We start from the raw sequence: 70,154 nt of genomic DNA on the forward strand, positions 1-70,154 counted from the left end.
AACTTGTTTCTGCCTTTCATAGTGTGTAACTTGAAGGCCCTGAGTACTTTCTCCCACACTGAAAACACTGGAATGATCAAATTATTTGAACATTACCTAATAAGACCGATTCAGGACAGACAATTAGTTATTTTAAACTTTCCTAGCAGTCCTTCACAAACAGGGAACAGTCTATCTAGTCTCTCCATCTGCCAGCTGCTGCTGGCTCTTCCTCCTCCTCTTCCTCACACACTGCTGAGTTTGTCCTGGTGGATCATCAGGGGTGCAAAGCCTCACAGATGATGTGCAGCAGTGGGTCCCTCAGTCTGTCCTCACTCTGGACACTTGCAGTTGTCACACATGGAAATCAAATGTGTGATAAGCTGCAGGATTCAAACACAAGTGTAACTTATAAATACATGTTCACACTTTTATTCCACAATCAGAGAGAAAGAAAGAGAGAGAGAGTGCAGGACAGACAGACAGGTGACAGTCTCAGGTGTATACACTGCTACAAAACAGCACAAGAGAAGGAGGATTTAGTGTTTGTGTTATTACGGGTGCTAAACAAGAAGAGTTCCCAGATGGTACAGTGGACACATGTGTGACTCCTGTGATTAAAGCATCTTTCTTTCAGCTTAACGAGTGAACCGTCAGCTCGTTCAAACACACGTTAAAGTCCGTTTGGCTCGACACCACCGAACAGAGGCAGCAATATAACATAGCTAACATTAACAGTGCAGTGAATCCTGCTTGTGCCGTCATATTCAGGACTGCAAACCGAGCAGCATCACTAACTTTCAGCTTGTTGTGTTTGTGGATATATGACTGACTTTAATTATGCATAAAATCATCACATTCTCTGTAAGATTAAGGTCAACTATATATATTTTTTAAAGTAAAGGCTTTAAAACCAAGTAAACGCTGAAAGTACAAACATCGCTAATGTCACATAACTTTGCCGACATGTGGCCAACAGTAATGTTTTAATGTTCTTTATTATTAAACATTTGAACATAAATAAGTGGCATATTATTCAGTACTTACTTTAAACAGTTTACTGCCTTATTGCCTTCTTTTGGTAACATCCGATACATAAGCTCCCTCACGTTGCTTCCAGGTGGGGAAACAATTAAAAGAGAGCCAGTTTTCAAGCTTATTCCCTTCCCGATCGTGCGATGCATAAATGCATAAGTGCATAAATTTGGGCACCACAAAAAAAGAAATGGAATAAATATTTCGTGTATATCAATGTGTGTGTCTCCTATGTGATATATGGGGTGCCTTTGTCTGGACGTGCTTCCCATCCAGAGCTCCACAGCAGAGAGGAAAGTTCCAGCACTCCTGGAATCCCTCTGTGATGGACCGCCAGTCTCCAGGTGAAGGCACAGCCATGAAGTCGTCCACTAGACAGTCCCAGATGGCCGTCGCTACCTGGGGGGTGATCTGGCACACTGTGGACACACCGACTCTGAAACTGAACGCGATGGTATATTTAAAAAGTGCAATACTGTAAATTTCTGCTGCTCATTCCTGTGCAATATCCCATCTGCCCTCCCGTCATATTTCTTTTCAAGATTTTCTTATTTAATCACTAGTGTACATATATTTATATTTATAGATACATATATATTTAGTCATCTTTTCTCTTTTACCATGTCTCTCTAATATTTTGTTCTTTACTATTTTTCTATTTGTTATTTTATTTTATTATATTATATTTTATTATATTTTTTCCTACTGTATCATGCTGCTGAGAGACCGCTGCTCGTCAAACACATTTCATTGCGATGTTGACCCTGTGCTAACTTGCATATGACAAATAAAACTGAAAACTGAAACTGGTCCTGAAGGAGTCCCTGGTGGCAAGGAACCTGGACAAAATTGTTCAAAATTAGTATTATGTGTACTGCAGTTACAAAATACATTATTCAAATTCCAAAACACTTTTGTGATGTCAGATTTAAATTACAAAACGTAAATCTTACATAAAACATTTTGTAATTATAAGGATAATTACATAACATATATTAGATATAATATAAAACAGTCAGTTGTGTTTTGTTTTAACTTTAACATATCATAATTTGATTGGTAGCAACTTTTACCACTACAGTGAGCCAATCACTCATAATTCCTAGACATGTCAATCAGGTAGGAATGAAGTAAGACATTAATAGAAATAAAGAGTTGTATGTTGACATGTAGCCCTTTCCTTGCTTAAATCACTGTTAATATTTTTGAAAAATTAACCTATGATAAGACAGCTTATCAAGATAGAATATGCTAGATAGAACCATATAACTAAAGATGAACCAAACTGTTCACAATTTTATCTAGCTCTCAGTTTTAAGAAAGGCTGCTGACCCCTGTTATAGAGTCTGACAGCTGCAAGGATTATATACAAATATTCAACTATACCAGAATTAAACCAGGTCTAAATAAAAAAAAAGGAGTGAGTATCACTACAAAGATTAACCCACAGTGGTCCTCATACCACAGGGCATTCACTGTTAGCATACCACAGCCATGTTAGCAGTGTATAAACGATAGTTTAGCATATATTAGCACAGGTATCAATAAAGGACTACCATATTAAACACTTTTACTAACCTCAGGCAGATGGACAGGCGCTCGCTCTGCAGGTGGGATTGAGCGCCTGTAGTTGGTGTCTAGGCGGGCGATTCTGGGACCGACGCGGGACAGCAGGTCCTCAAACTGGGCGAGTGAAAGACGGTGATATCGCTGAAATCGGCCGTCATCCAGGCGCAGCTCCTCGAGCAAGTGGTGAAACTCACCAAACTGCTCACGCCTCTGGAGGACCTGATGGACCCAGGTACGGCGAGGACGTCCTTAACGCCGCTGCTCTGCTCTCCACAGTAAATAGAGGAGGGAGACTCTCTCTTCAAATGCTAGCTCGACAGCTGCCATCTAGCAAAGATACTGTCTGGCACAACTTCCTCCCACATCCCTCCCACATTTCCGGTTCACGCGCGTCAAAATATGCAATTTTGACGCGCGATGGATTTTTCTTGGACAGGCGTTGAGGTGCGAATGTGCACGCGTCAAATTAGGGGCGTTTGGGGCGTTTTTGCTCGCGCCTATCGCGTTCGGTGTGAACACACCGTTACATTACAACCGACAACACAGCAAGGCGAACCATTGCTGATGCTTTCGCTCCTTAAGCCCTTTGTTTGGCCTGCTAAAATGGCGCCCCGGCGGCCACGCCCCCTCCCGTGACATCACGCTCCAAAGACCACATTTAAAAAAAAAGAAAAAAAAAAGAATGTTACTGTTACATCATCATGATGATCAAAGGCATTTCATATGCCTTTGATCTGTGAATCCATAAATAGGGGTAAGCATCCCAAACTTTCAGTCAGTTTATTTGCAACACTTAAGATTGCAGCATTCAAAGGTATGCCTGAGAAACATTTTAAAACAGTTGAATCTTTAACACAGTCACTTCATCAACAGTCCAACATGTCTCAGAGTAAACACACCAAAAATCAACAAGCTTACGCTGGCTTTACTACAATGGACCACCAAAATACGGAGCCAAATTCTGAAGAAACTCATTTCCAGCTTCCACTCAAGAGGAAGCGAGGCCCGGATTGTGTTGCACAGAATTGCAGGAGAAGTGCTGACAGCTGCTCTCCACCAAGGAAAAAAAGACGAATCTGTGAAGAAAAAACTGTGTTGAAAAGACAATACAGTCAGATTTCAAAAGGCAGCAAAAACAACTCTGAGAGCTACTCTCCAGAGAGAAAGAGGATGAGAATAGACACTGAGAAAAAAGAAACAGCAGTGACTCCGAGCATCCAAAAAAGTTCTTCGTCAAGGACTATCCAACTCCAAGTTCAGAAAACGAACGATACGATCTTGAGTGATACCAAAAGCTCTGAAAACACTCCAAAAGACAACAAGAGGCCAGAACAAGCAGCAGTGACACAGAGCATCCAAAAAAGTTCTTCGTTGAGGACTATCCAAGACGTAGTTGAGAAAATGGACGTTACGACCTCTGAAAACACTCCAAAAGACAACAAGAGGCCAGAACAAGCAGCAGTGACACAGAGCATCCAAAAAAGTTCTTCGTCGAGGACTATCCAAGACGTAGTTGAGAAAATGGATGTTACGAGCTCTGAAAACACTCCAAAAGACAACAAGAGGCCGGAACAAGCAGCAGTGACACAGAGCATCCAACAAAGTTCTTCGTCAAGGACTATCCAAGACGTAGTTGAGAAAATGGACGTTACGACCTCTGAAAACACTCCAAAAGACAACAAGAGGCCGGAACAAGCAGCAGTGACACAGAGCATCCAACAGAGCTCTTCGTCATGGACTATCCAAGACGTAGTTGAGAAAATGGACGTTACGACCTCTGAAAACACTCCAAAAGACAACAAGAGGCCGGAACAAGCAGCAGTGACACAGAGCATCCAACAGAGTTCTTCGTCATGGACTATCCAAGACGTAGTTGAGAAAATGGACGTTACGACCTCTGAAAACACTCCAAAAGACAACAAGAGGCCAGAACAAGCAGCAGTGACACAGAGCATCCAGCAAAGTTCTTTGTCAAGGACTATCCAAGATGTAGTTGAGAAAATGGACGTTACAACCTCTGAAAACACTCCAAAAGACAACAAGAGGCCGGAACAAGCAGCAGTGACACAGAGCATCCAACAAAGTTCTTCGTCATGGACTATCCAAGACGTAGTTGAGAAAATGGACGTTACAACCTCTGAAAACACTCCAAAAGACAACAAGAGGCCGGAACAAGCAGCAGTGACACAGAGCATCCAACAGAGTTCTTCGTCATGGACTATCCAAGACGTAGTTGAGAAAATGGACGTTACGACCTCTGAAAACACTCCAAAAGACAACAAGAGGCCGGAACAAGCAGCAGTGACACAGAGCATCCAACAAAGTTGTTCACCAAGGACTATCCAACACCTAGTTGAGAAAATGAACAATATGACCTTGAGTGAAACCTCTGAAAACACACCAAAAGACAACAAGAGGCCGGAACAAGCAGCAGGGACACAGAGCATCCAAAAAAGTTGTTCACCAAGGACTATCCAACACCTAGTTGAGAAAATGAACAATATGACCTTGAGTGAAACCTCTGAAAACACACCAAACACACCAAAAGACAACAAGAGGCCGGAACAAGCAGCAGTGACACAGAGCATCCAACAAAGTTCTTCGTCATGGACTATCCAAGACGTAGTTGAGAAAATGGACGTTACGACCTCTGAAAACACTCCAAAAGACAACAAGAGGCCGGAACAAGCAGCAGCGACACAGAGCATCCAACAGAGTTCTTCGTCATGGACTATCCAAGACGTAATTGAGAAAATGGACGTTACGACCTCTGAAAACACTCCAAAAGACAACAAGAGGCCGGAACAAGCAGCAGTGACACAGAGCATCCAACAGAGTTCTTTGTCATGGACTATCCAAGACGTAGTTGAGGAAATGGACGTTACGACCTCTGAAAACACTCCAAAAGACAACAAGAGGCCGGAACAAGCAGCAGTGACACAGAGCATCCAACAGAGTTCTTTGTCATGGACTATCCAAGACGTAGTTGAGGAAATGGACGTTACGACCTCTGAAAACACTCCAAAAGACAACAAGAGGCCGGAACAAGCAACAGTGACACAGAGCATCCAACAGAGTTCTTCGTCATGGACTATCCAAGACGTAGTTGAGAAAATGGACGTTACGACCTCTGAAAACACTCCAAAACACAACAAGAGGCCAGAACAAGCAGCAGTGACACAGAGCATCCAACAAAGTTCTTCGTCAAGGACTATCCAAGACGTAGTTGAGAAAATGGGTGTTACGACCTCTGAAAACACTCCAAAAGACAACAAGAGGCCAGAACAAGCAGGAGTGACACAGAGCATCCAACAAAGTTCTTCGTCAAGGACTATCCAACACCTAATTGAGAAAATGGGTGTTACGACCTCTGAAAACACACCGAAAAAGAAAGAGAGGCCAGAAGACCAGAGAGAAACAAACGTGTGGATCATTGGGTCCAGCTACATCAGACGAGCCGAGGGTGAAGCAAAAGAGATTTTCGGAGAAAATTTCGGACTTAATGCCAAAGTCCAGTGGTTTAGCAAAGGAGGAATGCGCTGGTGGGGAGTCCTTCCTCGTTTTTATAAGGAGCTATCCACACAGAGCCCACCTGACATACTGGTAGTCCATGCTGGGGGCAATGATTTGGGACTCTTTTCTGCTGATAAACTTTCTTTTGTCATTGAGAAGGAATTGATGCAACTGCACACAGAGTTCCCCTCAATGACAATTGCATATTCATCCATCAACGAGCGTCAAGTGTGGATATATGGAAATCCAGGCGAAATCAATAAGGACAGGAAGATTGTGAATGCCAGCATTAGAAAGGCTGTCGACCGCTTTGATGGAGTGATTATTGAGCATCCGCGCATCAGGTTTTTCAACAACTCAATTTTTTTACGCGACGGAGTTCATTTAACCAAGAAAGGAAATGAACTGTTTCTGACAAGCATCCGCTCAGCCATCCAGAAAAGTCTTCAGTCACGTCACTGAAAACTGACTGGAGACATTTCTTTCACAGTCCAGAAAACCATACGTTGTTCATTTTAGGCAACGTGAACAACATATAGCTAACATGTGCTCTCATTTTTCTTTTCCTCTGCCTCTCACCCCCCAACCAGTCATGACAGATGGCTGCCCCTTTCTTAGCCTGGTTCTGTCAAAGGTTTCTCCCTGTTAAAAGGGAGTTTTTCCTTTCCACCGTTGCCCAGTGCTTGCTATTAAAGGGGATCATTTGATTGTTGGGGTTGATAGTTTAGAATTTAATTGGCTTAAACTAATACGCATAAAACTTCAGGTGAGGGGTTCACATAGTAGGGAGCACTACAAAAATTACAAATAAAAACATGTAATTGGCGGCAAATCAAAATAAAGAAAAATTTTTTTGAAAAACATCTCTTACTGCTCTGTTTATTTCCTTAAATGAACACTTGTACTTTTTGTCATAGAAGAATAAGAATATTATTTATTAGGATTATTTACAGTATCATATTTTTTTTTATCAGATATGTTCTTATTAGTTTGTGTAAGAATGATTAAACTGTATAGTGACAACCAAAAAAACTGGTTCACTCACACCTTAGACCGATGTTGGACAACATGGCTTCCTCTAATGTTAACTCAGTCTTTGCATTTTTTCCAGGTAACTCCCACAGGCATGACATGATGATTAAATCTTGGATATGTTTGTTCTAATTTGCTATGACCTCAGAGCGCATTGAAAATAAAACTAATAGGCTATAAAGAGTAATATGAACTAGGGCTGTGCGATACGACCAAAATCCCATATCCCGATATAAGACTGGTGCTGCCATGGGCACCTCGCCCGTGCCAAAGCGCTCACAGGCGGAGGATAGTCCTCGCGCTGCTGCTATCAGGGCAGGAGACGTTCACACCTATGCGTCCAAACTGCAAATGAATCGTGCATGAGCGAAGCCGCTGTTCCCGCACTGACTGTAACGCAGTCAGTTCTTCTTTTACTGTTATGCTGTTTTGTGGATCACAAGGTTTAAAACTACTTATGAACACACACACACACACACACAAAGTAACTCCGCCAGAGTGCCTATTTCGGGTCACTTTTGCCAGTCCAAGCCCGGATAAAGGAGCAGGGTTGGAATTGTGACCTTAAAAAAAACAATAATTGCTAAAAGAAATTTAATTTGTATCTCTAAATAAATTATAAATGCATTTAAGGTATATTTTACTCACTTTGTCTCTTCCACGATGTTATTTCTCTCTCCAACAACGTAGGTTACAATTACATTAGCATGACCAATTATGCAAATTAGGTGATGACGTCATTTGGCGACTTCTAGCGACTTTTAGGACAGCCAATAGCGATTTTCCTTACTGAGGAGTTGGCAACACTGGATACGCGATGGTTTTACCATTGTTGTTGCTAACGACAACGCATAAAAACAGTCTTGTCCGTTAGTAGTGTGGGCTCCGTAATTTGCAGACTGATGAAAGAGTATATAAGTTGAAAAGTTTCATGGAGACTTACAATCAGCTCAACTGTGCAGATTTATTCACCTTTGTTCACTCATGTCTGGTTTATTTAGGATAGCCCTGGTCACAAGTAGTTAAATGTAGGAATGATACACAAATGCCATTTCTTTTCACTTTGTAATGCTTTTACAGCCTTAAAATCAAATTCAATTCTAAAGCACGATGCCTTGAGCAAATGCCCTGCATGATTGCATATGAAAGCAGTAAAAACATCTGAAATTTGTAAGACTAAGAATAATTTTGAAAAATAATATTACTAGCTCAAAACTGCCTTAGAAGTTTGCTGTTCTTCATGCTATGGAAGAATGTCTGTCCACGACCAATTTAAACTTAAGTGCCACAAAAACACAGCCCTATATCAGTAGTCCTATGCATATTCAGTATAGTAACAAATGACATTAGCACATTAGCACCACATACAGACAGTAAATGCTTTTTATTATGTGTGATAAACAGGACACTAAGGTGATTGGTCATAGTTGGAGAAAAACCACAGTTGTCCTTCCCAAAAGGTTGATTCTGTTCATCTGGACATAGCGTTTTCAGTGGGAGAAACGTTTCGTCACTCATCCAAGTGACTTCTTTAGTCTCAGCTGATTTAGTCCCAGGTTTCCCCAAACTTATAAACAGTACATTCGCACAATGACTGAAACCAGCCCACTACTTACCTGGATGATTGAGCATACACGCAGTTGTCTTTATTTGGCTGAGATTCAGTACTTTGGCACACGTGTCTTCTTCTGCAGCTTTCTGAGCATCTCCTTCTGTGGACATGCCACTTCACCCATCACCACAGCAACCACCTCTTGTCCTCCACCAAGCCTCTAAAAACATACTGTTACCAACTACAAATATTATGTTAGAAAAACATACTTACACAGATAATTGTTCAGGTGTTTCCTCGCAGAGGAGCAGAGTCTTGCCCAGGATTTTCATCAGTTTAAAAAATATCATTGCACGGCACAATCATAGGCATTGGTTACTACTGACAACAAGTAATAACCATTTTTTAGTAGTGCGGAGGGAGGGTAACACTATGCAATATATTCAGTTTAAGGTATTCAATGTTAACTGCAGCTAGGCTCAAAGTGTTGATGCTAGCTTATTTTAATAAACAACATTGTCATATACAAAAAACTAGGGTGACACTACGGGTGGCAAGAGATTATTTTAGGGTGGCACATGCCACCCCATAACACCCTTGTAGATCCGCCCCTGAGTATAAGGCCCTTACCAGGCGGCTGTGGCACTAAAAAGTGCTGTTTCTTTGTTATTTATTGTAGACTGTACTATTTTTTATTCTTTATCATGCTGCTGTAACACAACAATTTCACTTGTGGTATCAATAAAGTATCTATTTATCTATCTATTTATTTAAACAAACAAATAATCATCATGGGCACTTTTAATATTCCTGAAATGTATCGAACAAAAGTATTAAAGGTTTTTATTTTTTTAAGATTTTCACATGAGGCCACTTAGTTTGACAAGCCTACCTTACTGACCGTGAGTAAATATTAGTACATATAGTCAGTGATTTTCTAGTCTTTCTGCATAGTCTATACTTTTATATATAGACTATGCAGTTTTCACTATATGTTAAAAAGGCAGTTTTATTCAGAGTGAGCCACCACAATATATATACTTCGTGCTCTTTCTGTGTATATTATTGAATGCAATACAGCAATGGGAAATTATGTGTGAAATTATAAAGTTGTGAAACAGTGAGTAATTGTGCCTTGTGTCTCGTTGCCATCATCGTGCCAACTGGGATGCACACAACAGCATCATTAATCAGCAGCGGATGGCATATCTGGGTGTAGCAGGAGCTGTTTGTGCAAGATTTAATGACAACAACACACACACACGCTTTCAACTGCAGAACTTACATGTAAGTGTTCATATTAGAACAGTTTACAATTCAAAAACAGGCTTTAGCTGGTTTATTATTATTTTTAAATGAGCATTACTTCAGAACTGTCTGAGTACTTCAAGTCCACTATAGCTGGTTTGAGATAATCAGATTTGTCAGTCGACACGTCCTCTATGTCTTTATCAATTATTAATCTTTATTTGTACATTTCCTCTAGTCATGGATCATTTGACTGCCAGAATATCGCTTTTTTCCCCCTCTAATCACCAGCTCTTTCTTAAATTGGATGGACTTGTTCTCCTGTCTGCAAGTATAACCACACACTTGAGGAAAAATGAGACATAATTAAATTTGCAGTGCAGTTCTTTTCTGCAGGATTTCCCCCATTGTCTGTATTGCTATAAGTGCATGATTATGATATATTACATTTAGGTTTGCATTTAGAGTTTATTAAATCAGACAAACTGCTGTAAAAGGCACACACCCCTTTTAATGAGTTTATGCAGACAGGCAAGTCAACAAACATCCTTGCATCATTGAAGCATTGGACACCAGAAAATTGTATGGTGACATGTTTTTCTTACATTAACGATCAAGTTTTCTTTTTTAGGCATTGTTTACTCGAATAACAAGTTTACAGATTTCCTCTGTCTGTCTAAAGGTTGTGTGGATACTACAAAAACAATATCGACATTACAAACAAAAGTGTTATGTGCATTTCAAGACTAAAAAAGTATAAGGATGGTCTAATGCACAGAAGTTTCAAAGGAAGCACCCTGCAGAATGTGCTGAGTTAAGTCTTCTCACTGGCACCATTGGAAAGGTAATGGATCCACAAACAGCCTCATGGGGAGCACTTGGCAGGTATATAGTGCATCTACTTAGGCCCATACACTGAAACAGAACCCACTCTCTCTATACATCCTGTGCAAAGTGAAGTTTTTATGGCATGACAACTGTCAAACAAACAAAGGAATCCACGTCAGAGGAAGATGTGCACCTAGAAGATGCAATCCAATCCAATTAGTCCCGAAAAATACTGAAGTTGTGCAGCTTACAATGTTACATTTTTGTTGAGGTGGTGTATTTAATTCAATTATCTGGTCATTGAAAGGCTGTGGTTTCCGATGGGGATGTATTAGATTACAGTCTACTGTAAGTGTGCTTTATATTTTAACCACAATAAAGGGAACTCTGCACATTACATCACAGCCTTAATTTGGAGTTCAAGCAACAGCACTCTGACAGCAAAAGCTGAAAGATAGAAGCTTTACACAGGTAGTTTTTGTTGTAGAGATATATTGTTGTATCCCACTATAGATGAACAGATTTGACATCAGCCGCAATGTATTCTTTAGTCAGGGACAGAAAGTTAGCATACTTAGTTCACAGGACGTTTTCAAAGGACAGCAGATGAATCTGCTAAGTGAGTCTGCAAAAATGTGGAAAAGCTATTGGCAAGTGAGTACTGTGAAAAGATAATGTGCATAGGTGGACTCCAAACATCCCATCAATTAAATTACAAGTGGAATCATCCACTCAGAGAGTGGTTACTGGAAAGGGCTCCCTCCTTTTTTCACTGCTCCAGAGCCAAAGCATCACAAACGACAACAACAACAACCTTTCATTTCTTGAAACCTGACGCTTGGTAAACACTCTGCTCCACAAGTCAGACACATTCAAAAGTGGATTTGACAGTTTGAAAAATGGGCGAAAACTCTATAAAAATATTATTTTTTTAAATAACTTAACATTTTATGAGCAGTATGTCTTTTAAAGTACAAGAAGAAATGTTAAAACTAAACTTAATTATAAAAAGAAATCCAACTCTATTTATAAATTACAGATGTTAAACTCTGATTTACTAATGAAACAATTATCTTACATAGAGGTGAAATAAGCCCTAGTTTGTTCTCAGGGGAACAGCAAGAACAAGTCAGGCAGTGTTCAGTGCTCAAGCATATTCACAATGCATTTTTTAACAGTGTTGTTTCTCAAAAAGTGCAGACGAAAGGAGGGAATAAAAATAAAAGGTCCCTTTTGCATTGGCTCAGTATTACTAGTTTCAACATATGCTATCAGTTACTGTATAACTGTTTAAAACCTTTAAAGTTAATTACTTCCTTTGCAGCCGCTTCAGTCTAGTAGGAACATAAGTCATGAAATAAATCATAGCAAATGAGAGAAAAAAAACTGGCACGGGAGATGAGTTACAGTGTGTATGTAACTGTACGAGGGAATGACTACATGTAATTTCCAGTAACAGTTAAAATCCTCCTGTATTTCTGAAGTAATAAATAATGATGGTGCATGCAGAGAAATAAAAGGAGGTATTGATCATTCGCAGATCATCAAACCCGCTCAAGAGTCACAGTCTCTCCTCCACTAATCTCAATAAGAATCCCATATATGGTCCTAGGTACAGCTCATAGCTGCTGAAAATAAATATATTAACAAATTAAATGAAATCAGGCAAGAAAGTGAGTTTGGAAGAGGCTTCACTGGCCCATGGTGCAAATGGGAATGACGATGATGAGAATGATAGTCACTGCAGTGGCTATGAGTGCAATCAGCTTGCAGATCTTGGCCCGGCGGAGATCAGCTTCTTTACGCCTGAGTAGAGCATCGTAGCCTGGATTGTAGATGTCGTCCATCCAGAACTCCATGTTGTTCGGGTTCAGAGACTCGGGAGCCTGAGGGACATAATTCCATTTAGTTTCTATACCAAGTAGATATATATTTATTATTTCAGACTTGTTCCATGTTTTTATTGGCTGACCAGTCATTGCCTTTTGCACTAAGACATTAAATGTGCAACACATAAATATAAATAAAGTTTGACTGATCGATATGGATGTCAGCTGACATAAAATCCCAGTCTGTCTAATATATGGAAAACTTTTTCTTCTTCAGTCTGCATTAGGCACTGATATTAGGCAATCAAAAAAAAAATCATACAACATATTGCTTGTGTCATTTCCGCACTGCAGTGATTGACTTAATTTAAGAGACAATACAGAAAACAAAAATTATTTTGCTTTATTTAACAACTGTGTTGCTTTAAAAGTCAGAAATCCTTGCCTGTAAGTCCAATGGTGAGATTCGTGCTTCTCTGTCATCTACAGTCCATATTGGTCTTCCCCTTCCCTCGGCCAGTCTGGGGTCCAGGACCTTTCCAGAGCTTAGCCCCCCTGTGAGACTGCTGTCTTTGTGGTGGAACAGGGATGAGTTAAACACTTGTTCCACCAGGCTGGCAGGCTTTTGGGAGAGTAGGTTAGTCGTGCTGCCCGACTGATCTGCCTAGAATAAATATGCACCAAACATAGATTTTATGTATGCTGTTTAGGTGACAACACATCTTTAAAGTATTTATAATTTTGAAACTCGACAATGTTAGTTATGCTAAATACCATAATGTATATACATTTCAATATATTTCTTTTCAGTCTTGACCAAATCTTAGTCATCCTAAAAGTTTAAACCAATAGCTCACTTGTCAAACAACCACATAATCATATATGTCTAGTCGGCAAAATACAGAGTTAAAAACATGCCTTTTTGAGGCCGAGCATCATGTTTATACACGTGGCTGAAACTGTTGTGTACATTTAAGGGAGATTAATTATATGCTTTTGAACTAATCTCTCATCTAACATTTATTTTTTGTATCATAGAAAATACAGGATCAAATACTATGTGGAATTACTTTACCTGCCCGGTTTTTCTTTGTGAAGCTTTGCCATCTTTACTTTTTGAGAATGACACAGGCCAGTCTCTTGCAGAGTTAGACACATTCAGTTGTTTGGAATCAGAGACACTTTTCTCTTCAGGCTGGGTTTTAGAGGCACGACTAGATGATCCATCCTTCTTCCCTTCTTTCACGCCCTTTGAATCTGGCTGACCTTTGCTGCTTTCTGTTTGATCTCCTGGAGTATTCCAACGGCTCCAGTCCAGACTACTGGAGCTGGTAGCGGGAAACAGATGTCCAGATGCAGACAAAGGTTGAGGCTCTGATGATTCTGAAGGAGTTAAAGGGTGGCTCATGAAAGAGGAGACACCACTAAGAGGTTCAAGCCATCTCCCACCTGTAACTTGTCCGCCACCTCCGGGTGGCTGCTGGATCTTTTCATCTAATCGCTGCAAAGCAGAAAGTACCTGGGAAATCTCAGACTTCACATCATTCAGTGATTCTAGTTGTCTTTCTATCTGGCTCATACGAAGCAGTAACTTACAGACACTGGCTTTCAGCCCATCATCACTGCTTTCTAGAGAGTGAAAGAGCCTCTGGAGTTGACCTAGCCGGCCACGTCTAGCCTCAGGGGTGTCCTGGTTAGCGGTGCTGTCACTGGGGTGCAGGACTCCTGTGGAACCACACATACTAATGTCATCTAAGAAACGAAAGATGGCACTGATGTCATCTTCCCCAAACTCAGGGTCATCTAATGAGGTCATAAAAGATAGGCGATCAGCATGAACAAGGCTACGGAGTCGCCGAGGGTCCGGTGGGTCTGTCTGTGTTGCCTGAGCTTTGAATCCATCACCTCCACCTGGCAATCCACTATCTCCACTCTCTCCTCCTGAAGACCCCCCAAATCCCCTACTGATAGCAGGGGTTGAACGTCTTGGCAGTTGCCCCCCTTGTGATTCTATGCTCATCCCAATGCTGTCTAGGCCTAGCCGATCCTCTAGACTGTGACTTTTACTGCTCCACGCATGCTTTTTTGTCCTAGGAGGTTGAAGGTGCCGTGGGGATGGCTCCGGGATAGAGCCGGGTCCGAAATACGTTGAGTCCTGTAGGTCATCCAAGCTTTCATGTTTAACCCGCTGCTCTGGCATCTGGTGAACTGCTGTTGGTGATGGGTAAGGATTAGGGATAATATCAAAGCTGAGATTGTCGAATCCTTTCTGCCCTTTGTTGGGACTGGGAGACTCACTGCTAACAGTGACCTGGGGTATTAAAGGTGGCTGGTTGTGGAAGTCTTTCCTGAAGATGTTTCTCTTCTGGTCAACCGATGTTCCCTGTTCAGCTTCAAACACCTCCACCGTGGCAGAATCTCCACTAGACTCACTGTCTGTTTCCAAAGGTAGGTAGATATTCTTCATCGCGTTGTCAGGGATTTGACTGCTAGGATACAGAAGGGTGGTGTGAGGCAAGTCGAAAGACACAGCCCTCGCTCTTATTGGGGGGGAGGACACAAGTGAGATAGGATCCGGGGGAAGACTTGCTCGTTTCCGCGTTGAGTAATTTGATTTTGGAAAAAGCAAGTGCTGGTCAATAGGCTGGCCACTGGAGTCAGAGTGGGTGCGTACTCGTTCTCGACCAGGGATATTCAGCTGGTGGATCCCAGGCAGACTGGGGCCTGGGGACTGGTCAACAGGCAGGACAGTGGGGGCTCTCATTGGTTGGCTCCCTTCAGAGACCCCACCCGTCATCTGAATAAGATTGAAGATAGTTACTATGTCAGCAGCGACACCTATGGGTGATAGCCCCTGGCCTCTGGTAGAAACTCTGTCCCTGAACAGAGTGGCTGGGAAACAGGGATCCCTGCTAGCTGCAGCAAAGAGCAAACTCCTGAGCTCAATAAGGTGCTCGAGGTCAAAGCGGCTGCTGACCATACGACAAAGATCCTGGAACGTAAGCCATTGGCGCATATTGGCCAGTTCCTCCAGGATCCCCAGAAGAACTCCAGGGTATTCCTGCTGCAGGTTAGCCATGGTTGCTCACCTGACAAGCAGAAGAAAGCAGTTAGGAAAGGCAAAGACACACATTTAAATATAGCACTTCTCAAATGCAAGACAATGCCACAAAACTACAAAGTATTAATGCCACTTAAACATGATCGCAAAGGGAATTGAAGTCCTATATCTGACCAGTCAAAAAGTGAGTGAAGATAAAATAGTTTCCCCAGGAAAGCATGTTTGTTGAATTACTTAAATTAGAATAATACACATGCTGTTTATAAATAACAAAAAACAATAGTGATGTAAGTGAAGTTATTGTAGCCTAGCCATTACTGCTACAACACATTTCTTTTATATTATTATTATAAAAAATATAGTTTACCGGTTCTAAATTATGTCATACTGATTTTACAGTCACATTTATTATGTTGTGGTTCTTATATTAGCTTACAAGTTTCTGTTAGTTACAGAAGCGATTCAGACACCTTCCTGTACAGAGGATACTTTTTTCAGTTTTGGAAAGCGACCTTATTCTGGGGTCCTAAAATAAACGATCATCTGATCTGATGACGCCGTCACACTGCGCACACTTACCTCACTGGACATTTTTAATCCACTTTTTCTATTAACAGCTTCAGGGCATTTACTGAACAAATGAAGACCATATGGATGAACATACTAACGTGCATTTGGAAACTCCAATTGTTGCATTTGGAAATGATCTTAATATACAAACAGTATGGACCACTGTCTTTCTTTCTTTTGTTTTTAAAGAAAAAAAAAAAACATGACCTCTTTTGGATTAGTGTGTCAGATGGGATAAAAACAATTACAGAAAAATGCTGCAAATATGCAATTTAGGTTGTAAACACATCGGTAACAGTGAAGCATATCCCAAGGCAAACCTAAGTGTATTTCCACTTACCTGAATCTACCAGTGCAGAATTACAGCCACGCCTGTATCCATCAACCAAACATCCAGATTTACGCTGACAGAGAAACCGTATTCCAAATAGGTCTGGTGTAGCATCGTTTTAGTCACACTCTTTTCACGGGCTTCTGTGTTTGAAGCAGTGACGAGCCCACAGCCCAGGCAGGAGAGGAGAAAATTAGAAATCAGGTCATCTTCCCACAAGTCCCTGCAGTCCCCTAAGGGACCTCAAAATACATCCAAACGGTTTCCCCTCACCACAGATCAGCGACGACACTTGTAAAGTCAACAGTACACCGACATTTCTAACTGACACAGTGCAGGAGAGACACTTGGCAGGGCACTGTGATGTGCAAGAGTGGGTCAGGACCTGGAGCATATTTTCTCAGGCTGCCAGGGCAATAATTGGCTATGTGTGCAAGATGAGCATGAAAATAAAGGGCAGATTAAAAATTGATGTTTGCTAATTGACACTCCTTCAACTTCAAACCGACAGTGAACCATAAGGTGCAGGCTAAATTGCCTGCTGGATTGCTGTGCACACACAAAAGTGTCTGCCAGACTCCAGCCCTCCCAGAGTTTTCACCATTACTCTGCATTATCATCCATAAAGGGTTGTACTTAAAACCCCATTAGACCAAGAGAGATGCGAGGCTTTCATCGCTGAGTAGTAGCACTCTGCTACAATAAGGATGGACATCCCTAATTCATCCAACAACTCACTAGAAAAGCATCCATCATCCCGTGTACTCAGGAATCAATACAGAGAATGAGCAGTGGTATGAAAAGCAGTGTGGGTGTAGGCAGTAAATGTTTTACTGACAGGGCCTGTTGAGTAGCAGTTCTCATAGTCGGGTATGAAAGGAAGACACAATTCATCACTTTCAGTGAGTTGTTATGTCATGATACACTTAAAAATACAGAAAAACTGAGGGAAACATTTCAGAATAACAGTATTTCAAATCTGACTTAAACCTTTTTATGACAATACTAGTATCAACAGAGACACTTTGGCTTTATAAGAGCAAAACTATAACAAAAAAAAAAGAGTCAACCTTTTACAGAATATTACTGCAGGAAATTGTAAACGCTGTGGAATGATGTCAACTCTGATGAGATTCTCGCTTTCTTTCCTTCTTCTGTTTTGAATTCTTCACTGGTGTTACTACAGTCGGGGTGAGTGAAGGGTTCAAAGCTGGATCTAATGCTGGATTAAGGGCCAGTAGGTCCAGTATCGGGCCACTCTGATCACCTGTTCAAATGCAAACAAATTAAAAGGGACATGAAAGAGTGAAATGGGAATATATAGACAATTTAATTGTCTGGGGTAAGGGTGGTTACCAATGTCGTCCTCTTCACTGCTGTGTTCTGGATCATGGCTCTGCACAGAAATCCGGGCCAAAGCTGCAAGCTCAGTTATGAAGCTTTTTTCTGCCTCCTAATGGACAAAGCATCACAATGTTAACACAACACATCTAAAGGATGTAAATGCACCTACTATCAAAAAGTACAGTGCAGACGAAGCATACTAACCAGTAACTCTTCTTTGACCCTTTGCATGGTTTGATCCTGGGCTATTTTCTTTTGATTAAGCTGCTCGTAAGTCGACTCCTGATCCAGATCATATTGCTCCAGCACCTTTCTTTTGTGAAGTTCAACCCTAATACATTTGAAAACAAAGATAAATGGAAAATTATATACAGTGGTCCCTCGTTTATCGCGGGAGTTACGTTCTAAAAATAACCCGCGATAGGTGAAATCCGCGAAGTAGCGCGCTTCATTTTTTACAATTATTATAGATGTTTTAAGACTGTAAAACCCCTCACTACACACTTTATACACTTTTCTCAGACAGGCATGAACATTTTCACACTTTTCTCTCTTGTTTAAACACTCTCAAAGTTCAAGCCTTTGTAGAAAAATATGTCCAGTATTATAGAATGAAACCAAAGATCAAACCCTGTTTTCAGGTCCAGAACATGGGAATAGAGCAGCTGCCAGAGAATTCAACATTAATGAATCAATGGTACGGAAGTAGAGGAAGCAAGAAGAATGAGCTGAGTAGAGTTTGACTTATCTGACTGTTTTGTTTCGCTTAATGTGCCTTATAATCTGGTGCGCCTTATGGTCCAAAAAATACAGTAACTTCTACCTCCCTTTAGCATGTCCAGAAGTCCAACTTTTTGTGCGATGGTTAGCATCTTCCTCTGCCTTTTGGGTGCTAGGGCAGGTGCTTTTGATGGTGCAAAACGTTTGCACGGGGAGAAAACTTACAAACATACAGTGCAGCACTTCAGAGTCACACTGCTAGCGATCGAAGATTTATGTAAATTTGACAAGCTGAACGCATTCTGTACTGTACAGGAGACATGGCACGGAGGAGACTGATTGACAATGGTCTACAGCCAATCAGGACACAGAACACAATGTGCTGTAAAAAAAAAAAAAAAAAAAAAAAAAAAAAAAAAAAAAAAAGCATGCAAGATTGCACACCAAAAAAAATCGGCGAAACAGCGAGGCCGCGAAAGGTGAACCGCATTATACCAAGGGACCACTGTACATGTTTTGTAAGAATTAATTCACAATAATGTAGCACTGAAAAAAAAAAACCCCCAGCTCTACCAGTTTTATGTACCTCTGTTGGAATTCAGCAGATCCGGGTTTCTTGCTCCAGTTCATTAGCTCTCTCAGCAAGGCCCTGCTGCTCTCTTGCCCCTCTTTCACCTCTGAAGGATTGAAGGAAATGTTTACAAGAGTAAAAAGAGTAAGATGGATTTTCTGTCTACTGACTACTAGCTGACATACAATTTTAAATGTAAAATTTGCCATTTATTATGCTCATTTCAGCTATAGTTTGTTTTTTTCTGACTCTAATAGAACACCTCTACTTGATTCACAGATCAAAAGAAGCTTCAGTTATCTTTCATTGGAAAATGGTGAACTCTATTAGATCGTGCACTTCTGAAGCAAGTCATTTCAGCTTCTCCTTCCTCCTTACAGGAAATCATTCATAGCTTAAGTAATAACAACACATCTGACTAGCATCATCTGCTCTCTTCTGTTAACAGTTTATTTCAACCCTGTCCTATTACAGCTCTTACAGTAACACACGCTAAGTGTTCGCAGTCAGTGCTGTGTACTGGGAGAAAATGCCTAGAGTATTGCCTCCTTTTGAGGGAAATCAAATAACCACTTTTTATATGAGTTACCTATTACCTTGAAGTAGTTTATAGGTAACAAGTGCTATTCTTCATACCTTGTTACAACCAAGGTATGCTAAAGAGCATCTCTGAGCACACAACACATCAACCTTGAAGTAGATGGGCTACAGCAGCAGAAGACCACAATGAGTGGCACCCTTTCAGCTAAGAACAGGAAACTGAGGCTAGGCTCACCAAAACTGGACATCAGAGATTGAAAAAACATTGGAAATACAAATCGAGTGTAACCAACATGAAAGCACCGATCCATCCTCCCTCTTCAACCATTTTGCGTCAAATAGCTCAAAGTGGTTTGTTGACAATGAGTTCATTGTACTTAATTGTCCTCCAGTCACCAGATTTCAAACCAAAAGAGCACCTTTGGGATTATTTGGAAGGGGACATTTGTAACAAATGAGAAAATAATTTTACAAATAAGAAGGCAGCCCTTTCAAGATTTCTGAGTACTCAGTAATGAATATAGGGTTACTCTGGTTACTTTAGTTTAAAAACTAAACTCGTGCTGGGTCTGTCTCACCCTGGTTTATGTTTGAATCATCCTGGTGCAGTTTTCTGGTGATATCGTGCAGGTGGGAATAGTAGCTTCGGACCAGCGAAGTAAGAGAATCTTTGGTCAAGTAAACGCTCTCTGCAGCAGCTTCAGTCAGGTGGTGCTAGTGGAATAAAAAGGTTATAGCCTGCAACGTAATGAAAACCAACCACTGGAAGCTAATTCTCAGTTTATTAGACATTTATAAAAATAAGTGAAATTAAACGACTTTCACCCAGGTCTTACCTTCAGGCTAGAAGCGGTCTGTAACTCTGTAGGCGGGTCTTCCCTCATTTGTTGAATGGCATAGCTTAGGGTGTTGCCTAGTACCAGCTGTGCATGGCTCTGAAGGAGCTCTGTTCCCGTTTCCAGTTCAGACAGGAACTCCTGCTGGAAGCTATTCCCCAATAGCTGACTCTCTGGGCCCAGATGTCTCTCTGCAAGGCTGGGCCTGCCATTCTGTGACTGTTAGCAGATAACAGTGTTCAACAGAAGAATTATTAAAACACTGAATAAATTTTAAAAAACTGTGTTTATATGTGTGAATTTTCCCACCTTGAGAGTTAAATTGACACACAGCGGGCTTTTACTGGGGTCTTCTATTAGTAGAGCTCTGAAATCAGTCTGAGATAGTGCCTTCAGCTTGGACAGCCTCATCTCTTTCAGCATATGTAGACAAAAGTGTCTGACCACAAAGTGTCTCTGCACCACCAGCAGAAAGTGCTCATGTTTCTTCTCTATCAGCTTCCCCATTTCACTAAGAGAAATATTACATTCCATTACTTCCTATTAACTCATAAGTGGATTTGGCCACAGTGCAGACCTAGTTTTTTTTTTTTTTTTTTTTTTATACACTCAATATGTCATAAATATTTTTTTACGATTTTACCTGTTGAGTGTGTAGCTCTGTTTGGCTACCATGGCTTGGATGATCTTCATCTGTTGTTCCCTCAGGTGTTGCAGACAGGACTGCCCTAAAGCAATCCCTTCACTCCATACCTACACAAAGAGAAGCTCAGTTTAAAACAAGGAAAAGCACATTCTCATGTAATTAGATCACTGGGCAGGATTTAAAAATCGGAATAAATTACAGGGGGGAAAAAATTAATTAAATTTGAAATGTGAAATGAAACAATGACACAGATTCATCCCAAAATTTCTACCTGTTCGTATGTATCCAGCTCAGCCCTAATGTCATCCAGTTGCTGCCTGGTAGTGCACTCCACCTGCTGCAGCTGAGCAGACAGCTCCTGCTCCAGATCCAGCCACAGTTTCTCACAGTGTTCAGCAGGGAGCTTTGTCTGAGCAGGAACAGAGGAGAGAAAAACATCCTTGGCCAGCTCCCCGAGCCTCTTGGACCAAGAGGTACTAAGTTTCTGAAGACACAGAAACTGCATAAGAAAAACAGACGAGCTCTGTAAGCAGACAGAATTTAGCGATTGATCATTTACCTTCCAGAGGTCACAGAGGCCGTCAACCACCCTGCTGTCCTGCTGCTGCTCCAAGTCCCAAATCTGTTGCCTGTGCTTCATCAGCAACTCATGATATACCTGGAGGGCACATAAGCTCAGACTTACATGCACACTTTCCATGGGCTCTTTTTCCTAGATATTGTAACTACAGTCACGAAAACTGACAAGAGGAAAATTCCTCAAGTACCAACAGATAATCATATTCTTTAAAGCTCTGTCACACATTCCCATTTCAACAGCAATCCCTAAGGTATTGGACCTGACCTTGGTAAGCTCCTGTAGGTCACTCGGACTCTGTTTCAGTTCTAAGGCACGGCTCTTCTCCTTGGTGTGACTCCTCTGAAGCTTCTTCCTCTTGGACACCTTTTTGCTGCACTTCTCATTCACCAGCTCATTTGTCTTTTTTATGCAATCTGCAGCAGAGAGGAATCTGTCAAGCTCAGGATTAGCAAGATAACTGCATTTCTTTTATTGCAGTGCAAAAATAGTGTGCAAGTTGTATTTAGCAAGTAGTCATGATGGATTAAATTTAACAGAACAATGTCTCCTAGCTGCATAGCTCCATAGTCTATTTAGGTTTCTCACAATTAATAAAATCTCGAGCACAAAAGGAAATAAAAGTACCAATAAGTCCAAAAAGAAAAGATTCTTTGGCTGAAAATTGCAGACACAGTTAACATCTAAACAGCATTGTCCTGTTTTTGTTGTCTATGACAACAGTGAGGGATATGTAGAAAGAGGCTGAGAGTCTGGGATGCACTAATACATACAGTATGATACTCTCTGCTGTCCTGAAAGAACTTGACCTTATTTAAGGAGCTAAAGAGGATTCCCAGAAAATGACCTATTTTCAGAGAGTACACCACTTAAATTTAAGAACTAGGCTAGATATTACAGATTGCCATTTGTCTCTGGGAACCATTTGAGTATATTAGAAGATGACTCCACACACATTTGGTCAATCATTGTAAAAATGTCATTACATATTCCCCCCCCCGTTTAGTAAATATATGCCTTAAGAAACATACGTCTTACTGTCAAATATAATTCTCTTATTTGGTAGAACCACACAATATTTTCATGAGATTCAACTAAAACAATTTCAGTTTATTCATCTTACCGTCAGTGCACTGCTGAAGGCCTTCAATCAGTGTAGCCTGAATTTTTGAAAGGATCTTTTCCATTTGGCTAAATTTCAACACGTCATCGCTTGTCAGCTGTTCCAGAGTTGTAGCTATCAAGCCTTGCCTTAGAGTCACCTCCTGTCTTAGCAAGGCAGGCTGGGATTGAATGAGACCTGTCAGCTCCTCCCACCACAACAACTTCTGTTGCATTTTCTAAGAAATGGAAAATAACAGACATACTCAGAAGCATATTTTCAGTCAGTAGGTCTTAAAATGATGACAAAAGTGATGAGAATCAAAATAAATGCTACTCCAAATGACGAGTGTTAGTTTACCTTTAGATCTACTTCTTGAGCCTTCAGCAGATGCTTCTCTACTAAAAGAAGTGTCTGAATCAGAGACTGAATCACATTCTGAGCTTCATCTGGAGAGAAAGAGCTGGTCTTCTTAAGTAGCTGTTGGCACAAGTCCTCCACCTGTTTGCTGAAACTTTTGGACTATGAAGAGAAATAAACATTGTGCAGCCATGTTTATTCATGGAAGGACAGCATAAATAGAGGGAGTCTAAAAGATGTGAAACAGCTGTTCCTCTTGACTTTTACCATTTGAAGGCCACGTTCAAGAAGATCTTTCTGACTTCTCTCAATTTCTTCCAATGTGCATGGATCATCGTGACTCTTCTCACTCACAGCTTGGCCTGCAGTCAACTGTTTCCTCAACTCATTCAGTTCCTTAAATGATAAAAACTGATGCTTACATTGAAAATTTTAAAAGTCAGGGATTCTAAATACAGTACTAGTAATTGACTCCTACCTTTTCTTGCATCTGAAGAATATTCTTGGAAAAGGAAGCATCATTTTTGTCTTTTGGAAACCGATAGTTCAATATTATTTTCACCATCTGCAGAAAAATCTAAAATATGAAGTAAATAAAAAAGATACATTAGTATGACAACATTCTTTAAAGGATCTCTACAAGAGATCTAGTACATTATAAGACAGATGATTAAAGCTCACCAGATATTTTTCGTCTTGAAGCTGAGAGCAGTAATGTTGTATGTCCTGCAGGGCCAAACAGTAAAGGCTGATCCTACCTCCAAAACTGTGTAAACAAACGAGTGAGTGTTGTTACTTGGATCTGTGCAATGTGCCATGATTACTTGGTGGTTATAATGTGTGTGTGTGTGTGTGTGTGTGTGTGTGTACAGTTATTTTTTACCCTGTTTGTGTCAGTGTGTGGGGATAGTGGGAAACCCTGTTAAAACTCTGGTTCTGTAAGCTCTTGGGGAACAGCGAGGAGAAAATAAACTGACTGCTGCCATCGTTGTCCTGCTCTTGGCTCACAGACTCTCCATCCATGAAGGAGGACGACTCTTCATTAGGCATCACTGGCAACTTTGAGTGCTCATGTAGAGACGGATTGGATGCTCCATCTGCTAAAGGCTGACAGGTACAGTGAAACATAAAGCGTGATCAGTAGCCAAGTAGGCCATGTTTCCTTCTTGTCATTGTAAAACACAACTCATACATATTCTCTATATCAATTCTATTTCTAACTAGCATTGTGCATATTGTAGTTAATGAAATATGCAGTTAATGGAAGAATACAAATACAACTTATTAGTGTATGTCAATCGAAGTCAAACTTCCATCAGTTAGTTTGCATCCGGTTAATATTCAACCCACTTTGATCACTTGCACTTAACAATACTGTGGGTATATTTTGCAAAATATTTTTCAACTGCAATGTTAGTTAATCATGTGGATTCATCTGCATACATAAAATCATTCAGATTCTACTGATATTTGTGGTAAACAGACAAAATTAACAGCTTTAGCCAAAAAAAGGGAAACACTTTAGCATATCTGGAATAAAACACTGTTTAGTTGTGTACGTGTAATTCTGCCACATGTTCTAGAGATGGTGGACTTACTCTGTATTTTTGGTTGATGGGATAAACCACTTTTGCTCTGGATGCAAAAGCAGCCACATCGCTGTTCACGGGTGGCTGCTTCTTCTCCTGCTCAATAAGTAAACAGAGTAAACTATTAAAGAGAAGTCTTAACCATCAAAAACTTTGTGACACTGACTAAAAATACAAGTTTATGCATGTACAGTTTTGCTCAGAAGTTTACAAGCAGTCATCATGAGCATGAATGTTGTGGTAATTTTGGACTCGATTTCCCTCATCATGTACCTGTGCAAAACAACACTAACTTTCAGTAATTGAGTCTTAGAGTAATACTTTGTCATTAGTGGTTCCACTTGGAGGCTCCTCCTTGCATTTGCTGACATAGTCCCTTTGGTTGTTGTCTAATTCAGCATCATCAGGTTCAAGCAGTCTACTTGCATTGTAACCCTGATGGGACAAAAGAGAAAACAAACATCTCAAATATGGAATGTAAAGTATAAGGAATCAATACAGTGGATTCAGCGGATGTGGAAGACACCATTTATGCTTACTTGTCTCGTCAACAGCAAAGGCTTCAGACAGAAGACATACAAAAGAGCAGCAGCTAATATTCCCGACAGCCCTCCGCACACTGTAGTTACTGTCAGCAGTCCTGTGTACAGATGCAGCGACTCGGGGAAACTGACCAAAACATCGGTGGCGCATTCCGCCATCACTTCCCTCTCTTCCATCTTTGCTTTACTTCAAACTGTAGAAATAATACGGAGGATTTTGTAGGACTCATCGAGTAAACGGTAACATCTGACGCTAGCTAAAAAAAACAACAACAACAACAACAAAAAACAATCTCTACACTAAACTTATCTGCTCGAGAATGATTTCAAAGGTTTTCGTGTGTCGTTATAAAAAATACGGTTCTAAACTTGAGCAAGCTACGATTTTAAGCAACTTATTTTAGCCAAAACCTTTTCCTAAAACGACAAACTAAAAAAAGAGGGCTGGAAGTAGATTTTCAGAGTGAGTCAAGATCGTGCTGCTAGATCGGAAATGAAATACATTTGCTTTCAATGTTAAAGCACGATGAATTCCCTCTGCATAAAAATAAGGGAGTCAATGTCTATAACAACACTGACACAAGTAAGAGAAAAAAAGATTTCCAACAAAACTTAGAGTCTCTTAACATATGTGTTTTTTTTCTAGCGCTACAAAAGTATCTTTGATTTTAGGCTGATATTTTCTTTTATTTCGAAACCACAGACCGGAAACTATCCAGTGTACTTTGTTCCTCTTGACTTTCTTGGAGTTACACAGTTCTTCCCAAGTTTTGGAGATGTTTTCCGAAGTTTTTCCGCAGTAGCGGTGATTATGAAGCTTGACTTTGTTTAGGTCTATAAATCGTTGAAACGGCACATGCCGTTTCTCTGTATATGTTAAAATTCAAGGAGGACGTTCTTGAGCACCGGAGACGCTGTTATATTAGGTGTTTCTCAAGAAAAGCTAGAGAAATGTTTTCGTCGCCACAGCACAGTGAAGTGCAGACACAATGCAGACAGTTAGCTAGCGGCTTCCCTTGGTGGTAGCACACCAAGTCACGAATGCTTCGGGTACACTTTACCGTGGAGAGGGTCGCAATATGTATATATATCTTAAATATCGAAGTATCGTGTTTTTCTCCAGCCTTTTTATATTCTCGTTGCTGTCCCGATGTAACAAGGCGCACCGGTGTATTGGAGGACACATCTGGAAACCAGTCTTGTTATAACGGCACTGCTCTGAATACATCATGGCACACAACATCTTCTTTCCCTGAGAAACATAGGGTGAGTTGCTCAGTGGTAAAAAGTCAATGGTATTTGTTTAGCTGTCAGCTAGAAATTAAATTTATGAACCAATAGATTGACTCACATCATCACAATAAATAAATAAATAAACAAACCGTTCTTTCGTAACAAATCCTTGGTTTTGTTTGTTTGTTGTTGTTTTTTTGTTTTCGTTTTTACAGTTGCAGTCATAAGTTTACATCCACTCATCATGAGCTTGACTTTCATGGTAATTTGGGGCTTTTCATGATTTCTATGAACTGGTGGAATGATTGTACCCCTCCATCTTCAATGGCTCTAAAAAAAAAAACTGTGTGCACAAGTTTGAATTTATGTTGGATTTTCTCTAATCCTTCTCCTTGGTGATCATGACTGACTACAACTGTTAGTTTCTTTTTAACACCATAAAAAGGATTTGTTTGATAACACTCATGGATTGATCAGTGCTCAGAACAATGGGAAAGTCCAAGGGACTCAGTGAAGATCTGAAAAGGAGAATTCTACCAAATCATTAAATATGTATGCAACACATGTATGCCAATATTCCACCCTTTAAAAAGAGCAGTGAAAATAAATCATTAAAAATTACCATGACAATCACTATCATGATGAGTGCATGTAAACCTCTGACCATAACTGCTGGCCATAACATAATTACATATTTAATATAATACATGTGTACCTCTTAATGCTCTTATCCCATCAGATCCTTGCCAGTATGGATTCAATACAACATGACCCAGGCGGAAAATCAGCAGACCCATTACTTAGAAAGGATGGTTTGTGCTTTTTCTTAGCCAATAACACAGAAAATAACTTTTAAAATAATGAAATAATATGCTGATTCAACTGTACATTACTCCATGATGTGAAAAATAATGTTTGGTTGTGCTTTTTTTGCCCACTTGTTGTTCATTTGAGTGTAAATTTCCATAATGAACGCTGTAATAGTTTTGCTTGGAGAATGTGTGATATATCAGGCTCTCTTTCAGCTTTTGTGGCTGCTTTTTTCAAGCTGTTCAAGCACCATGTATACACATTTACCTGACAGGTACAGTGGAAATTGGTGAGGCTAAAGCATTTTTCGGGAGGGGCCCTCTCGCTTCTTCAGCTCCTGCTGGTCCGTGGGGACACTCTTTTTACTCTTCATTTCCCTATGTATCAAATGGCTTGCACCTCAGGAACAGCAGAAGCACCCTCACCAGATACAACCTGGGCCACTCGCTGCCTCAGGTATGTTTCTACATGATTATTACTGAACTATTCCGAAAAAAAAAAATCAAAGGAAAGGATTATTGTGTTGGAAGAAACTAAATATATATTGTTTTGTTTTTGTTTTTTTAAAATAATCCTGCAGGTTCAGAGTGTGGTGCCTCCAGCTGCATTTGGGGTAAAATTTCACAAGTGTGCACAGGTACAGCAACAATATTGAAAGAATTTAAAACCCTTTGATAGATGCACATTTAATGAACCAGTTAACCTGATATAAATTTATTTTTCAATCATGTGACCAAGGTGAAGCTTGACACTGATCCCCCTCAGTTGACATTCTTTCTGCTGGTTCGCAACGTGGGCCCTGTGGGTGGCACCAACCTATCTCAGGTGGCTATCCGGGACTCGATTTCAGGATTAGTACCTCTAAAATCTGAAGGCAGGGTTGTGGAAAGAGGCTACCAGACATTTGCCATTGATTCGTTGTTGGGTATGTTTGGGAATGAGGATGTTTAAGAAGATTATTTTTAGCCAGAATATGTCTGCATACTGCTTCGGCAGTTGATATGTTTATTTTGCTCACTTAGCTGGATCTCAAGCTGTTCTCAATTATACTGCTCACGTAAGGAGTCAAAAGAGCGAAGTCCTTGACCTTCCAGCTTTTCTCACCTTCTCTAATGCCTCACAGGTACTTTTTTCAATCTTCCTAATTGGCAACACTGTCAAACCAAAGCTTTCTAGATCCTAATTTGCAGGATAATAAGGTCATTTCCAGCCCTGTTAGCCTAGTTGTTTATTTCTTTCTTGGTTCCACAGAATGATGTCAGCATGTTTGGCCCATTAACGGCTAATCTAACGCTGAGGATGAATTCCACAGACAGGGTAAGTTTGGGGCAGCGCCTTAATGTGTAACAAAATCTACATGACAGCATAAGTTGTTTATTGTTGTCATTTCTTCAGTGTTATATTTATCGTGTTCATAAAAGGGACTTAATTGTAAGTGTGACATATATGTCTCTCTTTTAGATCTATCCTAACCACGGTGTTCATTTTGCTGGATTTGTTGCTGGGTTCTTTGTCACCATGGTGCTGATGTTGCTGGGGTTTCTGGCCATAAATGTGATAGGCCTCAGGACTAGACTGAATCTTCTTCAAAAAAGGGTATCACAAGTTCATCTCTTAAACCTAATGATAAAGTTTAATATTGACAATGAACAATTTAAATGCAGTTGCTATAACAATGCTTAATGCTTATTGCAATATATTTCATTTGCATAGTAATGTCTGTATATGTTCTTTTGTTTTGTTCTTCATCTTCATTATGCCATATGGTGTTTCTTTTGCTTCAGAGAAACAGAAGTGATTCAGACCCTGAGTTTGCAGATTCCAACCTGAGTGAGACAGTCAAGGATGAGGCAACATTTGAAGACAAGATTGTGGACACCATGGTTCTGGAGGATCCACAGAACATGTACAGAGCTTTGGAAAAGTGAGTAGATCAGCCCAGTATGACCTAATTTCCATTAATGGAACAATACCAAAAACCAGTTAGCACAAAAAGACAAAAAATAAGCAAATGTGCAAATGAATCGTTAATTGTGTTACTGTAAAATTGTTCCTTTTTCTACATTATATCAAAATCAATACCTGCAATATACCACCTTATTCTGTTTATCGTGTGTTTTATCTCTTTAGTCTTGAAGTGTCTTCACTGCTACATGCCACCAATAACCTGGAAGCCGTCCGGATTCAGATTTACAAGGACGTGATGTCCTCCTTGCTTGCCAGACTTCAATCTCAGGGCCAGGCAAGTGCTCAAGCCCAGGAGAGGCTGCTTAGTGTGCTTCACGGGCAGCTGCTAGGCATGGAGGGACGGCTCAAGGAGGAGCGAGGGGCTCGCATGGTTGCCTTGGCTGGTCAGTGTAACCTGGAGACTCGGGAAGAAATGGAAGCAGAGCACTGCAGAGAGGCTGCTGAGAAGGCCCAGGCTGAGCTGCTGTGTCAACATGCAGATCAACAGGTAGTAACAATCTGTTTTTGCATTGTTAACTTTGCCAAGGATGTTAGCATTTTGGGATTACACAAAAACTACTAGGTCAGTGTTTATGAAATTGGGCAAAGGAAGAAATCTGTTCTGAATCAAGGTGTGTATACTAGTTTTGTTTTTAACAGTTCAGTCACACTGGCAGCTCGTGTAGCTCCATAGTGTAGAAGGATGTAGGGCAGCTGCCATAAAACTGCCAACTCAAACATGCTGTGATGGGGGACCTCAGCCATCAAAGGCTGACTGAAATGTAATCCTTAAACCACTATGGCAAAGGCACCTTTGCAAGTACAACATCTGTTTCAGGATAAATAGTTTCTATCAATATGATTTAACTTTCACAACTTTAAGATTAATTTTGAAATCTTGAAATTTCAGGAACTTCTTCAGTGTAGTGTCCTTCTGGAGAAGCTGCACAAGTTGAGCCAAGGTCAACTTCAACGCATCTTATTGGTTCGTCATGAAGAGGCCTCAGCGAAGCTCCAGAGGCAGATCATTGAGTGGCGACGGGTGGAGCTGCACAAGATTTTCTCAGAGGAACTGGAGGAGGCCACCAGGATGGGAGAGTTGGAGAAGAGCACAGCCAAGAATCTCCAGCACGAATACTTTACTTGTCAGGTGAACAGTCAGAGCCTGTTGAGTTGGGTTATCATTTAATTGTCATGCCTGTTTAGAGAAAAATGTTGTGATATGCATACATTTGCACTTGTGGTGAAACATTAAGATGAAACACAAAGAATGGGAATAGCGATTATTTATAAAGTTGTTGTTTGGTTTTTGTTTGTTTTTATCCAGGATCAGCTAGAGGAGGTGCTGGATGTAGTCCTCGCCAATCTGCGCTATGTGCTAGCTGAACGCAGCGCACAGAGGAAGTTCCTGGTGCACAGCCTCCACAGTCTTAACAGCTTGATTTCTGACACTTTCTCCAGCACCTCCAGCAACTTGGACAGCTGGTTCACTTACATCAGGGGGTTGGTGCTAATTTTATAAAAACACAAATGTTCCTGCGTCTTAATAAAAAAATAACTGAAACATGTCTGGTAATTATGTGAAATATACAAAACAAAATATGCAGTGTGTAAAAGTTCAGGGATATAAACGCTCTAGTGTTTTTAAAAATCTTGTTGATATCTACAAATACAAGTCCACTATGCTACAGTTGTTTCACTGTGGTACTCTGCTCCCTTCTCCACCAGAGGGAGCAAACTGCCTGCAGAGCAGATTGACCAGCTGCAGGAGAAGGCTCAGAAAGAGCTGGTTATGCTGAGACAGAGACTGGATGAGGCACTGAAGCAGGAGAGGAGAGCCATGCATTGCGGACTGATTAAGAAGAGGAGGGAGCTCATATCTGACATGGTTAGCAGAAGTGGATATACACAGGCCTCTTTTGCAAGGTATTTTCGTTTGAAAAATTAAATCCTTTTTTTTGCCTTGTCCAGGTGAGGGTCCACAAACAGAGACAGAAGGACCTGTCGAACATGTGCAAGGGTCTGGAGGGAGGGATAGAGGTAGGACAGCATCTGCACTGTTGGCAGAATTTACTGACAGCTCACAGCTTGGAGCTAGCAGAGCTTATCAACAACCTGGATGAGGAAGCTGCTGCAGACATCCGCAAGGTGCCACACTCAGACTTCACATCACTTTGTGTGTCAATTTTCTCATGTGAGATGTGAAGTTGCACAAATATGAAGTGAGGTTGATCTCATACCTGTTCTTTAGGTCACCATGCGTGTGATCCAGGGTGCCATAGCAGACATCAAAGCCATCCAGCCTTCTGCAGCTCAGGCTGTATTAGCCCTCTTGCCTCCAGGAGAGCAAGACTTTCTGCTGCAGATGGAACCAGGGCAAGGATCAGGACAGGGAGCGAGTGCTCTCCTGGTGGGTCAGGAAAGACTGCACCAGGAAGGCAAGGCAGCCTTGCGTATCCTCAGCTCCACCAGGGAGGCTCTGAAGGAAGCCATGGAGAAAGAGCTACAGGAGCAAAAGGCACTTAGGACACGCTGCAAAGAGTTCTTCAGGTCAGTGAGGCATTTTTACTGATTTCAGAAACTAAAGATTGTGTATGCGGTCCCAGTAGAAGATGGAAAATCAAATAAAGAAACAACAAACTGGATCCACAAGTTTAGGATGTTAGCTGGTGGGAATTCTTAAAGCAGCTGCAATGGTAGGAGATGCCACACACTGTTTACTTCCAAGGAACTTTTTTTTATCTTTTATAAATAATATTTACATTGGATAATGGTACCCAGTAAGTTTAGAAGAGTCAAACTGGTTCACCTGTCACTTTTCTCTTTTCCTTTCTGTCATAGGTGTTTGTGTTTGTCCCAGCTAACTCTGTCTGAAGATGACAGGCTAAAGATGAAACTGGAGTTTCAGAAATGTCTCTCTGTGATAGATCGCTGTCTGGTGATGCCACACGCTGTCGCCAGAACTAAACTTCTGTGTGCTCTGGCAGCTTGGAGGAAGGAGAGCGAGAAACAGATGGTGCGTATATAATCACATGTTACTCAGTTCATTTTAAATGCTCTTAAAATGTTGCTATATAGAATTACATATTCATTTCATAGTTTGAAAATAAAGTTCCTGCTACCCTGAATTAGAAAGTGGTTAAAAGGATGGATGGATTGGGTGGGGGGCTTTTTGCTGCCTTATTCACTAAACTTAAAATTAAATCAACAATGCCGTCATAGATTTCTCCCTCACTTCTTTTAAAAGGCATTAGCTAAAGTAGTATGGCTAAACAATTTAGCTTCTTTGCACTGCAGTTTTTCAACTGCAGGCAATGCTCTGAATTAAATTTCCCTGGGAAACGCTGATCAAAGCATGCATCGTTTTATGGAGGCATGTAATGTTGTGGTAAAGCAAGTACTCATCTCATTTTCATCACCAGGCCTTTATGCATTCTGGTATTGATAAGTTCTTTTGAGTCAGTTCATGACATTTTTCCCGTGGGAATTTTTTTTTCCATGTTTATTCAGTATGCATTAATATCTTCTTGTTTTTAAATCTCTTTATAATATTCTTAAGGTAACTCAAAGTAAGAAACTGATCCCCATTAAGCTACAGCTAGAGATAATGATGCTTTTAATGTTTTCTCATATGAATAAGAAATTTAGAGCGGCTACGGCCAGTGGAAAACCACACTGCTGTAATCCTCAATTGTGTGGCTGCTGGATGAGTGTACATTGTTATTGTGAAACTATAAAGGGGATCCACAGAGTGGCTTCATTTCTGATCACATCATGACAGTGAGCTTGGAGTTCTTTCCCAACCACCTTCTGGATTCTGTGGCTTTTTGCAGATGAATACACAATCCAAGGGGAAAACCAGTGAGGCCAGACAGAAAGCAGACACATCCGACCTGCGGCTTTTCCAGAAAAAGCTTAAGGATAGGATTCAACTATATGAGAGGGAGAAGGAGATGGAGAGCAGTATAATGAGCAAGGTATAGCTGTTTCCTAAAACCTTGACAATAATTGATTTTTAAGTTGATTTATTATCATCCTGTATTTTTACAGCGTGTCAAAGTGATCCAGGAAATTCACAGAGCAAAGAAAACCATAAGTCTTGAAGACAGTTTGAGTTTAACATCAAAATTGTGCATCAGTAGGTTTTGAGTTTATACCAGATGACTGAAAATCATCCGTTCTCAATATGGCAGGTGTTGGAGGAGATGAAGTATGAGAGAGAAGATGATCTGCACTCTCAGGCAGACAGCCTGGCTGTGCAAATGGCTGTCATCCATTACCAGAAGGCTGAGAGGCGAAGCAAAGTTTTGGAGACCTGCAGAGCAATGCTGACTCTCCATAGCCTGCTTGTTCAACAGCTCAAAGAAAGGAAACATTTGGAGAGACAAGACATGGCTCAGAGTATACAAAGCCACTGCTTGGTAGGTAGTATCTGACTTGTGTGTGGTGGCTCCTTCTCTCCTGAAGCCTATAAGTTTTCATTCTGTGAAGTTTTTCATTTTTATCTTTAATTTTTGGGTTTCTTCTGAGACATGGTTATTTGAAGGTCACTTTGACTTTTGCCACAGGGCCTAGAGGAAGCAGAGCAACAGCTTCAGGAGGAAAGAACAGAGTTGGACAGCCTGCAAATGTCTCAGCCCGCTTTAAAGTCAAGTAAAACACATCAGGAGGACTCTGGTGTGGGAGATGAGAACCGTGAGCAAGAAACCGTGTTTCAGTTGCAGACAGATTGCAGGATGGTGGCCATCCTTCAGGATGCACTTGACAAGCGTGAGCAGGTTACTTCACTTATGGCTGAGAGGTAAGCTGTTATTCAGCATTACTTAGAGAGCAATGAGGATTTGGGGGGTGTTGATACAAGCCATTCCATTTCACAATGTGGAAACTGATGTTTTCAGGTTTCACTTAATGACTGCCAAGAGTCAAAGCATGGAAGATTTAAAAGAACAAATGGAGCTCAAGAGGCTGTATGCAAACTGTGACCAGGTCTCAGTTTTTTGTTTTTTTTTCATGATAAGTGTTTGGATAATATGTGTAATAAAAACAATCAAAACTTTGTATCAGTTAGTTCAAACAAAATGTGTGCTAACCAATACTCTGCACTGCTCTTCGTTACAGGATCTGGACTTTGCATCTCAGCTGGTCAAGCGGTGTCATGTGTCTACCGAGGTTCTCCTGGAGGCCCTACGTCTCCTTCTCCCAACCCTGCCTGAAAGTGAACTCCTTTCAATCAGTGATGCCCTGTGCCCCAAGCAGCACCCTCCCTCAGGGTCTGCAGAACAGGAACACCCAGGGTGAGAACCAGGTTCTGAGTTTCTATCCTTTTATAAGAATCTGGAGGTTCATACGTCATCTGTCAACAGTGTTCAGTGCGTTTGACTTATGAGAGTGAATCTTATTATAGTGTGCCCCAGGGCAGCTGTGGCTACAATGTAGCTTGCCATCACCAGTGTGTGAATGTGTGTGTGAATGGGTGGATGACTGAATGTGTAAAGTGCTTTGGGGTCCTTAGGGACTAGTTAAGCGCTATACAAATACAGGCCATTTACCATTATAGTGTAACAGTAAATAGAGTTCTGTCAAAGAGATAATCAACTTGTTTTTCCTGAAGGAACATCTGAACAGAATAACATAACCACTACAGTTTACTAGGGAAAAGGGAAGTAATGTAAATGATCAGGTAGAAATGGTTGACAACAAAATTGCAATTTTTAATGAGTGAAATTAATACATATGCTAACAACACAGCCAAACGCAGCAGAAAACACAATGAAAGAACTTCTGTGTTTTCACTGATTTTGGAAATGGTGTCTTTCCAGCCGTAAAGATTTATTCATTACTTTATACGATTTCACCCACTTGTTGCAGTTCTGTGCCATGGGTATACTGAATCAGGGCATGCTACACTTAACCGTTATCAGGCACTGTACACAGCAATCACTACACACAGCTGGACTTGGTCAAACGTGGTCAGGCTTTGTAGGATACCTATAATGAGTACATCCTAAGAGCCTGGGGGCTCTCTTAAGCAGGTGAGTAAATTACAGACAGAATCAGTCTGATTCACACATGAGGCTGGGACACTGGTTCAGTCCAGCACAAGAGCCAGTGGAGGAGATGACTCACAAGAAAGCAACAGGATGTCAAGTGCAGGCACCAATCTTGATTGAGCAATAAAACGTATACATTCTTTATTAGGGCCATAACATTAGGCAGTGAAATTCTTTGAGGAAATTTAAATTTGACATATTGGAGGATAATGCTATTAGTTTGACTCTTGGCTTACTCTATTCTAGCTGTGCAGTGTTTAATGTGTGTCATGCTCTTTTACTGAAACTCTAAAGATTGTTTGTTCCTTGTTTAGCTCAGTGATTACTTCATTTAATGAAGTTAAATGAAGTTAGATGAAATTACTTCTCATCATTTAAAATCCTCAGTTTTAAGTTGTAAGTTGCTAATGTATGTAACCTAACATGCAACAACAAGTTGGTCACCCAACAACAAGTTGGTCTAGTCTTGCTAAGGAAATGATAATCTTTTGTTTTTCTTTTTTTCTTTCTGCAAGTACATAGCCAGTCTCAATAGTTCAAGTTCTGTTTTTTAAGAAAATATATTTAAAGTCACTTATTTGAGAAGAAACAAAACTCTGTGTTTTCCCAGCAGCCAGTTGAAACACAACCATCTCTGCCTATTGTCTTAAATGTACATAACAAAAGCTGTTTTCCCTGAGCCAAGATGGAGAGATAAATGATTTTACTCATCATTTAATTTCCCCTCTTGTCCTGGTGCACTGGAACAGTTTTGTCTGCACCCCGCTGAGTCTGGATTATTTTACTGATGAATGATGCCTCATGCTTTGGATCTGAGCTTCTGGCCAAAGGACAAGGGAGTGAAAAGTTTGGAACAATATGCAAGACATGTGTTTTTCTTTTCATTAGTTCTTTTGTTTCTGCTTTTTGTTTGGAGAATGGAGTTCACCAATTCTTAACAGCTGTTTTAGTTTTATTCAAAAGAGAATTCATTTATATAGTATTGTTTAATTTTAACAGTGACTATTATATTCATTTTTAGCTCCCTATTTTTTTTGCTGGACTGTGCTACAGTAGCTTTGCGTGATTTACAGTTCAAAATAATTCTTACTGCCCCTCCGTCTGAAAGAAGCCCTTTCAGCTCTTCTCCCTTTAAGACCATCATCCCAAGAAGCCAGCACTCTTTCCATTGGCTGCCCCTCATAAACACGGCAGATAGGCGGGGCTTGTGTGCTCCAAGCCAAAGCTGTGTTCCTGAGAGCCATATTAGAAATATATGCTCACACTAACATCAGAGTACCAAAAATTATCTGAAGTCTGATCTTTTGACTCATATTTAAACATCATTTATACACACATATAGTCAGTGAATTCCTGTGTTGAAGATCTGGTAGTTATGTCTGCTGTTGTGAGGACAAATATCTCCCTTGATTTGTCAGTGTCCTTTGCTAATTTGGAAACTAATATAAGGCAATCAAGTTGCTCCAAAGTGGTCAGGCTTTAAATTTCCCTCTATCCAATAGTACAGTTTGCTTTAATACACTGCAAAAAAGAAAATGTTGACAAAACTTGAAATATTGAGGCAGCTTGGTTCAACGGCTGTTTTGAGTTTTGGCAACTTGAAAATCACCTTATTCATCATAATATACCTACAGTGTAGGAGAATTATTTTAGACACATGGATTTTACACAGCATACTGTATTAAATCCATAGGTAGGTGTTCAGAGGTTCTGTCCATATCATCTGCTCGCTGCATAGCTAATGTAACACAAATAGTCCCCCCATTACAAAACCCTGTTGATGACTCATTTGCATTTTGACAGATATTGTCCATGAAGTGTCACAAGTACAGAGAAACCAGAAGACTTGCACTGTTTACTGTCAAAATAAAGACTGGCTACCTAAGACCGACTCTGTTTTTAAGGCAATCTTAAAAATATAGTAATTCTCCTAAAGGTTTTTTCAGTTAGACTTATCTGGATTTAATAATTAAACTGCCCAGCTTAACATGTTGTACCATTCTACGAAGGAGATAAAATATTTAATATTTATTTATAAGTTGTTATATATGTTGGACTCATCTAGTGTAAGTGGGATGAACCTGCTGGATAGTCGCCACAACACTAGGGAGAGCCCCCACCTTATGGTGGGTCCTTTCTCTCCTCCCTCCAACAGGGACCTAAAGGGGTCGAATGACCCTGAGTATATGGAGGCTCTATTGTTTTTGTGTATTTGTTTTAGTTTGGTGTTAACAATGGGGGCACAATGTTTTACCTCAGTGACATTTGGAACACACACTCAAGGCTCTATCTGGTGTTATAATAAAGCCCAATGTTAAAGGTACTCTCACTTAATGTAAATGGGCTCCAAAGCCCAGCAAAGCAGGGGAAAATTCTTAGTAAACTTAAAAGAGAGGATATTGATGTGGCATTTCTACAAGAGACTCACTTGGTGGGCCTTGAGCACGAGAAACTTAAGAGACAAGGTTTCAAGCAAGCTTATTATTCTTCAAATGGTTTAAGACATACGAGAGGGGTGATCATTTTAATATCAGGGAGGGTTATCTTTGAACATTTTGCTACAATTAGGGATAGAGAAGGCAGATTTATCATGGTACAGGGCAAATTGGATGGGGAATTGACTACGTTGTATAATGTTTATATTCCCCCTGGTTCCACATTTGATTTTTATAAGCAAGTATTCGAGAAAGTAGTGACAGAGGCACAGGGTCTACTCGTCTGTGGAGGAGACCTTAATATCACTCTAAAACCACATCTGGACGCATCGGGGACGAGAATATCTCAATCACAAAAATTAACTAGAAAACTGAATTTTCTGATAGAGGAGATGGGATTGGTGGATATTTGGAGGCATTTTAACTCAACAGTAAGGAATTATACTTACTACTCATCTCCACATAAAACCTATTCGAGAATTGACTACTTCCTCAGTTTTGGTACCGATATGAATAGAATACAGGAGTGTCACATTGGGTCAATGGACGTTTCTGACCACTGCCCTCTATACTTATCCTTAAATCTTACTCAAAGGAGAAAAATAACCAACTGGAAATTAAACTCTAGTATACTGAATGAATCGACATGTGAACAGTTGACAAAAGATATTGCTGAATACCTGGAATTCAATGATAAAGATGAGTTACCCCCACCGATATTGTGGGATGCGTGCAAAGCAGTGATGAGAGGAAAAGTTATTGCTATAACCTCTAATATTAAAAAATTCAAAGTTGCAAGACTCCAGAAGTTGCAGTCGGAACTATTACAATTAGAGGCCACACATAAAAACACTATTGATACTAAGACAAAATTAGAAATGGCAAAGAAGAGAAATCTAATAGATGAGATATATACTCAAGATGTACAAAAGAAACTAATGCTGACTAAACAAAGATATTATGAGGGGGGAGCTAAATATATGAAACAATTGGCATATAGATTAAGGAAGCAACAAGCAGACAGAACAATATACAGGATAAGGGATCCGGAAACCAAAAGGGAAATGCAGGGTATAGAGGAAATTAAGTATTGCTTTAAGAGATATTACGAAAAATTATATTTACAACCACCCACAAACAATGACGATCAAATGGAGAGTATGTTAGACAGGTTACACCTCCCTAAACTTACAGCAGAAGATAATAATTCGTTAGTGAAGCAAATTACAAGGGAAGAACTTCACTTGGCAATTACTAAACTCAAGGCAAACAAATCCCCAGGTACAGATGGTTTTACTGCGGAGTGGTACACGAAATTAAGGGAACCTTTGACACCGGTCCTACTTAAAACATTTAATTGGGTCTTAATGAAGGGAGAAGCACCCCCCTCGTGGAAACAAGCCATAATTTCTATTATACCTAAAGATGGTAAAGATAAATTAGAATGCTCCAATTATAGGCCAATAAGTGTATTAAATGTAGATTACAAACTGTTTACGTCAATCATAGCACGGAGACTTGAAGGGATCATCCCAAGGATAATAAATCTAGATCAAACTGGATTTGTTAGGTCGCGTCAAACCCATGACAGTGTTAAGAGAACTCTGCAAATTATTAGACACATTAATTTAAATAAAATATCAGCTATATTACTGAGTCTAGATGCTGAAAAAGCTTTTGACTCTGTGAGATGGGAATTTTTATTCCAAGTAATGCATAGATTTGGGTTTAATGGGTCCGTCACTTCAATATTGAGGTCTTTGTATAATAGTCCAACTGCAAAAATAAAGATTAATGGTGAACTTTCAGATGCTTTTAAGCTCGAAAGGTCCACAAGACAGGGATGCCCACTGAGTCCACTCTTATTTGCCATTTTTATAGAGCCATTGGCTCAAGGGATTAGGCAAAATGATAAAATAAAAGGGATTAAAATTGCTGGAAGTGAGCACAAATTGGCCATGTTCGCAGATGATGTTTTGGTTTACTTATCACAACCTACTGAATCTTTTATGGAACTTATGTCAGTGTTAAAGGAGTATGGGTCCTACTCGGGATATAAATTGAATATACAAAAAACACAAGTCCTTAGTAGCTTTTATAGCCCCCCTCAAAATTTACTCAGCAAATACAAATTAGGCTGGGATAAAAAAACAATCAAATATTTGGGCATCAACCTATCAATGGATATAAACAGTTTGGAAAAAATCAACTATTCCCCACTTAAAAAAGATATCATGGTCGATATTAGCAGGTGGTCATTAACCCCTTATTTAACCATCTCTTCTAGAGTAGATATCATAAAAATGAATTTGCTCCCAAAGATATTGTATTTATTCCAGTCGATTACTATAGAAAACCCTGATAGATACTTCGTAGAATGGGATAGGATCCTCTCTAGATTTATATGGGCGGGTATAAAGTCAAGAGTTAAGTTTAAAACACTTCAGCTTCCCAAGGATAAAGGAGGACTAGGCCTCCCTTGCTTACATGACTATTATAGGGCAACTCAAATAAGAAATCTGGTGGGCTGGTGTAAACCTGGATACTGTTCAAGATGGAAGGAAGTGGAATTTTCCTTGGGAGGTAATTTCCCTGTCAGGGCACTGATAGGAGACCCTTCGGAGTTAAGACTCCTGGGAGACCCGGGTAACCCTTGGATAGTAAGCTCAATAAAAATATGGAAAAGAGTACTCAAAAAGAATCAATTAATACAGAGGGCCGGATTGCTTAGATGGTTTGCATATGACTCAGAATTTTTGCCGAGTAAGACCGACTCGACATTTAAAATATGGGCTAATAAAGGCCTTACCACATATAGTACTTTGTTGAAAGATGGAAAAGTGATGAGTTTCCAGGATCTTAAGAAAAAGTTTGGGTTGCAAAATCAAGATTTTTTTAGGTATTTGCAACTGAGGGCCTTTTTGAATAAAAAGTTAAAACATCCCCAATTATCGACTGAGAATGAAGAAATTATTTATATATTCGAGAATGCATATAGAGATGCACCCTATCAAAAAATTATTTCCAAATTATATCGTTCACTGACTAATCTAAGGGGTCATGATACAAGATATGTTAAAGCTAGATGGGAAATAGAGGGCAATCTATCCTTAACAAGAGAGGAATGGGAGGGGATCTGTAGGCAGCAGTGGTCGGTAACAAGTTCCCCTTTGTGGAGGGAATTCAGTTGGAAGAATGTAATTCGTTATTTTATTACTCCGGCGCAAAAATCCAGCTATTCTCACAATACAACATGCTGGAGGCAATGTGGACATGTAGCAGCAAATCATTTCCACATTTTTTGGGAATGCCCTCGAGTGGTACCATTTTTGAAGGAAATACATAAGGTCCTGGAAACAATCTTCCAAAAGAAAATACAATTCTATTTTGCAGTATTGTATCTAGGTAACTTAGAGAGTCTTAATCTATGCAAATCGGATAAATACTTGTGTAGTGTGCTGTTGGTAGCTGCCAAAAAGGCCATAACCCGCCATTGGTTAAAAGAAGAAATTCCTACTATAAATGAGTGGATTGATGTGATATATACTATTTTTGTTATGGAAAGAACAATTTTTAGGCTAAAGTTGCAGGCGGACACATTTGAGGAACACTGGTTCAAATGGATGAAATATATTCAAAATGTGAGGTCTGATTTTGTATAACCCCATTACATTTTCTGGTTGTTGGTAGGTGTTTTCTTTTCTTTTTCCTTTCTTTTCTTTTTTTTTTTAATATTATTTTCTTTTTTTTTTTTTGTTTTTTATTTATTGATTTATTTATTTTTTCCTTTTGTTGTTGTTGTGTCTGTTGCTGGTGTTTTTTTGTGTTTTGTTTTGTTTCTGTTTGTTGGTTGTTTTTCTTCCCCTCCCCTCACGGTGATTAAGTTGTAATGTTGTTCATGTTGTATAAATAAGAAAAACCAATAAAACATAAATTTAAAAAAAAGAAAAAAAAAAAATATTTAATCCTTTTTCTCTAAATGTGAGATCAGAAAACTAACGAATTATTACAGTGTGCGAATAATTAGGTGTTTTTTTTATTAAACCAGTTGTCTGCAGACTTTGTAAAGCAGCTGACAGTTTTGTATTCTGTTGGTGACTTTTTGTTTAGGTGTGCTGAGGAGATGAACAGAGTTCTTCCTGTCAAACTGAGAGAAGATGTGGTGCATAAAAATATGCTGAATATTCCAAGTTGTGGTGTGGATAAAGAGGGGTGAGTTAAACACATTTCTTTGTTCTTCTACTAGCCACCATATAAAGACTTCATGTTACACTACAGCCAAGGCTAATTTGTAGTTTAGTGGTCAACAGATATTACTGTCAGATCCTTAAATTGAAGTGAAATGTGCCTGTCGGATTGCATGGTTTGGCTGCGGTGACCACACGCATGAGGTAAGCGCGTTAACACTCTAGTCCTGCTAACAAAAGCTCCTTTGTCCTCCAAATCTCACAGATTCCAGGAAAAGAGGCAAAGTCTGATGGAAAAACTGCTCCCCAGGTCCGGTCTTGTGCTTCAAGGGGATACTGCGCCACTGCTGACTAAGGAGAAGGGAAAGAAGAACAGCTGTAGCAAAGCACAGCAGCCACTTTATAAATCTGGGCTGCCTGTTAAAGAGCAGCAGAGCGACAGTGGAAGAGAAGAAGTTGTGGACACGGTAAAGGAAGCAGAGGAACACGCGACTTCAGCCTCTGCTTGCTGTGCGCCGGGGAGCCCAGCAACAGGGGAAAGGCTGTTTGTGTTTCGGGATCCACCTGAATCATGTGACAGTGTAGATGTCCCAAAAAGAAAAAGGAAGAGGAATTTCCTCAATCTGAAGAAAGGTTCAGTGGCCCCAACAAACCTACCTTGAAATTTTTCTTGCCTTTTGTATTATTTTTTTTTTAATGAGGATGGTATTTTATATGATCATGCTCAAAAAAAAAAAAAAATCTGGTACTTCACAAAGTGTTTTTATCCTCTGACTTTGTTTTATTTTTTAATAAAATCAGCTGGCTTAAGTTGTTTCCAGTCATTTCTCCCTGTCTTCTCAATAATTCAGACTGCTAATAAGCTGGTCATAAATGACTGGTTGAGTAATAAGTTATTATTATGTTGCCACCTTGTCCTAAACATCTTCCCAAAAGGCAAAACTTCAGTAATCAATAATACACTGTAAAAAGAAAATAGGTGAACCAACTTAATTGTTTCAATTGGTAACACCTAATTTGATTAAGTTCTTTGAAATGAAGTTAATACATTAGATAAATCAGTTGTGCACTCTAATGTATTAACTTCATTTCAAAGAACTTAATTAAATTAGGTGTTACCAATTGAAACAATTCAATTAGGTTGGTTCTTTTTTCAGTGTAGGAGAAAGGAATAGGCCAAAGTGAAACCTTGTAGCTGTGTGCTAATGAGAAAGCTGCTACTTTCAAACATCTGTGTTAAAAACCCTACACTGGACGAACGGATACAAAGTTTCCAAACAGCGGGGGTTTTTTTTAAGTTACTCACACGCACACCTGTGATTTCTACTAATGAACTTCGTGACTGCAGGTCAGATGATTTGACGTACAAAGTGGCTGACTTTCGTCTTTGATTAATAGCTCATTAATATCTTGCTTTTACGTAATGACGGGCATTAGGACAGAAAACACCGCAAAACCCGTCCGTCCATTGTCAGCAGGGAGAAATCAGTCACCGCTGCTATTTGGACATGGCTGATTTGCTCTCCAGAACGCAGAAGATCCCAAATGTTTTTGTTTTTTTCGTGAGCTGTGCTGCTCCTCCACGTCATCCTCCGTGTTTTTTTTCTTCTTCCACTCCATCCTTAAAACAGCAGCGGCCCTCCTCTGTACTACAGGCTGTACCAGTCCAGTCCTGAGTATCGCCGTCTGCAGAGCGTTATCCGACATGAAGCTGGGACTCGCAGCTCTCCTGTGCCTCTCCAGCCTCGTGTGGCTGTCGGAGTGCACACCTCCGACCTGCTACTCCAGAGCTCTCAACCTGAGCAAAGAAATCAAGACGCTGCTGGATAAAATACACACTTTTCATCGCACGGTAAGCGAGTCTACGTTTGTGGCGTTTTTGGCATCTTGATGGCACCAGTTATTTATCTCAACGCTCATGTTTGCTGGGTTGCAGAAAACATGTGCTGAGATTCTGCCTACCATCTTCCTGGACGTGCATGTAAGTTGTTATTTTTTTTTTAAAATATTCATTTTCTTTTACTGTATAATTTCCCAGTAAATGAAGTGCTAAATGTATCCATTTAATATAAAATCAACTGACTAATTTAGTTGTAGCCCACTCTGTTAAACTGGCACATGACAAATGTTTCCTGTGGCAAATTTGTACAGTTTGGATATGTGCATTGCCCGAGGCACAAAATCTTAAGCTTTGATTTGACCTGATGTGCAGATGTTTGCAGTTTGACAGCTGTGCTGTGCAAAAAAATAAAATAAAGAAGAAGAAGAATCAAAAAACTGGAAGTATTTCTCTTGGAGATTGAATGTAAATACTTGTTTCATCACTCCAGAACTCCTGCATCACTACCAAGCTCCGTGACTTTCTTTACGTGGTGTTGAACCATCCCAACCAGTACTGCAGAGAGAAACCCAGAATGGTTCTGCTGAAGCGCAAAATCCAGAACCTTTACAGCATCATCACCAGAATCTGTTATCGGGTAAGCACTCCGCAGTGTGTGTGGGTTTCTTTTTGAGCTTTTATGTTTTCAAGCTAGAGCAGCTACACCACATGTTTCTTGTTTCTTGTTTCTTGGCAGGACTTGGTGTTTTTCACAGACGACTGCCAGGCTATTGATACTGGAAACACCAGACCTTACTATGCAGAGGACAGGCTTCAGCTGCTCCAAGAGGAGAGATGATCAACAAAAACACAGATACCCGGGCATACACTGGGCTGTTACATTCATATAAATACCACAGTAACAACACGTAGAATGGTAGAACATGCACAATCATAAACACCACATACTAAAGTGTATCCGATGCAGTATAAACACATCATAAGGTTTTGGTAGTGCATGCAGTGCTGTTTCACACTGTACCCAGTTGGGTACACACTCATGTTATTGGACATGCATGGCTACATTCCAGCAAGGAGTGCAGAACTTTCCACAGGAAATTTGCTGAATGCCAACCATGCCGATGAAAACCTTGAAATAACAAACCAAGGGAGCCAGCCTTAACTGCTGCTTACTTACCAGGGCTGATCAAAGCTCCGTGTGTCATTAAGAGAAATATATCGTTGTTGTCGTAACCTGTAGCCTGACAAACATGTATTTGAGGGAGCACTGTAAAGCATTTTGTAAACATCTGAAGACCTGAACATGGTGGGGAAAGTGTTATGCAAGAAATAGATATCCAAGCAATGCTTGTACAGTATGTTCCTCTTGATAGGGTTTGAAGGAGTTGTGTCAGTTTGCTGCTTGTACTCATGCTGAATGAATATCATGGATCAATGGCCTCAAGCAGACTGAATGTAAAATAATAGATGTATCACTGTCAGAGAGAGAAACTCACTGCCTTTTATGAGTACTTACCCATGATTACCCACATATGCAATAAACCCTCTCTTTATGTGTCAGAGTTCATGCCCTTGTTGATTTGTTCTTCAGAGTTATTAAAAAAATGTCTGCCAGTTGTTTTTGGAAAGAACAGATTCTAAAGAAAAAAGAAAAAACTGGAGGGTGAGTCAGCAGAGGAGCCCTCCCTGAAAACATTATTTATACTCTTAACTTATTTTTCATTCAGCTCATGACAGTTATTGATTAATTTAACTTACTTAGAAAGAATTTTGGGGGGTTTTTTTATATTTAAATCAGTAATTCACCACAGTTCTGTATTGAGTTACCACTGTGTCATTTGTCTCTGCATTAAGTGGTGGGTGTGTTTTGAAATGTGACCCATTAACTGTGACTGAAAGAAATCCACAGACAAAATGATTTTTTGTTTAATTTTGGCATTTTGGCCACACAAGGTTACTTGGACAAATAACTGTGCAGCTGCCTTTATGCTGAAATCTATGCTTTTCAAGGCTGTTCTCCCCAGATGTAAGTTGTGGCCTTTGCTGCCCTCTGTTGCCGAAACCACACAACCAACCTACAGAAATTAGCCTCTTTTAGTTAATTTATGCAGACAGACAGAAAAGAATTCTGGGATTTGTCAACCTTTCAAAGCTAAAATATACAAGAAAAAGTTGTCCTCTTCTCACATAAATTTTTTAAAGTGTGAAATTATTTTCTCGTCACAGGCTGAAATTTTGCTTTTTATGTATACAGTACTTTGCTCAGCTCCCTATATTACTGCTTGGATGTCATTCAAACAATTATAAATAGATCTGCTTTATGAGTCATTTTGGATGAGGTCATCGTGTTTCAAACGCTGGCCTCTGTGGCGATGCAAGGCCTTGGTTTCCATTCATGTCCGTGTAAAAATAAAATGGAAATGCTTGAAATTACCTGTAATGTGCAGCGTTACCTAATAGACATTCTCATTTAAATTTTTTGACAAAAGACAAGAGGCTTAATTATTTTTACATGACAAAGTTGCTCTTTTCTCTCACTGTCGAGTCATAGAAAGAATGACCAAAACAGCAACACGCTTCACGAAAGTACCAGTTGAAAATTCTAGTGAATTATTTATCTCTTGAATTTTCCATTTGACATCAATACATCAATACTCTTCCAAAGGAGTCTGAAATTCTGATCTAGCTTTGCTTTTTTATTTATGTAATTTTTTTTTAGAGTAATTGAAGTATCTGATGTTGCAAGCGTAAAGTATTATGTTTTAAATTTGTCCCGAGTTTACTGATGCCTTATGTGCCACCCTAGCTTGTTGTTAGTTTTGCTTTTTTAAACACTACAGAGTGAGGTTACCTAATGTGTCGAGCTCTAAAACAGCTGGTCATAAGTACATCTAGACTGTGTTGCCTCTATTTTTTTTTTTTTTACTTTTTATTTAGCCATTTTTAACAAGGAAAACCGAACAGGTGGGATACTGCATTGCACTGCATTCTTACAAAAAGGTAGCTTCCTCTTCAGCTTACATAAAGGCGATCCACTTCTTCCACTTCTTTAAAAAGGTGTCTCCTTCAGAGTTTGGCAAGAAAGTCATCCTCTCCATTATAAAGATTTCCCTAACAGTGTCAATCTATTTATTAAGACTTGGAGGGTCTTTGGTTTTAATATTCAGACACTGGATTTATACTCGATAGGTAGTTATCTTTTGTTGCATGTTCAAGTCTGAGCTTTAGAAGGATTTTGACAGTGCTCTGATCTGTCACAAGGTGGTGCTGATTGACCTGTAATTCTACATCTTGTATAATTCTACATGCATTTTAAACCTACCCTTTGAATGAAAGTAATACTGGAGAAACACTTTTAAAGGGTCTTACGCTGTTATCTTTTAATTACAGTATTTTTTAAGCGATTATCACTCTCTGAATCATTTTGTTCAGAAGCCATCACTTGACCTAGCTGTCTAAGGTAATTATAAGCCATTTTTATTTCAAAAATTCTTGAAAGAGTAGTTGTAAAACAGCTAACTGAACATATGCAGTGGAGTGGTTTATTTGAAGAGTTTCAGTCAGGTTTCAGAGCTTTAGTGAAGGTTACAAGTGATCTTCTGTCAGCCTCTGACAGTGGACTCATCTCTGTGCTTGTCCTGGTAGATTTCAGTGCAGCGTTCAATACTGTTGACAATAACATTTTATTACAGTGATTAGAACATGCTGTAGATATTAAATGTACTGTGCTGCAGTGGTTTGAATCATATCTATCTAATAGACTCCAGTTTGTTCATGTAAATAGAGAGTCCTCTTCACACACTAAGGTTACGTTCTACAGGGTTCTGTGCTAGGACCAGTTCTGTTTACATTATACATGCTTCCCTTAGGCTATATCAATAGTAATAAATTTTCACTGCTATCCAGATGACACCCAACTTTATCTATCCATGAAGCCGGATAACACACACCACTTAGTTAAACTGCAGGAATGTCTTAAAGACATAAAAACCTGGATGACCTCAAATTTTCTGCTTTTAAATTAAGATAAAACTGAGGTTATTGTACTCGGCCCTGAAAATCTTAGAAATGCAGTTTCCAGCCAAATGCTTAGTTGGATGGCATTACTCTGGCCTCCAGTAATGCTGTGAGGAATCTTAGAGTCATTTTTGATGAGGACATGTCCTTAAATGCATATATTGAACAAATATGTAGGACTGCTTTCTTCCATTTGCGCAATATCTATAAAATTATTTTCGAGTGTCGCTGAAAAACTAGTTCATGCATTTATTACTTCCAGGCTGGACTAATGTAATTCATTATTATCAAGATGTCCTAAAAACTCCCTGAAAAACCTTCAGTTAATTCAAAATGCTGCAGTAAACATACTGACAGGGACTAACAGTACTGACAGAAAGAGAGCATATTTCTCCTATATTGGCTTCCCTTCAGTGGCTTCCTGTTAAATCCAGAATCGAAATTAAAATCCTGCTCCTCACATACAAGGTCTTAAATAATCAGTCTCATTGTATCTTAATGACATCAGAGTACCACATCACCCCTTTAGAGTTCTTCACTCACAGACTGCTGGTTTACTTGTGGTTCCTAGAGTATTGAAAAGTAGAATGAGAGACAGAGCCTTCAGCTTTCAGGCCCCTCTTCTTTGGAACCAGCTTCATGTTTGGATTTGGAAGACAGACACTGTTTCCACTTTTAAGATTAGGCTTCAAACTTTCCTTTTTGATACGGTATATTGCTAGGATCAGGTGACCCTGAATACATCCTTAGTTACACTGCAATAGGTGTAGGCTGCTGGGGGATTCCTATGTTGCACTGAATGTTTCTTCTTCAGTCACTCAGTCACTCACTATGTGTTTATACACTTCTCTGCATTTAATTATTTGTTATTTTTAATCTCTGGCTCTCTTCCACAGCATGTCTTCGTCCTGTCTTTATCCACTTAACCCAACTCGGTGGGTCAAATGATTGTTGTCTCTGTTTTCTTTGTATTATTGTAGGGTCTTTACCTTATAATATAAAATGCATCAAGGTAACTGTTGTTGCGATTTGGCATTACATAAATAAAATTGAATTGAACTGAGTTATTTTTCATTTTCCATAGACTTAAATTCACCTGCTTTTGCCTTTTCTGCCATGTTAAACTCTGTCACAAGTATAATACAGCTGGACCATATATATATGCACTGGAAGTTCAGTGCATATATATATATATATATATATATATATATATATATATATATATACAATAAGCAATTTAAGCAAAAAAAAATAAAAATTGAAACATGCTAGAATGCTGTGCATCATAAATATTGGGAAGGGATTAAAAAAAATACTCAGTCTCTTTTTAATAAATATATAAATGACTCCTACATTTAATTTCGGTTTGGGTCATGTTGCATAAGCATTTTATTTGATCAATTTTCTGCATTCTGAATCATCAGGTCTGAACTCTTCACAGCTAATTAACCTACCCTGCAGAGACGAAAAAGTTAGCAGCAAATGGCTCGTTAAGAAATGCGCCTGCAGTGCGCTTATAAAGCTTAATTGCTGAACTTATTAATCATCGTTCTAGGGCCTCGGAATCCACCTTCTTTTAAGGCAAATGAGAACAGATCATGCGGCCAAGTTATTAAACAATTTTATGTCCTGTGACACTGCACCAAAAATGTTAAATGCTGCACAATAAAAGCACAACTTTGCCGAAGGGTGACAGAAATCATTGTCTGCCTTGCTGAAATAAATGTCCTTGTAAATGACAGATCATAAACTTATTTACATGAAAGGATCCCTGATGCAGTTTGTGATTTCGTTTAGTTTACGGGGTTTTCAGGCAATTTTCCATCACATTTAGCGCTTTTATTGCACTTTAAAAGAAAACGCTGCCTCATTAGAGCGCATAAGAAAACGTTTCCCCCTTGTTTTCCAATAGATGACTGGCGCACTCAACGCGATAGTTACAATAATTACGCTGTTTGGCAAATGTGGCTGTGTAGTAAGTGTTCGGCCCGCATTGTGATTCAAAACTCTCATACTGCAGAGCCATGTTTCTCCCACGCCAGCAGTAAAGGCACCTTTTAAACGCACAGTTTAGATTATGAGTTCGCTCGGGAGGGTCAGCAGAGCACCGATGCAGTTCAACAAACGTGGTTGTAAACGATTCATTTAACAGTTCCACTCCTGATGGCCTCTTTGTTGTCCCCGTGGTTAACCACCTGAGCCACATGCAAAGTCAGGTCACGGGCACAGGTCATCCAGGGCCTGTGTGACACGTAACGGAGCCAAAACGGTCCTGCCCCCTCTGGTGGGCCTTACCGTCCACGTAAGCGCGAGAAGGACAGGTTTACCTTACCTGGTCAATAATAATGATGATAATAATAATAATGATAATAAATCCAGTAGTCTACATGTTCTGCATGCAACATTTGTAACACCATAAATATATTTGACAAACAGATGACAGTGGAGACTAATGGATAAACTATTGGTTTAAAATAAATATATTTAAATGAAACTGCTATAAAATCTGATCCTGTGAGCGCATATAGTCCACCTTAAAATATGCCAAACTACTACTGAGAGATTATTGAACTTTAAAAAAATATTCCCTAACATATTTGTAAATTCCCTATATTCCCATAGTTTCCCCCAAATTTGGGATGAATAGTCATCTTTTATTACGAGCCTTCTAACATTAATATTGTTCTAACCTTTTAGTTTTCACTGAGGGGTTTCAGACTATTGCTGAGGCCTTTATTTGTGGGTTAATTAATAGCTAGATGTGTGTTAGCTTCACTCTAACATATGGGGAAATAGTTTAAAAAAAATATAAAAGACAGGGCAGGAGAGAGAAAGTGTTTTCAAAATGTATGAACTTATCAGCAAGTGTTATTTGCTAAAGATGAAATTTAAATTTTCTCTGTTTTTCTAATTTGACCCTGGATCTGTAGATTTTTTTGTTTTGTTTTGTTTTTGTTTTTTAAAGAGTTTAACTTCAAAGTAGCTTAAAAGGTAAAGAAATGCGGGCTAAAAGAGGAGTTACCCTTTACAGTGATTTTTCCTGGTGCAGGACAGGTTGCGGTGTCCATGGTCACTATTAGATTAGGCTGAGGGTAGCAGGCTGATGATGCTCTCTAGTTTCTATTGCCAAATTCCGCCTTTATACTGAACTGAAACTGGTTAATAAGTGGAACGCAGTCATGATCGTATGATAGCTCGTATAACAGGTGCTAATATATTGCAGACTGCAGTTGGCTAAATCCACGAAACGCACAGTTGATCACAGTCTGTGCACAAAGGAAAACAAAAATCTACTGGCGCTCACATCAGACCGGATGTTAGAGTTCCATCTCCTTTCATGTTAAATTCCACTTTAACTCCTGCCTTTAGTTACAGAGCATGGATGCGTATTTGACATTACTTAGAGTTTAATTAATTATTTTTAAGAAAAAAAATCACATCATTTACATTTACTTATCAATATGGGAGTTAAATGCTCTAAAAGTTCATCTAATGTTATTAGTCCAATCAATCCTCAACAAGCGCCAACGAGGTCTTTTATTTTATTTTAACCATTTCGAAAATAGCTATTATTATTATTATTTATTTTATTATTTATTTTGCTCAGTAAGAAAATAAACTTTTAAGTTGAGAAGAACCAAAGGCTTACCACTAAACAAAATATGAATAATCGCACTGTGTATTAAGCCTTGGTGATTCATGCGTTTTAAATGGATGGTTTGATGAGGTCAAACTTTACAATTATGCAGTTATTATTATTATTACTGGAACAAACCATGCTGTGTTATGTTACACGCGAACAGTAGATGGTGGTGTGGTACCTGAAAGAAAGTTGGGTTTTCTCAGATTTGATGGATTTTGGCTTTAAAAAGGTGTAAGGTCAAAATGTCTGGGTATTTAAAGTAATAACAATAGCCTATTGTGGGCACTGTTCTTTACACTTGGTGTTTATAACATTTGCAAAGTCAAAATATTTTGCTAACACTCTAACCTTTTGTATTTAAAAAAATGGGGCCGCTTTTAATAGAATCGAGACCCTTAATGTGCAGACATTTTCAAATCATTTACACAGTTGTACCATAATTTTGTTTATTTAGAAAACAACATTAAATTACAATAACAAATCTCCAAACTTTCTTTAAGTCAGATGTAAGTGCTTTCATAATCTCTACTTGGTTTTTTTCTCTAAGCTTCTTTAATGATCAAGGAGCATACGGGTAAAATAATGAATTGTATTGTTTTGAAAATAGAGAACAACCATCAGTTTTAACCCATACTCTATGGCTAAACGAAAGGCCAGTCGGTGTTTTTTCAGTTAGCTGTTTCCTAAAAATACAAATTCGCACCGATCATGGTAATTGATCAGGGCTAACACGAATTGTGTGTGATTTTTTTTCTGAGATACTTTATTTAATAATTCAGCCCAAAGAGCCACATAACGCAGACCTATCACACATGAAAAATTAATGCAGAGTAAAAGGCCCATTCCTTAATCATTTGTCCAGGCTGCTTTGGCGGCATCTAATAACCCATTTTTCTTTCGTGAGGATCAAGAGGTTTTACTACGGAGTCAAACAGCCTCCTGTGATCTTTTGGATGATCTAAACAAGTGACTTTTGTTTTCTGTTTGGCTCCTGGCAAGATAGAGTGCTGGAGACAAAAGAATGAAAGAGTTTCAAAGAATCTGCCGATCCCCTTAGGCTCTTTTGTGTCAAGTTTCTCCTCTTTTTCAGATAGAGCGTTCATCCGTGTGATTTGAACCTATTGTCGCGGATTATGTATTAATTCATCCCTCATGGATGGACTGGAGTGGAGATTATCTGAGAAAAATACTTGAAATTAAAAAAACGGGTATAAATCAAATCGAAAGGGAAAAAAAACACTTTACCTGAACTCAGACTGAAAGCTGTAATATTGCAAAAACTTCGAAGAAGAAGGAGAAACGTGTCTTTGAGAATGCCTGGATAAATGGGAACACTTTCCAGGACAGAAACCTTTCAGAACTGAGGAGGAGGAAATCACGGCGCACTGAGGAGTGTTGCCCGTCCCAGTCCCCCGTTGACATTTTAGGAATGATAAAAGTTCCGCCTTGCCTGGAGCTACAGCCACGCTGGAGCCGGCCTCTGTCTGTGGCAGATTGCCTTTGCTCATTACAGCAATTATTTTACTCGAGTTTAACCCCTGCTTGAATGGCAGGGAAGTCAAGAGAAAGCCTTTAAAACTGCTGTGGAGTGGCCTGTAATCCCCCCTTCTCCACCTCCTCCTCCTTTATCTGATCCGCAGTTTTTGTCATTTAATTCCTCCTGATGGCAGAAAATGACTCCGGTGTTCAAATTCAGGTTAAGATGTTTTCTTTATGTGCCACATGGCTCCTGACACCCTGTCTTCCCCCTCAAAATGAGGTGTCACCTGGCTCGTTTTACACCCTAAATGCACATAATGACACTCAAGCGGATAGTTTACGAGGAGTTTAGCCCCGGAGAAGCAATCTCCCAATATTTATCGGTGTGTTTTGAAGTCAGCACAACTGGTTGTCTCACCCCCCTTCTCTTTCTCTTTCTTCCTCTCCCGCAATCTCCACCCCCTCTAAACTCTTCTGGCGCCAACAAAATCTAGGTTAGTTGTTTCAAAGCAAGAGGCGACAGCTGTAGCAATACATTCCACCAAATAACATGTGACAAGTTTAAATTCACAGCGCACGCCAGCCGGAGCGCACAGTGAGTGTGACAGGCTCAACTGCAAGGAAAACTAAAGCAAATGTGGGGCTTTCTATTGTCACTCTGTCAGTATGGGTCACTTGAAGCCTTTAATAGTCCCTGTGACGTTTTAAAATAAAAATAATTAAAATGTTCACGTCGTCGAGCTCATTAGAAGCCTGTTTTTAATTTCTACTCCTTAATAGACCTGATAGAGATTTTTTTAAGTAGAAGAAATATTTTTTTCTATTCATTAAGGCTTTAAAAAGATTAAATACTGACTCGAGTTTTCAGTTAGATTTTTTTCCCTTACAGTAATTCGCCTCATCTAAAAAAAAAAAAAAGATTCTTGATATAACCACCGTCGGCGCAACAGTGTGCACCCTGTCAGTCAAAACGAGCAACCTCTCAGTGAAAAAAGAATAAACAATTTATTGTTAAGTTATGTCACAAATATATTCATAATATAAATGAGGATATTCTTCAAATATACATTATTTTACAGTACAGTTATCCCTTCCGAAGGGAATCAATCCGACAACAGACAGTGCTGTCATAAGAAAATAATAAAAATAATAATAAAAAAAATGCTGTGGTTTTCAAAATTCACAAAAGAGCACTCACTGATACTGGATTTAGTAACCCACTATAGTTACGCATTGATATGAATGCAACAAAAAGAAAGAAAGAAAATGAAAAGTGTGGATGTTGTGGTGTGGCAGCAGCCTACAGATGCCATTAAAAAAGAAGCCCAGCCTAAAGGTTTTTTTGGTGCATAGTCTCTGATGTGCAGCCCTTTCGCCTTCTCACCTGGCTGTAAGCACTCGCGAAGGAGTGAGCTGTGTGGCCACAGCGCTACAGTCCATACTTAAAAGTCCATTAGTGATATATCATAGGGCTACAGGTATAAGCTGTTTTCCACCTCCGCACCGCAAAAATGTCCAAGTCATTTAAAGTCTCGTCCTATTTATTCAAATAAGATTTTACATTGTTTATGTTCTCTTCGTTCAAATTCATTTCGGCACAACACACTTAAATGACGAATTGGATTATTTTTGCGGTGTGGGAATTTACTGGCGAGGTCTAGAGAAGTGCCTAAACTTCAAGAGCCTCAGAAGGGGGGGGGGGGGTCTGTGAAGAAGCCTCGCCCTCACCTGACAAGGTGTGACACTGACCTCGGCACCAGGATGCTTCTTTATGTGGTGCAGTGTCACCTCACTGGTCCAAAGGGGTCCCCTCTCAATAGGGGCCCTCACAAAACATCCTTAACCCCCCTTTTGCGTCCCGCTGTTCGCTGCCCTCGTCCTCCGTCCTTGTCAAGCGAGGTGATACATACTGTATCCGACGTGAGCGGCGTACAGTCCAACAGGAGAAACCGGCAGCGAGTGCCTCTGGAACGGATGCGACCCTGCATAGGACGCGGGGACGTGCGTACCGAGAGGAAAGGAAATCCCGAAAGCCGGAGGCAGCATAGGCTTTGCTGCCATTTTCAGTTTTTCAAGTTCTGCCTCTTGCAGGCGTTTGGCCTTAGCTCTTCTGTTCTGAAACCAGATTTTAACCTGGGTCTCCGTCAGGTTGAGAGAACTGGAGAACTCTGCGCGCTCGGCGATAGAAAGGTACTGCTTCTGGCGGAACTTCCTCTCTAGGGCGAGCAGCTGGGATGTGGTGAAGGGGGTCCGGGGCTTTCTGTTCGTCTTGTGTTTTCGCAGTGGACAGGCAGGAGGACTCAGCCTTCCTATGGGAAGACAGAACGATTTAATTCAAAACTCTGGTGTCGACGCGCAATGCCAGATCAACACAAGACCAACAGAAAGTATTACAGACATGTAAAACACTATACCAAGAGAAAAAAAACTAGATATTCTCGCTTACATATGCTTATCGTTAAGAGCCATTTTTTAATTCTAATTTAGTAACTTAACTGAAACTTAAACTTACTTGGAGATGTGGGAGAAAAGTGTGGACTCTGTATCCATGAAGTCCTGTCTTTACTGTCCGGGCTCTCGGGTTTAATCAGCACGTCTTCGGGCATGTTCATGATCTCGCCCACTGAAAATGTGGAGCTCATAGGTAAAGCCGAGACTGGTGTATCCAGGCTACCAAAAGAACCCATCCGCGCTCCCTTTCCCAGCACTTGGGACGTCCCGGCTACAGAAGCAGGATCCGGCGATGGCACCTCTTTGCTGGGTTTCCTGTCAGCCATCAGCGCCTCTACGCTGAAGGGTAGAATAGGGACTTTTGGCTTCCCGGTCTCCCCCGTGGGACTCAAGCTGGTCTGCATTTCGCCTCTGCTGACGAGAACCGAGCGGGGAGAAATATCTTCAGCCTTCAAACCAGCAGCCAGAGCGGACATGGATATCGATGGGGCCATACAGGGCCGACCGGCACCGCTGAAACGACTCGTTACAAAGTAGGTTCGTGGGGAAGAGCTGCTTTTGAGTTGGTGCGGTGCTGCCCTAAGGTGACGGTATCCTCATGTTTATCTGGCCAAATTGGAGCGCAGCTCCTATAATAAGGCAGACGTGGACAGCGAGGCAGCCAATCAGGGAAGACGTGGGCTGGACCCGGAGTGAAAAGGGGCTGAAGAAAATCCGAGTGGGAAAGTTAACAATAGTTTCTTTTCTTCTTCTTCTTCTTCTTTTTTTGTAACAACCAATTTCAGATAAACATAAACACGACAAAACTCTTGATGGAGTGTGGTTTCATCAACCCCACACCCCCACCCCCCTCGGCCCCAATCCCTCCACCACCACCACGGGTAAAAATGTCCTAGTGAGTAAAGCTCCAACCATGAAAAGCCAAGGGTGGTTTAAAGGCGTGTGGGCTCCTTCTATTATTGCCCCTCCTCGTTTGCCATGTTTGATAACACAACAATACAGTCTCAAACATTTTGACTGAGTCGACCCATTTACCACTTTGGCCTCGCAGTGCTTTAAGTAAGTCCTGACTGTTGCACAATAATTTCCCCCCTCTTCCTCTGCGCCACGCACCCCTCTTGGACCGCGCTGTTTATTGATGGCTGCGGGGGCTCTAATCAGATTGAAACACACAGGCCTTCGCAGTCATTTAGGGGTGATTATCGGGCTGGGGGGGGGGGTCAGTGGGATTTCCCCCCCCTTCTTTGACTCCATCCATTAAAGTAAAAAAAAGAAAGAAAAGAAAACTGATGTTGAGTGGGAGCCAGGGAGAGAAATTTTAATCCCGGGCTGTCATTGATTTACCTGGATGTAGCTCGCATACCCTCTCATTTTCTGGGCACCCCACGATGAGGAGGTTTTATATAAACCCACTAAAGCTATCTATTCCCCCTGCATTTAAAAAAAAGGGAAAAAAAGAGCACCGCCCTGCCTCACTGGATGCACGCATTTGTAAATATAATATTTAAAAAAAAATCCCAGAAATTCACAAACCTTTGGAGTAAAGACAGGCAAAAGAGATTACCTTTATAAAAAAATGATTTATTTATTTATTTATTTTGAGCGCAGTCAATTCTCGTGATGGCTCCTGCGTTGCTAATTGCCAGGCATAAACAGTCTGTCACGATTTGTCAATCTTCCTAATGGGCAGACAACTTATGTTGTTTTTAGGCGCCAGCAGCGGCGCGGATCAAAGCGCCCCACGTTTTAGGGAGACTATTGAAAAAGTTGAACCCTCACCGAGAGCGCGGCACCGCCTCCTCCTTCTATCCGCCCTATAGCCCGGGGACACTGAGCCATTCAGCCTGAAAAATTAGTTTTCTCTCAGCCGATCGCACGCTATTTCCATCCATTCAAATGAGCGCTATAGTCGTGTAATAGCAGGCTTCTCAGAAGAAAAGGTCAGCGCCCACGGAAGGTTACTTGTGAGCGCGTATCCTCGCTGAAAGGGATTCCATGGTGCAAGTGTTTCCCAAGATACGCGTCAGACCGCGGATCCCTGAGGAGACGAGTTGTCATGACTCGGTGCGCGACTGTGTGGGGTGCTTAGACCTCGAAACAGTCTCAGGGAGGGAAAAATGGTTAAAAATGCAAATGTTTCCTTCGCATGAACGGTGCAAATAACATTCATCAGCGATTTGCCAGTTACCTGTTGACGACAAAGCAAAGCCGATGAGTTAATAATTTGCTGTTCACTGAGGCTTGCCGTCAGTACATATCAAGGAGCCCACGCTGTGTGTGAATGACAGTTTCAGGGAAATGATGGATTCTCAAAAACAATATAAAGTCATTCAAATGATCAGTTAAACATCAGGTCTGTCTCGAGTGATTTCCGGTTGTCACTTTCATTTTTAAAGCCTGGTTGCTGTTTTGGGTTTAGAGCATATAACATGGGGAAAAAACGCGTAACGCACACGTCACCATTTATCATCACCTCAGCTGCACATCCTGTGTGTCAGTCTGTGTCTGTGCGTGTGCGCAGGTAGGAGTCTCCACGTGCAGCCGTTGCGTGTTTGGAAACACTTCAAACCTCAAACCTGAAGCGAGTGGCATCGTTTCTGGAAGCTTTTAAAGTCACACCGGAGTCTCCTATATCCTACTGAGGTCCCCTCTGCTTGGGGCTCAAACACTTAACCCGCACTCTTAAACAGCGAGTCGTTAAACGAGTGTGCGCAAACACAAATAGGCGCACAATAAAGGTGAGCATTGAGGCTCAACTTGCTTTTTCCCGGTGATGTCCACTATGAAAGTAACGGATGTTTTGTTTTGTTTTTAATAACACAGGTCTGTGATCAGGGGGGGTGCTTTTTGCTTTAGTGACCACAATCACGCGATAATAACGATCTTCTGATATCCATCAGCTATTAGGCCTAATTGCGCGCTTCGCACAGCAGACACTATTTCCTCACATATCTCAGAAAACGATGATTTGGCGTATTTGTGATGTCGACCTTAAAGTGATTTTAATAAAGTCACAATTAACCCCCGCGGTGCCTGAACGCTGCAGTGTCATTGTTTCCGATTTATTTGCCTTGTGAACAGAGAGGCGGCGGTGCTGGGAAACAATGTTGATGGCAATTAGCATCCCAAACAGTGACCTTAAAAAAAGAAAAAAGAAAGAAAGACCGATATGCCGTGGAGAAGACGATTACCATAGCGTTTCATTTAAATCCCGAGGCAACAAATGAGGGCCGCGTTGAGTTACAAAAAACTGTAAGGCTCATCGGGCCTTTATTTAACTTTATAAACTACCTCTGATTCCCAGTGAGGAGGCAGGGACTCCCGACAAAGGCCTATTGTTGCGCGCTCTAAAAGTTGTCTTAACCCTTTTCATGCGAGGTCTGTCAGTTTAGACTGTAAAGACATAAAATACAGAGTCCACGTCAAAAGGCATTTCGAGGCCAAAAAAAAAGTTTGCTCGACCTTCATCTGGGGATCGTGGCATCGCCCGTGTGAGTACAACTGCTAAAATCTTGAATTTTTGGAAACGAACAGGTTCCATCAGCGACGATGAAGTCCGGCTAAATATTATCAGAACGCCTGACCTGCGAGGAATTTGCTGAAGCTCTTTGAGCAACATTAAGTGGCTTTGAGTTAATTGGATGGCGACTTCGTGATGCACCTAAGAGAGATGAAAGGAACAGCCGGCAGTCCCGCCCAAGGTCTCGATAATGATACGTAATGTATCCCATTTCAAAGCAATTAGCGCAATCAGGCGGATCGGGGCACTTTGCTGCCGCTAAGTAACAATGCCTCACGGCCATTTAAGCTTAAGATGCAATTGACACTCTGCAGACTGGTGGGTCAGTCGCTTTAGCAGGTGTACTCATCCAAAGTTCGCAAGTCTCCTTTTGCGAACCGGTTTTTAATTCAGTCAAACCTGGCTCACCCATCCAAGCCAAGGCTTCTAGCATAATAGTCTGATTAAATCTTAAAGCTTACATGTTTTAAGCTTAAACATTTAAGCTTATATATGTAACTTTGTACAGGAAATAAATAACATAACAAAGACTGCCTCGATCATGATTTAAAAAAGTAAAATTTAATAAAAGTAAGAAGAAGAGTGTGGTCCCCATCAAAACATGCAGTTGAAAATTACGTAAATTCTGCGTTTTGGAAAACATACATATTGAATAGTCATGCATTTCGTGTCATTGCATTTTAGTTATTTTAGTGTGTGTGTGTGTGTGTGTGTGTGTGTGTGTGTGTGTGTGTGTGTTTACAGTGAAAGTCAGGGTGAAAAATTAAACAATATACAGGATGATTATATATCCTGTAATCATCGTGCGCTGGTGTCTCAGAGAATCACAAAGAGCTCGTCTTTAAAGCAGCCATGCTAGCCTCGTGGAATAGCGTGGAAAAGAGAGCACAGAGAAATCAGATTCCAAATGTGAAGCCGTGCCGAGCTGAGGGCGATAGGTGCGTTTGCAGCTTGGCGGTGATTTCAGCGACTGGAGAAGAAATAAAGACACTTCTTGTTTCTGTCACATGCCTGTTTCTCCAAGTCCATCACATGCACAGCTTACTGAACTCTATTCCCCATTCATCTCCCTCACCTTTCCCCGGCTAACAGGCAGGATGAATGCGTCCCCGCGGTGTTGATGAAAACCTTCTTGCGGTTCAGGAAAAAAAAAAAAGGAGAGTGGGGTTTTCAGTCCCGGTTGTCGCCGCCATCCCCCGGGAGGAGGAGGAAGCATGTTGTTAAAGGAGACTCTCTAAAAAGAAATATCAGGATTTATGATGATTCAAGCTTGTCTGCTTAGCACTGATACCCCCGCCACCAAACTGCAAGTAGCCTACTGCAAATGACAGTCGCAAAATTTCTCCGGCACCCCTCCCTCTCATATGATCGTATGATGTAGAAAAAAAACCGGCACGCTTCGATCGGCACTTGTTTTCCTCATACAAGCATATCAGTGGATTGTAAAACAGTTTGGGTGTTTGGCTCAAACGGCCCTATTTGTGTTAAAACCACAGCAGCAGCACTAAGGAAACGCACCTGTGACCGCATCACGATCCGTTCAAATATTCATGCGCTAATTAAAAACCAGCACCGCGACGGCGCTGTCACTGAGGTTATTTAAGACCTGCGGGCCCCACAGCTACCGACGGAAGAACACCGTTTAGAGTAACACGCTTACTAATGAGTTTGATTGTAAAACAATAAACGGTGTTAGACTTTGGGCAGGCACTTTTTTCAGTGATGGAGTATCAGAATTTAGGGATAACATTTAAATACGATAACTTTTGACTGATGATTATCAGAAAGCAATATTGGCTTATTTTCACCGCCTCGGTCGGACACGGTGGATAAAATGTAGTACTTCTGGAACTGTTTAATGAGTTTACGTGCTTTAAATCACTTTTATTTTGAAGTACTTTTGATTGTTCTTTAAAAAAAATCAATACTGAAGTTTAAGGGATAAATTCCTCTAACATGGGCCTATGTGTATTATTATTATTATTATTATTATTATTATTATTGTTATTATTATTTTTATTGTCGTGGTTGTTATTATTATTAGTTTATAATATTATAAACAATAATTCGTTTATAATAAGATAAGATAATACGTGTAATTAATATATATATGTATATATATATATATATATGTTCTGTCTTCTCTCTCTGACAATACTGACACATACGCCTTGGGGCAGATAGCATCTCTGTTTCTCACACCATGACCTCCGCATGACTTTAAAATCACGCTGATAGCACGGCGCTATCAGTGACCGTCCATGGCGTTCATCGCTCTGTAAAACTTAGATAAAACTGCGGCTTTTTAAATTTACAGCGTTTCATCGTTCAGTCAAAGACATCTCAATTACCCGAGGTACTGGTGTGAAATTGAATTATCGCCCCTTTATTTCTTTCACGCCATTAAACAGGAAGCATACTAAAAATCATTTGCAAATCACTGGTCTGGGTAATATGATATCTATATGGATTGATTAACTAATGGCAAATCGTGGGATTTGTTTTGATAAGTCCGTCATTTGGGCTTTTCAAACGCTGAGCCTCTTGTTGATTAGAAAGTGAATAGAGTCTTAAATGAAATGCTTAATAAGCGCATAACAAGGAGTAGTTTAAGCAACAAATCATTCCTGTAATCGGAAATGAAGAAAAACAAAACCCTTTATAATGAAGTAAATGATGTAGAGTATTTAAACACTGTCACCCTTAATTCACAACGCTCAAAACAAACTGATTTATTATTATTATTATTATTATTATTATTATTATTATTATTATTATTATTATTATTATTATCGTTATTATATTACTAGAATATAAATATACTAATTGTTTTTGCAATTGATTTTTGGTAACCACACATGATCTTTAGTAATCTTTTTACACTATTTTAAATAAACAAATTGCCTCACTGTGCTCATTATCTAATCACTCATTTCACTTACTCCTGTTTTTTTAATAGCACTTATTATTATTTCCTCTGTGGACATCATCACTAATTTGCTCCTCCAACACATATCACAACACAATCATTTTCAATTTTCATCAAGATAAGGAAGAAAAGTGGTCATAGTTATTTGTTTTGAAAATTAATTCTGTGGGAACTGACATGAGATACAAATCGGTTTTGAAATGCAATCATAGGATTTATACAGTGGTGTGTGTGGTTCGGCCTTAAAAATATCACTGCAAAAATCTCTGCCTTGTCCTTCCAGTGACACCACGTACATAAACCAGTGCTCACAAAAACCTTAAGCCCATCATTTTGGGTTGTTCTCTGCCGCTTTATAGAGCTGGCCAAAGAAAAGCAAACCTAAACAAATAAAGGAGGGGAGCAGAAGCAGGGGGTTTGTCTGGGAAGTTGTGCTGTAGATGGCGAGCCGCTGTGTGCCCTGTCCTTCAGATCACAGCGTAGCAGACTTGGCTCCATCCTAATCTCACAAGTCTCAACAGTCTGAAACTCAAGTTTATCCAGAGGGGGTTGAGCCTCTCGGAGCTCCCCATCACCATCACATCTAACCCACCCCAGTCTTCCGCTTGCCTCCACCCAGAGGAACACACTGTCAGTGACCCTTTACTGACTCTGGCTGCCTAATCCTTTAAATTTGGGCAAAGCCTGAAATGATGAGGAGTTTGGCTTTTTTTATATACAGGTGATGTCCTTTGCCTCTCTGACTTCTCCTGTTGCCGGCAGGCCCAAGTTAAAGAACAAAAGACACAAGAGATCCGTGTGTTGTAGCGGGGAGCAAAAAGACCATGTGAGCTGCAGGAATGCAGGAGGATGTTTTACAAATTCAGCTATTATGGACACGAGGGAGGAAAAAGAATGGACAAATCAGAAGTTTTAGACAGATTTGTTCACACTGAGCACACTATAAGGTCACAAGCAAGCAAAAGGATGACGGACACTTAGAAAAGTACAAGAGTGGGGTCTGATTGGCTGGAAATATTTTAATAAATTATACAAGACCGTTTAATATGGTATGTTCAAGTTGTTGTCGAGATGTGGAACTACAGAAATGTTTTAAAGCCACTAAAATCACACTGCAGACTTAAGACTAAGTTGCTTTTTTTACAGTAAAATACTGAATAACTGAGTTGACCAGCAATACAGAGTAAATCCCTCCTAAAGGTCTTAAAGATGGCTCATCCTGTTCAATTATTGTAGCATAACTGGAAACATTATGTGATTTTTTTTTTTTAATTACACTTTAAGGATATTAAGAGTTTTCTTTTTTCGTGTTTGGAAATTGAAAGGATCTTTTAAAAAGGTGTTTATAAAAAAAGACATCTCCACCAGGACACCACCATCGCCTCTGCCTTTCTGTCTGTTTTATGATGTCAAACCATGTTAGCTTTCTAAATGAGGTTGTCACATACTCCATGATGCCCCTGGAGTCACAGCTTCTCAGCGAGTGAGCTCATTCGAGCGGCAGCGCTTGCACCCACCTCCTTCCACAGGCCCACCCCTCTCCTATGGGAGACATATTTAATTTAATCAAGGCCTGTCAACACATTGATTTTGGCACTTTCAATTATGGCCCAGCCATTTACGGGCTTCATGGGCTGTGGATCTACTGATCTGTGATGAGGGGGGCCCTATCAGTGCAGGACCACATGGACGAGGAGCCTCTTTGTCTTCCTTATGGCCCTGCGCTGTCTGCAGGAGACACTGACACATGGCTGGTGCCTCGGTTTCACTCCCCTCCTGCTACCCATAATTAATCCCTCATTAGACAGGTCTTTATTGTTTAATTTGTGCCTTTCCTAATCAAATTGGGCAGATTAATTGCTACAGAATTTAGAAACGGTGGTGAAAAATCACCGCTTTTAATTGCCTTCAGGTTTTATGACGCCCGAGGCTCTTTTACTGAGCCATCACTGGACACGGGTGAAATATCTCACATCCTAAAGAATTTTCTCTGCACCAGCTTTTGAGTAATGATGCATTACTGGGTTGCTCTTTTTTTTTTTTTTTTTTTTTTAGAAAGCACAGCTACTTAGCTGAAGCTCATTAAAATGTTTCTCTGAGATATATTTTCCCTTGCAGTCCTAATTGCAAAAGTCAACCTTACAAATTCTTGTGTTTATTTATGGTCTTGGCCTTTTATTTGTGTTCTTTTTGGACTTTATAGGCAGGGTTGTGTATACGTGTGTGTGTGTGTGTGTGTGTGTGTGTGGGTGGGGTGGGGTCTAAGAAAACAGGAATAAGTTTAGGTTTCCAAAGAGGTCTAGGTGTGCATGAAAATGACACAGCATATGTGAGCGTATGTAAGAAAATGCTTTTAATCATTAAATAATCTTTTCTGTTGGATGTGTTGAAGGGCTCCGGGATTATTAGTGCCTCTCATATTGTTTGAGTGCAGTGGAGAAAAGTGAGTTGGATGAATGGCGTTAGGTGTGACAATAAAAACTGTAACAAGCTATTTGCTTGACACATTTTTACAGCGTATATTTAAGTGGTGAATAAAACACCAGTAGCTTCTAACACTTAATAAAGAAATGCTTTTGCACGCTTTGCACGGGCACCTTGTAAATGCAGTTCTAAGCCATATTTAAGTGAAAACAGAAATGAATATTGCAGTCACTCTGTAAGGGTAAAGGTTCACACAGCTCAATGAAGAAGTAAAGGTCAGCCTTTGTTCGAAGTGCCGAAAGAAACTTTGTGATCATTGCAAATTGGGGAAATACAAGAAATAAAATAATAATTTTTAAAAATCTGTAATGATCATAATAAATTATTACTACCCCAAAATACAACAACAAACCAGACAGTTACAGGCCCTTCTTTAACAGTTTGTGAAAAAAATATTAATGGTTTGCAGAAATATTTTAAATGTGCATATGCAGTCATGAAAGTAATTTCCCCCCTAATCATGATTATACTTCACACAAAAAATAACTGCTGATTATGGCTTTACTGCAATAATGATGTGTGCACAAAGCACAAAAAAATTATTAAAAAAGCATACATAACCTACAATCTTTTTTTGCAAGTGCAAACATACCTGTAAACCTTTGCATAGACTCTGATATCTGTGTGCAAATGTGTGAAAAAAAAGAGCTGTCCTGGCTGGTTGTGCGTGTGTGTATGCAAAGCATCATGTTTCAATGACATCATTTAATGAGAGCACTGATGTCAAAAGTAAGGTAATTGCGTCGGCTGTCGTGTCATAATACACCTTGGCAATTATAGCGTCACTCAGCGATTATGGATCATTATCTTTTTGAACGGCGAGCAGTCCAAACAATGGACTTGCACAAACCGATCTACTAATTGCTAGCAGATATAAGTAGGCATGTGGAGCCATACATACACACATATATATATATATATATATATATATATATATATATATATATATATATATATATGTATGGCTCCACATGCCTACTTATCTCTCTCCCTATATATATAGATAGATAGATAGATAGATAGATAGATTCAGCTTCTGTTGAGTGTATGCAAATTATGAGGTTGAGTTCAACAAATATAATTATTAAATTTCACTTGATGGACAGATGAGCACAGCGAAAGGTACATGTGTGGTATTTAGTAATGGATCACTTCTTCACTGTTAAATACAGTGAAGAAGGACAGGGCTGGATGGTCTTGTGGGAAAATGAGCCATTTACATTTCTTAAATAAGGCTTTGATCATTCATCAGAGGTTACTGAGCCCTTTTTTACAAAAACAGAAGAAAGAAAAAAAGAAAAAGAAAAGGTGGAAAAGTTGGAGAAAACTCCAAGGTGACTCATTAAATCCATTAAGACAGTAGTGATCTACTAACAAAGGAATTTGTTTTGACTGTAATATTATTTATTAATTTTCACTTTGTTCCACGTTTGTAGATGAAATGTTTTCCTCATGGATTAGCTGGTGCTGTCCGCAATTTTTTTGCCCTCACTAACCCCTTTTGCCCTCTCTGCACCAGTTGAGACCTTATAAGGCAGCGTGGATTCCTCTGGCTTGTATGCTTCATATTATCTTCACATCCCCCTTATTCAATATCTCTGATGATTATCTCTGGTGAAGCTGAGGCCCACGACCATGCAGGAGCCTCGGCCCTTTTATGCACAACTGGATCGCGGTTCGTTCTTTTTGTGTGTCATAGTGTAACAGTTGTGTAATTGGTTTTGTTTCCAACAGATGGTTGTCCACCGTTGCTGTGAAACATTACAGACTCTGAAGTGATTGTTTGGAAACAGATTTAGCTCAATTTATTGTATTTTTTTCAGCAAGTGCAGATGTTTTACAGGAAGCCATGTTTTCAGAGTTAAGACTGTTGATGACAATGAAAATCATTTATATTTTAACCGCCTCTTTTAGTCCAGTATCATAGAAAGTAGCTCACGTGGCCTTGAGTTCATTTTAATAGGCGTTAGCAAACATAAGTGCTCTGACCCAGAAAATTTCATGGATTAAGTCTGCTCTCTTCTCTCTAATTTCCCTTCTATTTGTTATACCAGTGGTTACTGACAATCTAATACTACAGACAAATTAAGCAAAGGTGTACACAACAAAAAAAAAAGAAGTTTGTATTTCCCTTACCTTAACCTTCTCCTAAATCCACCCAAACGTTTTTGTGCACAAAAATATCAGCGATTCAGTGATTTTACAAATAGGTGTTGGGTCAGAAAGTGCACCGTGTCATCTGTTTCTAGTTCTGGTTATATATCTGGTTATATATCTCCAACTTTGTAGCTAATTAGCACTACAGCTCATCTGTGGAGGATGCTATAAATGTTCACTTCCTGCCATGCTACAAAAGCAGTTGTGGGCATAGACTGTATATAAACGATGGGTGGAACTACAGACCCCAGCAGGACAACATGTATCCCTCAGCTCCCTTGCTCTATGTTCTCGGTAAACAGTTTTCTAAAGGGGGCATGAGCTCAGTTGCTAATTTTAACTTATGCTAAAAAAGAATGGGTGATATCACGGTGACTATGTCCATCATTCATACAGTCTTTGGTATAGGTAAAACAATTTGGTGAAGGTTGGTAAAAAGAAAATGGTCAATTAAATCGTTCACAGCAAAGATTGTGGATTTATTTGACTGTTTTCATTTACAGAGAGATCAGATTATAATGTACCTTATTTGGCACAACGAGACAAGGAAAGTTAGGCATCTATTCAGCTGGTAACTCTAAAAGTAACCAAATAAAACCAAAAACACTCAGTTTGGATAAATAGCACTATAGGCCAGAATGGAAACATGCTTGATTAATTTTGGCCTACTTTTAACAAAGCTCTGATGTGGTTGAGTTAATGTGGACAGCACCGGCATAGTGGACCCTTCACTAACTACAGATCCATAAAAATCTAACACTAAATGTATTTAGACCAAATATATACTCCAGAAGAAGTCCTGTAATGAAAATCTTAAGGATTACACAAACACAAACTTGACGTATGAATGGAGGCTCATTATGAGCTGAGGTTCCACAGCTAATTATATCTGTGCTGGGCTGTGATGGTGAGGTGAGCTACTTGCTGTGTGGCGGAGCCACAGAGGCTGCACAAACATCTCCTCAGAGGCCTCGGCTCCTTGTTTAATGAAACATTGCAGGGGCCTCTGTGAATGCACACAGAGAGGCACGGCACAATCTGACGGACAGTGTCACCGAGGCCATGCCAATTATGTTTTCAGCAAAAGCCCACCAACCCCTTCTCTTTTCATCCCGGCCCCCATCCCACACCTCGTGCTCCCTGCTGAGACATAGAATAACAGCACAGAGATATGATTACTAATCTGCCCCCACCCCACACACACACACACCCCAGACACTGAACACTCAAAATGATGGGATTTGTTTGTTCAGTCATCAAGAAGTGTTTCAAACTGAAGGAGAGGTCAGGAGGGAGGATGGCATAATGAGAGTTTGCAGCTTCAGATGTTTGTTTTTGTTCTGATTGGATTGCGTGAGGCTTGATGTGTCTTTGAGTGCTCGCTGGTTTCATTTTGGGTGTAGCAATCTACTTTTAATGGCAGCAATTTGTTGGGTCTACTAGGACTGGTGTCATGGACTGTACACTGCATCGCAAAGAGACGCTTAGTTTTGAACAAAGTAGCACATTAACCGTGTTTTGCCAGCGTTGTGATAAACTCTAGGTCACGTCTCCTCTCTCGTGAGCCTTTGCGTGTGAATGTCCTCCCTTTCTCCTGCTCTGATTTTCTGCTCCGAGGTGCCTCTGCCGCTCTTTTCACATGTATGAGGAGGTGATTAAGTACTCTTCTTATGGGTTCATTCAATTTTTCTGGCAAAGATGTTTCATCCACCTGACAAAGAGGGATGGATATTTCATTTGTCAAATTCTGTAATTGTGTGGGAGTCAGTCATCACATATGTAACTGAAGAGAGAGCAAGGGGCAGGGGAATAGAAGAGGAATTACGTACAGAGAGTGCTCTTTGAGAGTGATTTAGCTTCTGGTTTCAATGTGAATATGATCAGAAGAATAGGTACCACTGCCTATTGTCTTGTGGAAAAAGATGTGTCTCTTTGTCACCAAGAGCCCCACTCTCTCTGAAATCATTAACTCTGCTTTTATGACGCATTTGCACCTTCATAAAAATTATTCAAAAACTTAAATGTGTGTTTTATTCATTTGCTCTATTTATCTATCGTACAGTTGAATTTAAGTATTTTGACACTAATGCATTATTGTTCTCCAAGCTCTTTGCTTCAGCACATTCAATAATGTATGTCCTTAGATCCATTTTCTTCCGCTTCAGTTCAGTGTGGTGGGGGGTCTGGAGCCTATCACAGCTGCTAGCAGACATATTTATGATGTAGCTAATTTAACAGACAGTATTCACACTGCAAGGTGTAAAAAGTTATTAAACACATGTCTAAACAGTGAAATGAATGGGCAGCTATGTGTCATCTAACAATTTAATGTCATTTAATAAGTGCATATTTGTCTCAGAGTTAAGGGTTTATCAGAGCAACCTGGGATCATTTAGCTCTGAATGTTTGGGTGTATCTACTTATTAAATGATCAAATAAACACATCAGAACAATTAGATTTCATTTTTGAGCCTACATGATCTTTACCTGCGCATGACATCTTCTTCTGGCTGAATAAATGAAAAAGTTTTGCACAAACGGATAAAGAAGATTTACACAAAAGTGCACGGTTACACATTAAAGGTTTGCAGCTGAACGTCGAACTGTTTGTGGGTGGAAAATGTTGAAAGAGATCTAGGCTTTATGTGAAGCCCGAGTTTACAGGTGAGGGGATAATCTGCAAGTTTAAAAAAGATTTTCTCCCACATTTGAGAGAAGAGACATTCATACAAAGTCACAGAAAAGTGGTTTAATCTCAGCGGTATCAAGTACATTAGTGAGAAATGAGAGCATCTGTTCTCTGACTCGCACTTTGATGTGGTAGACTGTTCTGTTTGATGATGGCATTGCACTTTCAAATGGAAATAAATGTCTGTACTGCACAACATTTGGAAAGTGTGTGTTGATGTCTGTAATTTGTAAAAACACAACACTGGTACTACAATGTCAGTTAACAAATTCTAAGCATGACCAAGCATTTTCCAGGCAGATTTAATAAACAAATAAATAAAATGAAATAAAAAAGCTCACAATCTGGCCTCAGCAACTAACTATTTCCTGTGATGATGAAAGTAAGCTTATACCTTCAGATTTCTGTCTTTTCTCTGGTGTAGTGCAGCAGGGGAGCCACTCAGTGGGGGATAAACCTACATGATTATACAGACAAAAAGGCCTGTAAATGAACAGCGCAAAGGCTCAGAGTATAAGATACGGCCATGTCTTTATTTCTGTGTAACAGGATTAGCAAGCCCATGAAAGGCACACAAAGTGACCTGATTAGGGGCAGTGTCAGTTCACTTTGAAGAGTTCCTAAATCTAGGCGAGGAAGCTCAGCTCTGCCCTAAAGCTGAGATCACCTCAGCCCTTACGGTGTGGCTTGTGTAACACGAGTGCCTCCTTGACTCCTCCGCCCCCTGCAGTACACACTTCATTAGGCATAAGAAACACAATTAAAATCAGTTAAAGAAAGACCACCGACTGCTCGACTGTTGCTTAATAGGCTTAAGAGGCTAAAATAAATCTAATTGCATGTTATTGGTTGGAAGTTAATCCCCCATGGCTTGACACTGGGGTGAGTTTTGGCAGATTTGTGCTCTGT

General features: G+C 40.1%; 5 protein-coding genes across 9 annotated transcripts; 2 read left to right on the forward strand and 3 right to left on the reverse strand.

Annotated features, from left to right (window-relative positions):
• Positions 1–10,406: 10,406 nt before the first annotated feature.
• Positions 10,407–17,315, reverse strand: LOC100704675 (UPF0258 protein KIAA1024). The gene is made up of 4 exons (XM_003441401.5): positions 16,557–17,315; positions 13,661–15,674; positions 13,031–13,249; positions 10,407–12,642 (listed from the first exon to the last, which is right to left on the reverse strand). Exons 2-4 carry the CDS (start codon positions 15,662–15,664, stop codon positions 12,448–12,450), a joined length of 2,418 nt encoding a protein of 805 aa, XP_003441449.1. The 5' UTR covers positions 15,665–15,674; positions 16,557–17,315; the 3' UTR covers positions 10,407–12,447.
• Positions 17,316–17,440: 125 nt separating this feature from the next.
• evc (EvC ciliary complex subunit 1) lies at positions 17,441–25,867 on the reverse strand. 2 transcript variants are annotated; one of them, XM_005469284.4, is made up of 20 exons: positions 25,372–25,864; positions 25,154–25,267; positions 24,842–24,928; positions 24,127–24,350; positions 23,925–24,009; positions 23,722–23,820; positions 23,511–23,639; positions 23,244–23,405; positions 22,905–23,121; positions 22,049–22,197; positions 21,764–21,862; positions 21,476–21,688; positions 21,202–21,311; positions 20,868–21,069; positions 20,559–20,777; positions 20,301–20,436; positions 19,198–19,288; positions 18,096–18,222; positions 17,904–18,000; positions 17,441–17,814 (listed from the first exon to the last, which is right to left on the reverse strand). In XM_005469284.4, the coding sequence occupies exons 1-20, from the start codon at positions 25,549–25,551 to the stop codon at positions 17,666–17,668; spliced, it is 2,889 nt and encodes a 962-aa protein (XP_005469341.1). In that variant the 5' UTR covers positions 25,552–25,864; the 3' UTR covers positions 17,441–17,665. The 2 variants fall into 2 exon arrangements, with proteins under 2 accessions (XP_005469341.1, XP_019214304.1); XM_019358759.2 differs by lacking the exons at positions 17,441–17,814; positions 17,904–18,000; positions 18,096–18,222; positions 19,198–19,288 and having other exon boundaries at positions 20,329–20,460; positions 25,372–25,867.
• Positions 25,868–26,104: 237 nt separating this feature from the next.
• On the forward strand, positions 26,105–42,846 carry LOC100704947 (limbin). Of its 4 annotated transcripts, none has more exons than XM_025907394.1 (24): positions 26,105–26,179; positions 26,535–26,640; positions 27,347–27,419; positions 27,692–27,873; positions 27,998–28,054; positions 28,156–28,342; positions 28,440–28,540; positions 28,669–28,734; positions 28,879–29,013; positions 29,202–29,341; positions 29,548–29,872; positions 30,275–30,514; positions 30,692–30,867; positions 31,093–31,252; positions 31,336–31,512; positions 31,616–31,914; positions 32,206–32,380; positions 33,198–33,341; positions 33,558–33,785; positions 33,933–34,165; positions 34,263–34,350; positions 34,483–34,658; positions 41,960–42,061; positions 42,302–42,846. In XM_025907394.1, exons 3-24 carry the CDS (start codon positions 27,359–27,361, stop codon positions 42,696–42,698), a joined length of 3,849 nt encoding a protein of 1,282 aa, XP_025763179.1. In that variant the 5' UTR covers positions 26,105–26,179; positions 26,535–26,640; positions 27,347–27,358; the 3' UTR covers positions 42,699–42,846. The 4 variants fall into 4 exon arrangements, with proteins under 4 accessions (XP_025763179.1, XP_025763178.1, XP_005469336.1 ...); XM_025907393.1 differs by having other exon boundaries at positions 26,107–26,424; XM_005469279.4 differs by having other exon boundaries at positions 26,107–26,640.
• A 682-nt stretch (positions 42,847–43,528) lies between these two features.
• On the forward strand, positions 43,529–45,443 carry LOC100698392 (cytokine-like protein 1). The gene is made up of 4 exons (XM_003441550.5): positions 43,529–43,888; positions 43,973–44,017; positions 44,367–44,513; positions 44,613–45,443. The coding sequence occupies exons 1-4, from the start codon at positions 43,742–43,744 to the stop codon at positions 44,712–44,714; spliced, it is 441 nt and encodes a 146-aa protein (XP_003441598.1). The 5' UTR covers positions 43,529–43,741; the 3' UTR covers positions 44,715–45,443.
• Positions 45,444–53,995: 8,552 nt separating this feature from the next.
• msx1a (muscle segment homeobox 1a) lies at positions 53,996–55,960 on the reverse strand. Its single transcript, XM_003441551.5, has 2 exons — positions 55,528–55,960; positions 53,996–55,324 (listed from the first exon to the last, which is right to left on the reverse strand). The coding sequence occupies exons 1-2, from the start codon at positions 55,958–55,960 to the stop codon at positions 54,906–54,908; spliced, it is 852 nt and encodes a 283-aa protein (XP_003441599.1). The 3' UTR covers positions 53,996–54,905.
• Between the last annotated feature and the right edge of the window lie 14,194 nt (positions 55,961–70,154).

The sequence above is a fragment of the Oreochromis niloticus genome, linkage group LG5 (genome assembly GCF_001858045.2).
Source record: "Oreochromis niloticus isolate F11D_XX linkage group LG5, O_niloticus_UMD_NMBU, whole genome shotgun sequence".
In the NCBI taxonomy this organism is placed as follows: domain Eukaryota; kingdom Metazoa; phylum Chordata; class Actinopteri; order Cichliformes; family Cichlidae; genus Oreochromis; species Oreochromis niloticus.

Bases quoted from the DNA above. Each gene is read 5' to 3' on its own strand.
- evc (XM_005469284.4), bottom strand. From the start codon at position 25,551: ATGGAAGAGAGGGAAGTGATGGCGGAATGCGCCACCGATGTTTTGGTC. The intron at 21,070-21,201 runs GTAAAATCGTAA...TATTTCTCTTAG, and splicing joins CAGAGCTACACACTCAACAG to TGAAATGGGGAAGCTGATAG. The intron at 18,223-19,197 runs GTACATAAAACT...CAAATGTATTAG, and splicing joins TCTGCTGAATTCCAACAGAG to GGTTGAACTTCACAAAAGAA.
- LOC100698392 (XM_003441550.5), top strand. From the start codon at position 43,742: ATGAAGCTGGGACTCGCAGCTCTCCTGTGCCTCTCCAGCCTCGTGTGG. The intron at 43,889-43,972 runs GTAAGCGAGTCT...GCTGGGTTGCAG, and splicing joins TACACACTTTTCATCGCACG to AAAACATGTGCTGAGATTCT. The intron at 44,018-44,366 runs GTAAGTTGTTAT...TCATCACTCCAG, and splicing joins CCATCTTCCTGGACGTGCAT to AACTCCTGCATCACTACCAA.
- LOC100704947 (XM_005469279.4), top strand. From the start codon at position 26,416: ATGCTTCGGGTACACTTTACCGTGGAGAGGGTCGCAATATGTATATAT. The intron at 28,735-28,878 runs GTAAGTTTGGGG...TCTCTCTTTTAG, and splicing joins GGATGAATTCCACAGACAGG to ATCTATCCTAACCACGGTGT. The intron at 29,014-29,201 runs GTATCACAAGTT...CTTTTGCTTCAG, and splicing joins TGAATCTTCTTCAAAAAAGG to AGAAACAGAAGTGATTCAGA.
- msx1a (XM_003441551.5), bottom strand. From the start codon at position 55,960: ATGGCCCCATCGATATCCATGTCCGCTCTGGCTGCTGGTTTGAAGGCT. The intron at 55,325-55,527 runs GTAAGTTTAAGT...GTCTTCCCATAG, and splicing joins CTTTTCTCCCACATCTCCAA to GAAGGCTGAGTCCTCCTGCC.
- LOC100704675 (XM_003441401.5), bottom strand. From the start codon at position 15,664: ATGGCTAACCTGCAGCAGGAATACCCTGGAGTTCTTCTGGGGATCCTG. The intron at 13,250-13,660 runs GTAAAGTAATTC...TATTTATTCTAG, and splicing joins CACAAAGAAAAACCGGGCAG to GCAGATCAGTCGGGCAGCAC. The intron at 12,643-13,030 runs GCAAGGATTTCT...TATGTCCCTCAG, and splicing joins TCTCACCATTGGACTTACAG to GCTCCCGAGTCTCTGAACCC.